A 72,089-nucleotide genomic window follows, 5' to 3' on the forward strand; every position below is an offset into this window, starting at 1 on the left:
CCCTAGTTTCTCAGAAGGCAAAATCTGAAAGCCATTTACCATCCTGATTGTCCTCCTGCCATTCTCCTGCTTATCAATGACATTCTATGTGCCTAAAAATGAATTTAGTACCTTGTTCTCAACACTATGTCTCTCCTACTGCAGGCTAAGGTCATTTTAGTTTTATTCACTTCCATGTTACACTGCTGATTCATATTGCTTTTTTGAGCCACTGACACCCCCAGATCTTTTTCAGATCCCAAATGACCACATCTTGCTGAGAAGAGGGCTCTGTTGATATTATTGGAGTTGCGGAATTACAATACTGTCTCTCATTTATATGCTCCATAGGAGAAGTTTTTAGAGATCACCCAGTCCACTGCCCTCATTTCACTGATAAAGAAATTGAGTCCCAGAATAGTCAAATGATTTACCAAAGTTCATACAACAAAAATCAGATAGAGCTGTAATTGCAACTCAGGTCTCCCAACCCTAGGAAAGTATTCTTTCTATTATGTCACTTGGCACTTTATCATTTACAAAACATTTTCTATATAATAGACAATGAATTAGGAAATAGAAGAATTATTCTCCTCATTTGGTAGATAAACCATTATTAGGGAATATGGTCCAGGCTTTCTGACTTCAAATTCAATGTTATTTTTATTGCTTCTCATAGCCCTAAGAATATGAACATACATGAATGAAGGAGAAAACAATAAAAGATAACTTGTCCATCATTCAGAACAGGGACTGCATTATTCCTTTTTTCCCCTATCTCCCACCTCACTGAGTACATACTGTATATAGATAGTGGCTATTAGGCTTATCCCAGTGGAAACTGGGAACCAGAAAATAAAAGAAAGCTAAACTGAAACAGATGGGCTCTGACCTAGATCTGACCTTAAGGAGGATGTCTAGGATATATTGGGTTCACTTATCTTTGGACAAGATCCTACTTCTCCCAGTAAAACTCAGTCAGTGACCACCTTCCACATAAGCACAAGTTTTAAAGTTCCCATCTAGGTTCTGGTAGGTAGGAAGGAAGGTTCTAGTAGGTAGATAGGTAGAAAGATATAGGATGGCCTCAATAGGTTTATAGTCTAGGAAAATGGAGGGGTGAAAACATTAATTGAAAAATATAGGCACCAATGCAAATTAGTATTGTTAAACTACATACAAACAATATTGGGGGGGGGGGTGCGGCGGAGGTGCCAAAAGAGAATCCCAGTGGGTGACATTGAGCTGGGAAGACATTTTAAGGGAATAGATTTTAAGCAGAGTGTTGAAGAAAGGACAACAATGTATAGAGAAGGAGGAAAAAAATGGATGAATTAGGAGGGTCCAAAAAGTAGGGGACAAAGGAAGGCTACCTTCATTGGGATCAGAAAAGGGTAGAGAGAAAAAAGGGACAGAAAAGCAATGTTTATGGCATCCTGCTTTATAGAATCAGTTGGAAGGGATCATGAAGGTCATGGAATCCAATGGACTCATATTATAGAGGGGCTAAATCCAGAATAGTTAATATGAAATAGATTGGAAGAACCAGAAAGGAGGCAACTTGGTGCAGTGTTACACCTGGGGTCAGGAAGACCATGTTTGAGTCTTGGTTTTGATTCTTATTAGCTGTGTGACCATAGTCAAATCATTTAACCTTTCTGAACTTTAGCTTCCTCAAATGAAAAATGGACAATAACAATACCTCTCATGGTTGTTGTACAGAGCAAGTGAGATCATATATGAAAGGTAACTTGTGGGGCAGCTAGTTAGCTCAGTGGATAGAGCACCAGCCCTGGAGTCAGGAGTGCCTGATTTCAAATCTGACCTCAGACACTTAATAATTACCTAGCTGTGTGGCCTTGGGCAAGCCACTTAACCCCATTGCCTTGCAAAAACCTAAAAAAAAGAAAAAAGAAAAGAAATACACATTGCAAACTTGAAATCGTAATTCTTTTTGTCCATCTCTTGTCCAGGAACTCATTGATTAGTTTTCCAAAGGTGATCCAATCTCACATTAAAACACAGATCTGTCTTCCCTGCAATCTGGACCATGGACAGTCTACAATTCCTTTTTCTTGGGTGGATAATTAAACCAAATTCTTTTGATAGATTAGAAATCTTGGGAGATTCTGCAGTGCTCCAGAGCTGAATTCAGCTGGCATAACCTCATCTGCAAATCAGAGCACTTAGAACATCACCCTCCCTGAAGGCAGTCCTTTAATTTGGATTCTGTATGTTCATCCTTCAGGATACTAATAAATACATTTGGCAATCCTGCAACATCCTGTTTTATGCTTAACTTGAAGCTAATAATATGGGTATTGAATGAAATAGTTACATCTTTCAACCGACTTTGCATGATTTTGACAAATGCAAAATCAACTAAGTGGCATAATGGATTAAAATGCTGAACTTGAAGTGAGGAAGATCTGACTTTGAATCTTGTAGCAGACACTATATAAGCTGGATGACCCTGGACAACCTAACCTCTCTGTCTCAATTTCCTTAGTAGTAAAATGGAATAATAATATGATAATATTACATATTATTATCAGTTAATATATTAAACAAAAATGTGTGTAAAATGGGAATAATAATAGCACCTTTCTTGTAGAGTTAGTATAAGGATAAAAAATAAGAAATAATATATGTGAAACTTTTGAAACATTTGCTATATAAATGATAGTTATTTTATTCAGAGGAGGCACCCTATCAAAGAAGTGCTTTTGCAGTGACACTTTTCTCTAGTGATCTGGATAGAAATCTCACTTAGTGGACAAGCCTCAGAATCAGGAAGAGCTAGCCTTAGGTCCTGCTCTTGACACATATTAGATGTTTGACCTTCTTGGAATCTCTCTAAGGGCCATTAACCCTTTATTGAGGAAATTTCTCCTCTGAGAGTGTTGAAATACCTCAAATTAAAAGTTTCCCTAAGAAATTATAGCAATCTCTATTTAAAACTATGCTTAATTCTCATGGAGAAAGCAAACTCTATAGTACCATATCAATGACAGTCATTATGATAGTAACATAATACAGAAGATTAATTTGATAATAGAAAATGAATCAACATTGAGCAGCAGAATCCTGTAATGACCTTCAGATTTCTTCTGTGGAACGTTTCAGACAGGAACTTCATAGCATCCTTAGATTTAGAGCAGGGAAGGGACCTCAGAAGTTATGCTGCTGTATGACTTCTTTTTGGGGTTTTCTTGGCAAAGATAGTTTTACCATTATCTTTTCTAAATGTTCCCACTGTACAGAATTCTATGCTAGGGATAAGTGTGTTTTAAAGTTTGAATAAGGCTTCCTGTAGTTATGGAAATTATAATTCAATAGGAGAAGACTATAATATAGTTAAATCATACAAGGTTACTGTGATAAGTGCATTAAAGAAATACAAAACAATGTGCAATTTTAGGGCAAAGGTCAGTAACAGATGGGAAAAGGAGGGCCTTTCATGTAATTTGGTAGCCAGAGATTGCCTAGTCATAGAAGAAAAGATGCTTCTGTTGTGTTTTCTTTCCTCTGTCTACTTACCAACTGTTCTTTGGTCTCACTGAGTATTTCTAAGAGATTTCACTTAGAGAGGGGGTGGTATGAAGAGAGGCAGCATCATGATTTTATGAACTTCTGGAATTTTTCAATTTTTTGTCCCTCCTTCCCCTGTTCAATTTCTACTCATCTTTTGAAGCTCAACCCAAACTCACTTCTTTCATGAAACTTCCCATGATCTATACTTTTGATAATCATTTTCTTCTTATTTTCTTATTGTGCATTATTGTATATCACAGTTGTATTCCCCTTGGACCTTGACTAGAGTATAATTACCATTAAGGCAAAGATTTTGTCTTAATTTAACTTTATTCTTCACCTAGATGCCTACTACAGAGATTTTCATTGTTTACACTTAACTAGTGAATTAATTATTTGATACTCTAAAATTCATGCTCTATTCCCTTTTAAAATGTTTTTAAGGTAATTGGGTTAAATGACTTGCCTAGGGTCACACAGCTTGTAAATGTCTGATACCAGACTTGAACTCAGGTCTTCTTGACTTTAGGTCTGGTGCTTTATCTATTGTGCCACCTCGCTGTTTCTTCCCATTTTTTTAAGATGTAGAAACTGGGAACACTGAGAAGAGCAGGATGCTCTACTATGAGTCAAATTAACCTGAAAGGATACCTGCTTCTAAGCTCATGAACTAGCTGCCTGTTAATTCAGGAGATAGAACACAACACCTGGAGTCAGGATAACCTGAGTTCAAATTCAGTTTCAGACACTTGTGTGACCTTGATAAATCACTTAATCTCTGTTCATCTTAGTTTACGGTAGAATAAGGATAATAAAAGCACCTACTTCCAGGGTTGAGTGAATTGAATGGGATAATCTATAAAGCACTAAGCACAGTATTTGCTCATAAGTAAATATAAAAAAGAAATAAAAATAAACCTTGACAAATGCTTATTTTATTCCTTTCCCATAGTTCTAGGATCCATATCATGAAACTTTGCTACCCCATCAAACAGCATCTCTCTAGCATACCCAATTTTCTCTATTTCCTAGGCTAGTTTTCCTATCCCAGTTTAAGACTTGAAGCATTCTCTTAATTTTCTCTCTTTTACCTCTATGGTTTTCAGACTCCCCTTCATTTCTCAATCTGTGCCATCATGGTAGGTGACATATGAAAACTGCTCTGAGCAAAGGACTCCCAAGGAGCCCCTGGGCTCTTGTCCTCCTTCCTCCTGCCCTTCTGTGAAGGTTGTATCTTGGGAAACATTTGTGCTGGAGGTTCCTATTATGACTTGTCAGGGATGCTATAGATTTAACAAATGCTTCAGATACATATTGGACTTACGACTCACATTCTGTGCCTGGGTTACTATGCAGAAAATGTGTCTTAACTCAGCTTTCCTCTCTCAATAGTCCACATCATTTATTGACCTCAAAGAATTTTCACATAACTATCCCCATCAAATAGGCTGGCACAAACATTATTATTTCTTTCCCATAAACAAAGCAATGAAGATTCAGAGAAATTAGGGACTTTTGGGGGGTATTTTCAGTGGTTGTCTGACGCTTCATGACTCCATTTGTGATTTTCTTGGCAAAGATACAAAGTATGATTTGTCACTTCCTTCCCCAGCTTATTTTACAGATGAGGAAACTGAGGCAAACAAGGTCAAGTGACTTGCCCAGAGTCATACTGTTAGGTATCTCAGTCTGAATTTGAACTCACGGAGATGAGTCTTTCTGATTCCAGGTCTCATGCTCTACCCACTGTGCCACTTAGTTGCCCCCAAATTAGGGGTTACTAGGTTTCAAAGCCAGATCTTTTAACTTCAGATCCAGGTCTCATTCCTATACATCCCAACTGACATGGTCCCGAGCCTGTCTGCCTTTATCTGTGTCCAAGCTTTTTCTTGCTTTCTTGTAATCTCCTTGCTAATCTAACCTCTCTGAGGTGCTCAACACCCAGCCTGTTCAGAAGGCATTGGAGGCAGTGACTAATATGCTCAGGGATGAATCATTCTGCTAAATATACATCCCTGCTCACATCCCTAGATGTGAAAGATTCCAAGAGGCCCCACATTCTCCCCAACAGTTCTCTCCCATTTCAGTAGGGGGGGGGGAGCAGCAAGAAGATTAATTTGTGAATAGAAAGTGAATCAATGTTGAGCAGGAGAATCCTGCATTGACCTTCAGATTTCTCCTGGGGATACTTCTCAGATAGGAATTTCATAGGATCCTAGATTCAGAGCAGGGAAGGGACCTCAGAAGTTATGCTGTTTTATGTTTCCCCCTTTTGGGGTTTTCTTGGCAAATATGCTTTACCATTTCCTTCTCTATCTCTTTTTACAGATGAGGAGACTGAGGCCAACAGGACTAAGTGATTTATCTAGGGTCACACAGTTAATAAGTATATGAGACCATGTATTCCCGATGCCAACACTGTCATTCTATTCATTGTGCCACCTAGTTACCCTTGGAAGTTATGTGGTTCCTCATTTTTACAAATGAGAAAACAGACCTAGAGAGAGGTTAAGTGACTTTCCCAAGGGCAATAGGACTAGGAATTAGACTTTAAAACCACCACTGTTTCCACTGTACTACACTGCTCCTACAATCATGCAAACTCCCTTTACAACTGAGGACCACAGTTCACTTCCTTACTTGGCTGCATACTATATCGTGTGACTTTAGGGAGGTAATTTCCTTCCCCTGGGACTCAGTTTCTTTATCAAGGAAATGATGGGATTGGATATGGTGATTGTGGAGGTCTCTCCCAGGTCTAAATACCACAATTTACAGATTGCTTCTATATTCATTTTCTCATTTCAGTTGGAGTCCAGGGCTTAGCACAATAGCTAGCAAGTGGTAGCTGCTTAGTAACTGTTAATTGATTGAATTTGAGCTTTATTACACTCCCAAGATGTTGGTAGGCAAAGTATTCCTTGGCACTGTGGTACCAATTACACTGGTAATTGCATCTGCAATTTCATCAATCTGAATGTTCCCTCCACTAATTCAGACCGCAACCCTTTCAGGCTTTGGTCCTTAGTAAATGATATCAGAAGATTTCATGGCCAAAAAAAGTCATAATTTAGTCAAGTCTCATTATCTCTTTACCTAGTCAAGACCTCATTGTAAGCCTTTGAATAATTCCTTTTTCTCAGCCTTTGAATACCTTTTGCCATGCCTTCCTCATTAACTCTCAATTTTGGATAAATCACATTGTTCCTGATTTTGCTACAGATTGATCAAATACTTTTAAAGAAAATAATGCACGTCTAATGTCTTGGGTTCTATTCACTCACTGCTGAACAGCACTCCTTTTACACCTCTCCTATTGACCTTCTCATTCTGCTCACAGTAGTTATTTCAAACCTTTGCTTTCTTCACAAGTCCCCAACTCTCTATTCTCGCTCTCTCAGAATCAGCAGATGGCCTGGTCTCCTCGAATGACAGATAGATAGAAATGTCTTTATATCTCTCCCTATATACATATATACATATATATATATATATATATATATACATAGACCTATATACTTAAATATCTCTATATTTATCTATTTGTCATTCAAAGAGGCAAGGCCTAAAGATGATGATATCTATATATGTATGTATGATGGTTTGGAGATTCTACCAGGATACACCAAGGAAATAGAAAGTGTTAGGTCTTAGCAGGCTAGAGAGATTTTAGCTATTTACCTAATTATAGTATACACAGGTATACATATATATATATATATTCCATAATTCTAATATATATGTACATATATTTACTAATACATCTACCTACCTACTTATCTTTCTGTCTATCTACCTATCCATCTTTCCACCATCCATCCATCATCTATCTTACTATATATCTTACTATCTATCTATCCATCCATTTATCACCTATCTATCTATCCATTTATCTATCCATCCATCTATCATCTATCTACCTATCTTTCATCTATCTTACTATCAATCTTACTATCTATCATCTATCTATCTACCTATTTTACTATATATCTTACTATGTTTCTATCTATCCATTCATCTATCATCTACCTTTCTATCATCTATCTTACTATCTATCTATCTATCATCTATCTATCTATCTATCTATCTATCTATCTATCTATCTAATCTTCCACCATTTGGTTAATAGTTAAAGTCTCTCTAGTTTGGGAAGACCTGATAGAGCTTCTTTTTCTTGGTGTATCCTCCCCAAACCTCCATAAGATAATAACGTTTTTTCTTGCTACTTTTTTAGGTGATGAAGTTATGGTTCAAAGTAAGTAGACTGTTTCGGGATCATGCAGCTCATAAGTGGTAGAGATTTTTACAGTTCTGTAAACCTGAATTAGAATCTCAGGCTCACTGAATTCAAGACCATTGAACTCTCTTATTACCACTACATTACCTCGCTTTGATGAGAAATGATAATACTTGTACATTCACCTGGTCTGGCTCGATCAACTATCAGTTCATCAAAAAGTATTTATTAAATTAAAGAGCTCTGTGTTTGACACTGTGCTGAGTTCTGGGAAAAGAAAGTCCCTGCTCCCCAGAAGCTTATATTGCCAAGATAATATCTAAAAGGGTATGAGGGAAGAAGGTAAAGGTAGCTGCAGTGGGGTCATGGTAGAAAAAGTCCTATAGAGATGAGTATAGCCTGGAGAGGAAAGAAGGTATGTTCTCTTGAGGCTTGGAGGTTCTAGGAAGAACCAATCAATCAGAGGGAGAGGTTCCAGTCATACTTCACTTTAAATCCATCTGCTATACCACTTCCTTGTTGTCCTGAGCAGATATCATATCCCAGAAGCGCTAACCTTTTCACTCCTAGAAAACCAAGTCTGGGTCTTCCTTGTCCAGATTGTTGGTTGCCCCGGTCACCTGCTAGCTCTAGGCTCAGATCCAGAAATGTTTCACTATTTTTCCCCAAGTCATCTTCTTGTTAGTCATCACAGTACTGCATGAATACCTTCTTCCTCTTGATAGCCAATTCTAGAATCATAATCAAACTAACTTTGTCATTGTTCCTGGAAATGGTTACATTCACCTTTGGCTTCGTTTTCCAATTATTTCATATATAAAACAAAATATCATTCCTTGGCATAGATGTATTGTCTCCTACTTTGAGATTGTAATCTTCTTGAGGCCAGAGATTGTTTTCACTTTTAAAATTTTTATTCCTAGGATTTGGCACATATTTTGTATAATTAATTCATCTGTGATCTTTTTAGTGTAGGGGAATTCCCAGTGCGAGCTCTCCCTCCTCCTATGCAAATCACAACATGGTAGATAAGGCATAGGAGAATATAGACCTCACAGGTAACCTGGTCCAACATCCTTATATGACAGATGAAGAAACTGAGACCTTTAAGTGATTTGCCTTAGAGGGTTCACCTAAAGGTTAAGTGAGTTTCCTAGTGTCACATACCTAAGTTTCAGAGATAGGATTTGAATCCAGGCTTTCCTAATTCCAATTCAGTCTTCTACCAATGATGCCTCATCGTTTCTTTGTGTTAGAAAATCTGGCCCTGGTACTTAACAGTTGTATGAGTGACCATGGAGAAGTCATTTATTTACTTTAAGTTAATCATCTTGCGGATAATAATACTTTCAAGACCAATTTCACAGGTTGTTTTAAGTGTCCAGAGAAATAATGTGTATGAGATGACTTTCACTATAAAACACACCATGGAATTCCAAGCTGTTGTTATCATCACACTTACCATTACTGAACAATCTTTGCTCTGTATTTATATGTGTTAATGTGGCTACAAATATAGAATATTATATAAATGCTTGCCAATAGGTGCTGCAGACTCTAAATAATAGAAAATATCCACATTTCAAAAATCCTTGTTAGCAGTTCACTGTAGAAGTTAAGTGAATGATAAATAATTATGGATGAATTCATTTATGTACTGTCCTTTCTGGATGGACCAGATAACTTCAGCCTTAACTATAATAAATGAATATATACATATATGCATGTTTATAGGACCACAGCACAACCCAAGAGGGAAACTTGCCCATTGACTATTGGGAGAGGAGACTTGACCTTATTAGATGATTATAAACAGTAGGATGAAAGTCCTCACTCCTGTCAATTCTATGTGTTGCCCTGACTTTGTGAGGATATTCTTAGTCCATGTTGTGGAGGTCATATGATCTTGTCCTTTGGATATGGACCTGAGAAAATAGTTTGAAGAACCATGATTCAGGGTTAGGGGGCATGGATACCAGACCTGGAGATATGGGGAAAGGGGTTTTGGATGCTTCAGTGTCTGAAGGTTTAACTGAAAATTAAAGTGGAAGGAAGATACTAATAGGAATCTTTTTCTTTTGTAATCCTAGCCCATGGCATGAAAAGCATCACAGATGTTGATGTGAGAATATATATTGGACCATATATCTTAGCATAGAAGTTTGATTCCATAATTGTAAGAGACATTTATGTGCCTGTGGCACACATATAAGATAGAAACTGTCCAGGAACAAATGTGGCTATGGATGTGCCTAAGAGACTAATTGACTGATTCACATTCTAACACTTACAAACATATTCATTGTACCACATATGGCAAAAGCATAGGTTATGTTCTTCATTTATTTATCACTGATGGAACATTTTAAAAAAAGTAATACATTTTATCTTTCCCTGGGTTAATTTCTCCCTAAATCTTTTTCTTAATCATTTTTCTTCTAGTCTTTGAGAGCTGAAGGATAGGACATTTTCAAGGGAAAGATGTAGAGCAGTGAATGTGGAACAGGAGAAAAAAAGGAGCCAATAGCTGAGGAGTCAGTCGACAAGAGTTTGAATATTGACATTACCAGAGATTATCTGTCTGACTCTGGCACCACATCCAAATAGGAATCCCTTCTGTATGTCTAAAAATGATCAGTTAGCCTCTACTTGAGAATTTCCCTTGATAGGAGCTACTTATTTTTCTCTTCTCTTCCCCACCTCAACAATATTCACTTTTAGATATTAATTGTTAGGAGATATTTCAGTGCTGTAGGAAAGACTGAAAGGGTATGTATATTCTACAGAACCTGAAGGCATATGATTATCACAGGCTAACTCCTCAATAGCCACAAGTTTGTCAAGACAATGAGTGTAATTCAATGACATGACTACAGATCCAGGAAAAGACATGTGTCATCTTGGATGCTTAACTGGAACCTGTTGCATTCCAGCAAGACACTCACAGGAATGAAATGACTTAGAGACCCCAAACCACAACTGAAATGCCCCAGTACAAAAGGAATCCAATCTGCTTTCTTCCATCTTTCACTTGACATTAGATTATTCTGCAAGAGTGATTATGATGACCAGTTTTACATAAATCAGTTGGGGTTATTTAATATTACCTGTCCTACTGAAGAGACCAGTGATCAGAGAAAATTAAAGGATTGGTTCAAGGTCACACAACTCAGAAGAGTCAGATGGTGATTATATAGTTGAACTTGTATCTTTACTTAAATCTTTAGAAACTTAAATCTTAGAACTTTAGAAAAAAGATTTAAAGAGAAATTAACACATGGGAAGAAACTGTCATATAAGATCATAAGAATAGATGTCTTCAAGGACATCTATTTTAGCACCTGCATTTTACAAAGTTTAAGTGAATTGTCCAAAAGTACATAATAGCAGAGCAGAATCTAAGTCCTCTCCTCCAAATCCTTTGTTCTTTCCATCAAACTATAATTCCTCTTTTATCTCTAAATTCAGTGTTCTAATTTCTCATTCCCTACCTTATGGTTAGAGTAGTATCCTCACTATTCCCAAGGTAAAGTTGCTTGATCTCCAGAGGAGGAGATACTTTTTTCTCTTCCTCGTATGGATCTTACTGTCCAATATGCTTGTTTAAGGACACATAAATGTCCAGATCCCTGAATATGAAGACCTTCCATTGTGGGACTGTGAGTGGTGAAAATATTCAGTTCATAGCTGCAGTCTGGCTGCTTAGTCACTTTGCAGTAGTCTATCTCCCTTTATCCACTCCCTCCCCACCCCATCCTGCTTTCTGCAGCTAGAGCAGGTTCCAATGCAGTAGCTCTATGAATTCTCATTCCTCTGTCTCTTCCCTGTGGCAGGAGAAGTATAGAAGCTAATAGTTCTGCCAGGGACACAGAGTCCTCTGGAATTACCAGGAAGGACATGGAATTTATGATGCTATGGATGAACCATTCTGGTGGTGGGGATGAAATGTTAAGGCATCAGAAGGATATGTGGCCATGGGAGAATTTGACAAACTCTGGAACAGTCTATCTGGGAGACCCTATGAGTTCAGTTGCAGAGAATGAATATACAGGACATTCTCTGTCTCTGTCTGTTTCTGTCTCCTTTCTGATTTTCTCTGTCTCTTGTCTCTGTTTCTCCTCTCTCTCTCTCTCTCTCTCTCTCTCTCTCTCTCTCTCTCTCTCTCTCTCTCTCTCTCTCTCTCTCCCCCTCTGTCTCTTTCTCTCCATCTCTCTATGTCTCTCTGTGTCTCTGTCTCTCTCTGTCTCCCTCTTTGTGTCTGTCTGTCCTCTCTCTCCATCCTCACTTCCAATATATATATACTTTCAATAGCTCTAATCAATAGTACCTACTTGTGAAGAAGACTGAGGACTGAGAGGCAAGAATCTGAAATCTTAGATCTGGAAAAGACTTTAATAACAAATCTCTCATTTGAATTCAGTTTCCTCATTATTTATGGACTAGGTGATCTCTAAGATCTTTTCCAGTTCTAAATCAAATTGATTATTTATCCAACCCTTGAGCTGTATTGGATGAGAAAATACAGAATAGTGAAGAGACCTTTAAAAGATCACAGAATCACTCCTCTTGTGTTTCCCAAGCCATTTATGATTTCTACTATGGTTCTTTTTGCCATAACATGGCAAGAGTGCTTGAATTCCATTTTACCCCTTCCATCAGTTGGATATTATTTACATTCTATTGTAATCTCAGATAATAATAGCTTGCATTTATGTAATGCTTCAAAGTTTGCAAAGCACTTTACAGATGATATTTCACTTTGTCTTCAAAAACAACCTTGGGAAGGAGATCTATTGTTATCCTCAATTGAGGTTTAGCAAGGTAGCCAATGAGTTGTCTAGGGTCACACAGTTAATAAATATTTGAGGCAGGATTTGAACTCAGTCTCCCTGACTCCGAGGGAGGCAGAGCACATCTGGGTTTATGGGAAGTATATAGGAGGAAAGGATCTTTACAAATATAATGCAAGATTTCTGTACCTATTACAATGATAACATATTTAGATAGTACATTAAGGTTAGAGCTTTACTCACATTAATCCTTTGAAGAAGGTAGTATACTATGTTCATTTTAGAGATGAGGAAACTGAGGCTCAGTTTGACTTGCTATTATTTGTTAAAACTAATTCTGCCTCCCTTTGAGCTATTTATGACCAGTGTTCTTTCCATTATAGCACAATACCTCCCCAAAAGGAAAAATAGCTTTAGGAATAATAATATCTAGTATTTATTGAGTGCTTTAATAATGAATAATAATAATAATAATATAGCATTTATAAAGCATTTTTAGTATTGAATGAACAATAATGACAATTGCAGAGAATTCTGATGGTCTGAAGAGTAACCTCTAAATTGACCTCAGGTGATACAATCAAATATTGCATACAAAGAAAAATCATTAAATTTAGGTAGACAGAATTGTAGCCAAAGCTGCTGCATATTTATTGTTGGACTGTGGTACAGTGTAACAAGACCTAATTTCTTCTCTTTGTTCTGCAGAGCATCTCTGCACCTTTGTATATTTTGCTGCATTCTGTTCTTTCCCTAGTAAGCATTATGAGAAGGACCAGTCCTGTTTGAGAATAAAAGTTAGTAAACTATCATATGATTTGGATATCACAACATGAATAAAGAACATGAGACAGATTCCTGGTACTCAGTAGTAAAGCATTTTGTCTTCTAGAACAAAAATTTGCAGAGAGTTGAGTTTCCTCCATTCAATGAACAGCTGAGAAGACTTTATAGGCTTATTTTACTTTGCAGGCACTTTCTCTCATTCTGTAGATTCTTTTATCCACTTAGTAAACTTGCACAGACTTCATCCACATTATTTCACATTTTCATGTTCTCCCATCTTCACCTCCTATCTTCTCTGGCTTCTTTCAAGTCCAGCTAAAATTCCACCTTCTATAGGAAGTTTGTCCAATCTGCCTTAATTCTAGAGCAATATCTTAATTTATCCTGTGTATAGCTCCCCATTGTGGGGAGACAACCGCCAACGATTAAAAGTAACTTAAATGGTTCTATAGTAAATAGGGCTATAGACTTTCTTTGTACCTGCAGTACTTAGCACTTTGTAGATGCTTAATGTTTATTGACTGACTGGCATGTGGTAGAGGCTTAATAAATGTTTATTTACAGGCATTAATCAATATTTCCCTTCTTACCATGAAGAATATTAGTGTGAAATATCTTAAGATGATTAAGAGTAACTTAGTATAAAGAGACACAGCAGAAGGCACAGCAGAAGGAGCTCTGAATTTAAGGGAGACTCAGAGGATGTGGAATTCTGCTTCTGTTACTTGCTAGCTGGGTAACCTTAAGCAGGGCAATTCACCAACTGAAGTTTGAGTTTCCTCATTTGTCAAATATGAGGGGTTTGGACTAGATGATGTCCAAGGTGCCTTTGGCACTAGGTTAATGAAGGAGAAATAACTGCTTGAACTGCTAGGATACCATGAGCTCAGAGCTGGGAGATCTGACTTTTAAAAACTGAAGATTTTGCTTTATGACCATGGATCAATCACTTCCCCTAAAAATTCATGTTTCAAGGAGGAATTTGGATGAGATAATCTTGGCAATCCCTCCAAAAAGTTCTTGAATAAGTTAATGTGTTGATTGTTTTGAAGTATCTCTTATCATAACAGTACTAACTCATGTCCCTTTGCCATTTCATGATTTACAAAGCACTTTCCCCCTCCCAGGTAAAAACACGGTTCTAGACAATTCAGTGGAAACAAACTATGTTCTTTACCTTCAAGGAGGTTGTATCCACTGACTATTATAGACTTTTAGAACAAAAAATAGCATTCATCTAGTATTTGTAGGGCTCCCTATTTAATTTTTCTTATACTACAACTCTATTTTCTTTAGAACCATTTCATTTACTTTTAATCACTGGAAGTAGGGTAATTTGCATAATGCCTATGACATCTCTCTGAAGACTTAATCTCATTTTACAGTTGGGGAAACTGAGACCTTGAAGAGTAATAGAACATATGCAGTCATCCAGGTCATCATCTTTAGAATATAGGGGATACATTTGATCAGATATCACTTAAGGTTTTTTTTTGTTTGTTTGTTTTTTGTTTTAGTTTCTATGAAATAGTCATTCTCCTTCAAACAACTCCACTAAAGTTGGTCTTGCTGCTGAAAGGAATGGCATTTTTTGGACATAGGAAAGTTTTCATCATTTGTCCATTTGGAAGATTGAATTACAAGAAATTTCCTGAGTTTAGATGAAGAAGGTGCAAGCTGTGGGAATGATATTAAGAATGACAGCCACATTAGGAAAATGCTGGGTTTTGCCCTTCCGTGCCAATGTCTCAAGTTTATTTTTTCAGCTCATTTTCCTTATTCTGTATCTCTGCAATGCCCTTTGCGATCATCAAGCTTTGACTGAGCCATTGAGTATTCTGTTCAGTCTTGAAAGTCCAAGGTGCCTTTGAACCGGGAACAACAATCAGAATGGGAAAGTGCTTACTTCATCAATTGCATATTGCATGCCTCTGGTGCCCTCTTGTGGTGACAGAGGAAAATTAATGAGCATGAGTCTGAGTCTGGGAACAGCTGAAAGTTTTCACTGGGTTTGTCCGAGTATGTCACTATATAGCAGTATCATCTAGGCACCTTCACAGTCAGAAGCCATCAGCATGAACTCTCTCCAGCCTCCGTATTCCTCCTGAGCTGATCCCATTCCCATGACTCCAATTCAATCCAATCTACTCTGAATACTCCCTTAGTTTGTGCAAAGGATCATGCTAAGTGAAGGACAAAAAGAGACATAATCATAATGTGCCTGAGTCATTCCATATGGAAGGATGCAAGATGAATGAGGTAAAGTGGTTCCTTACAGAAAGATATGCTTTCAATTTTGTATGGAACTTTTCCCCAGGTGCAGAATGCATTTATTTATTTTTTTTGTATTTTTCTCTATTCCCCTTTTTTTTGGTTTTGCTTTTAAACAAATAAACAATCTAGGATTGGGACCAAGTGTGTTGTCTAAAAAGAAAAGATTGAAATTTTTCTGGTCAGTGAAGCTTTTTTTTTTCTTTTTGCAAGGCAACAGGATTAAGTGACTTGCCCAAGGTCCCACAGCTAAGTTCTTATTAAGTGTCTGAAGCCAAATTTGAACTCAGGTCTTCCTGACTCCAGGGTTGGTCCTCTCTCCATTGCACCACCCCAGTGAAGCTCTTATTACCTTTGGAAAAACAATTTGTGGGCTTTTATTTAGTATTTATTATATATTAGCTACCCAAAGATATTTATTTATTTGTTTTCCTCAATATTTCTACTGTTACATATAAATCTACAGTTACATGTAAAAACAATTTTTAACATTCATTTTTAAAACTTTCAGTTCCAAATTCTCTCCCTTCCTCCCTCCCTCTTCCTCTGCTTGCAGGGTGATGGCTCACCATTTCTAGCTTCAGGGGTTTTGTGTTTTCAAAGATACTTCTAGTTTTCAGTTCTTCCTAGGTGGTATGATCTAAGAGAGGCATTTACTACTCTATTGTTCTGTGCTCTGTTCTATGAGTGACCACAAACACTCTTTTCTGCCCTGGAACTATGAGAAGAGTCTCTGCTCCCCTCCGGCCACAAATTCTGGTGGACTAGTACTCTTCTTCACCCTGGGACTACTGCCACCCAAGACTGTGACCCAGATTTGAGTCTGGGTAAGGTGACAGAGTTCTACCTCAATTCTAGCAAAGAGAGCCCTATAATCTCCTTATGACCAATTGTTCAATCCTCTTTCCCTCTGTGGGATGACAGGGTTGGAAACTGTCACTGCTACCACTGATTCAGTCACCCCTAGTCCTGTTCCTGGTTTGTTGGAGCTTGGTTTGCACTGGTACAGTCTGTGCTACATTATACTGCTGTCTCACATTTATACAACAGATTTTTCTTGCTAATCCTTAACTGTCTTGGATTGGGAAATTATTTCACTGTCATTTTGTGGGTTGTGCTGCTCTAGAATTTGTTTAGAGGTATTATTTAAAACTATTTTTGAGCAGTTTTGGGAGAACTCAGGAGAGTCCCTGCCTTTACTCTGCTATCTTGTCTCCACCCTCCACCAAAGATAATAAAACAAATAAAAAAAAATTAAATCGTTCCTTCCCTCATGTAACTTATTTTCTTGTCAGAGAAAGCCAAGCAACACACTTAACTTTCCTATGACTTAGCTTGCTGACCTTGCTGGGGAGTTTCTAAAATGCTTTTTAGCTTGAAAATTCTTCATTTCCAAGTTTCTTAAGATCCCTAGGATGCCACCTACTTAGCTGACTCATGACCCTAACAATTAGGAAATGCCTCATGCCGTCTTCCTGAAACTTTTCTTTTGCAATTTCAGCTTCTTCCTCTGCACTTTGAATTCCATGGACTTAAGTAAATAAATAAAAATGCTTAGGGCCCCCCCCCCCCCATCTCTCTCCTGAGGCAATTCCTATACAAATAGTTTGACGTAATGGAAAGAATCTAGAGCTTCATAGCAGAAGACCTGGGTTTGAAACCACCCCCACCCCCATTCTGTCCAGAGGATATTGAAGTCACCTTCATTGTTTCACATCTCAGAACTATCACTTTCTGACTGGGTGATTATGTGTGAGTCTCAGAGCTTAAGTGATCAAAAGTGTAAAATGAAGTTCTAATTCTTTATTTTCTCTTCTTTTTTTTACATACATTATTTACCTTTTTATTAAAAACTCCCCCCCTCCCCCGCTCTCTTTTGTTGGGGAGAGGTTACCTTGTGAATTCATCTCAGGATGAATGTAGGGAATTTCTGCAGAGAGAAACTTCTGTACTAAACCAGATTAGTAATTCCCCTGAAATCTGAAGTCTTGGTTTGTTTAGGCAACACACAGTCAGTATCTGTCAGGGACAAGATTTGAACCCTTACTCTTAGAATTCCATACTGCTTCTGCATGCTTTATAAAATAAGGATATTAATTCTAATCAGGGCTGCTGCAGGGAACATATTTTATAAACTTTATAGTTCTATCTGAACCTTTAGTATGCTCTTTTCCCCCAAAGCTGGTGCCTCTATATTTAGGCACCAAAGGAGTACTGTGATATTCCATTTCTTTTTCCATGAGTATCTTTTTTTTCAGCTCTTCCCATTTTTCAAAAATAGATTGACTTGTTTGGTTGGTTGTATCAGCTAGTTCATAACTTCATTACAAACTTAGATGTTTATGTTTTGATTTTCCTTGTCATCATAGTAACTTTCTATGGTCAGGATTTTTTCCTGTTTCCTTACTTATTAGTGATTGAAAATGAATTAATCTTAATCAAGTTTGTGCTTTATGCTACCTCTGATTCAGTATCCCCTAGATGTTAGGCATACAAATATATAAAAGTGAAAAATGTCCTTGTCTTTAAGGAGCTTACAATAGGAAATAGCATGTATATTTGTTTGTTGCTGTTATTCAGTCATATCTGACTCTTTGTGACCCCATTTGAGATTTTTCTAGCAAAGATACTAGAGTGGTTTTGACACTTTCTTATTCAACTTACTTTATAGCTGAAGAAACTGAGGCAATCAAGGTTAAGTGGCAATCAGGGTCACTCAGCTAGTAAGTGTCTGAGCCAGGATTTGAACATCGATCTTCCTGACTCCAGGTCTGGTGCTCTATCCATTCTTGGCACCTAGTTATCATAACATTTGTAATTATATAAAATTAAATACAAGGTCATTTTGAGAGTAAGGTGTTACCATTTGAGGAAATTAGAAAAGACTTCATGAAATTTAAGTTATATTTTCATTAAAACAAATTAGAAATTCTTAAGATGGAAGTAAGAAGCAAGCACATTGAGGACTTGGGGGATAACCAATGCAAAGGCATGGAGATGAGAGATAAAGATTTGTATATGAGCAGAAAAAAAGCAGACCAGCTTTGTTATATCAAAGCTTGTATGGAGAGGAGTAACTTACAATAAAGGTTAGAAAGGCTAGTTGGAGAAATGTTATAAAGAGATTTAAATGACATCACATAGTGTAATGACATGGACATATATGCACTTTAGGAAATTAAATTGGGTGAAAGTTGGATTAAAGAGGGAAGATAGGGAGATCAACTATAAAGCTATTGTAATAGTTTAGACACGAGAGCTATGATAGTCCATGCCATGTGAATGGCGAGGGGATATTTGGGAGAGACGATTTAAAGAGAGAAATAATTCAATTCTGCAAGTGACTAGATATGTAGGAGGAGTTGATGGGAGAAGTTGAAGATTACATTAATGTTGGGAACCTGGGTGTCTGGGAGGATGGTGGTACTCTCAATGGCAATAGAGAAGTTGAGAAGAGAAGAAAGTTTTGGGGAAAAGATAATGACTTCTTCTTTTGGACTCATTAAATTTGAGGTACCTGTGTCATCTACTTTAAAATGACCAATTAGCATTGGATTCTCTCAAGGGAGGAAATAGGACTTGATGCATAGATCTAGGAGCCCTTTCTGTTGAGATGAGAAGAAGGTGGCTAACCGTGTTAAGTGTTGCAGAAAGATCAAGAAAGTTGAGGTCTGAGAAAAGATATATTAATTTCCATCAGATCTGATAATTAATGGATTAGCTCTGAAGAGAAATCAACTAATTCAACTCCCCTAGTTTTAAAGATGGGGTTGTTGACTGGAAAAGGTGATGACTTTTCTAGGGTTGAAGATTTGTTGATTAGATCTTTTTATTCCAAGATAATAGCTATTTTCATCATATCATATGTTCTACTATACCAAGAATGGTAACATTTCATAAAATAAGACTCTGGCAGTTGCAAAAGGTCAAAGTTCTTATCCCTTTTTTGTGTACCATGGACCCCTTTAGTGAAAACTTGAACCCCCTCCTCTGAATAAGTTTTTTTTAAATACAAAGGAAATCAATTATATTGAAATAGGTATCAAAATATTCTATCTATATACACACATGTGAGTATGATAAATGATTAAGGATTGATCGAAATAGAACACCACAATAAATTCATATATCCCCTCTAACTTGCTGGAAAATGGTCATTCAAGCTTTACTTGGATAAGTCCCCTGATCCAGAAATTTCATGGGCAATCTATTTCATTGTTGGATAGTTTCAGGAAGTTTTTTTTTTATTCTATTGAAATGAACCCTATTTCACTGTAGCTTTTTTCCAAACTTTACTTCTCATTCTGTCATCAAATGCAGAGTTCTTTTAATAAATATTCAGAATTAAATTTTGAAAGGTTGATTAGGGTTCATTTGGGGAGGGCTTTTGAATACATGACTGACTTTAGGCTTTATGTTATGAGTAGAGAAAAACAATATTTCTTAAGGTTTACTATGTGCAAAGAATTATACTAAACATTGGGGACAAAAAGGTCAGGAAAATAGTGCTCAGTCCTTGTCCTCAAGGAACACGAATTCAAGACAATGACCACTCATTGAAGATTTCATGGGAAGAAGTGATATGACAAAATTCAATTTTAAATTCAGCATGGTCAAAGGATATGCAAAGGCAATTTACAGATGAGTAAATCAAAGCTATCCATAGTCATATGAAAAACTGCTCTAAATCATTACTGATTAGAGAAATGCAAATTAAAGCAGCTCTGAGGTACCATCTCACACCTATCAGATTGGCCAATATGACCAGAAAGGACAATGGTCAATGTTGGAAGGGATGTGGGAAATCTGGGACACTAATACATTGTTGGTGGAGCTATGAATTCATCCAACCTTTCTGCAGAACAATTTGGAATTATGCCCAAAGAGCAATAAAAATGTGCATATCCTTTGATCCAGCAATACCGTATTGGGTCTATACCCTGAAGAGACCATGAAAAAGGGTAAAAACATCACTTATACAAAAAATATTCACAGCAGCCCTGTTTGCAGTAGCAAATAATTGGAAATAGAGTGCATGTTCAACGATTGGGAAATGACTGAGCAAATTGTAGTATATGTATGTTTTGGAACACTATTGTTGTAGTAGAAACCAAGAGGGATGGAATTTCAGAGAAGCCTGGAAGGATTTGCACAAACTGATGCTGAGTGAGATGAACAGAACCAGAAGAATATTGTATACCCTAGCAGCAACATGGGGGTGATGATCAACCAAATGGAAAAAGTTATATTAAAGCCTTAGGAAAGACTAAACAACCTGAGTCAAAAAAGGAGGGAACATTTCTTAGCTGGGAGAATAATCATCAATAATTTTGAGGAAAATTTTACTTGGGAACCAAGATCTGAATCAGACAGAGCTGTGGATAAGACTATTCTAGACCAAGGAAAGGAAAGTAGGCATCTTAAGTCATTTGACCTCTCCATAAAGCCATGCTCAAATTTAGTGTTTTATTTCACAAGTGCGCAAACAGAAAGAGGAACAACCCCTAGCTAGTTCAGGAAAAGGATGAAATACAAAACCCAAGGTGGGTTCTGGGTAGGGAATGATAAGGAGGGAGGAGTGTCTTTGTTTTGGGGGCAGCAGAGTTTCAGGTAGGCTTTTGAAGATACTTGACAGTGGTTTCAAAGTTATTTCTCATATTCCTCCTGGCACTTCTGTTCTAAAGTTTTTGTTGCTTTATTTATGGTTTTCCCCCCTCAAGAAGATTCTTTATATATTGTATATATGTATTTATATATGTGTGCTTATATATATATATGTATACCTGTGTATGTATAATTATATGTATACATATATTTATAAATATATACATGTCTAAATCTATATATCAAAATCAAATATAAAATGACTGGGGCTATGAATTGAGAGGAGGAGTAGAGGCTAGTGGTGACTACAGTGATGGTAGAAGGTTTAAAGAAGTGAAAAAATGCCTGTTGTGGGCATTTCGGGAGGTGTCAAGTATAGCTCCACTTCCCTAGGAGTCAGAAAACACTAAAAATTCCCAGGCATGGGAGGAGACAAAATGTTGGTAATCCTGGGGTGATTCAGTATTTAGCAATCTGATGTTCTTGTTAATGAAATAAGTAAGTTACTTTGCTGTGTTAGTAGTGCTCCAAACTAATACAAAACATACCTCTTATTTATCAAGTCAAGCTGTGGCATGAATACTCACTGGAACACTTGTACTTAGTACTACCAACAGCAGCATTATTATTAGAGAAAGGACTAGCAGAGGGCAGAGAGTAAAAAAGCATCTTATATGCTGAAGACATAGAGTCCTCACCAACTTCCTAAGGAAGAAGCAACAACTGAGTGGAGTACATTCTTTTTTTTCTCCATTTTTTACATTTAATGAACATAAATTGGTTTCTTTTAAGCATTATCCACTTTGTTTCCAACCAATTGGAAATGATTTACTCAAAATCTAATGCTAGCCAAGTCCAAGATGCCAATTTGTGTCATTCCTATAGCTAAGTTAGGTCCTACTTCCATTCCAACTTGAATAATTCCAATGATTTACGGTCTCAGGCATCTTTCTCTTCCTTTGTACCCAGTCAGTTTCATCTTTCTTTCTTACCTTCAAACCAATATTTATTTCCTTCTCTCCTACACCTTTATCATTTTGTTCTATTCTCCTCTTTTCATCCAACTGGGGATCATTTTTCCCCTTTGGGTGTCTCTGTTTCCCTTCATCTTCAACAATTCAATTTAGCTCAATTCATCAACCAATCATTATGAATTTATTGGTCTCAGAGCCTTTGTGTAGGTTCCAGGAGTGATGCAAAATTTAGGTAAGACAAGAGTTCTAGCCCTCATGGAAACATTCTAGAAGCAGGATAGGACATGTTCACAGATTACTACAGAATTAGGAGGAGACACAACATTATTTCATTAAGAAAATAAAAACAAACTGCTGTGGAAGAGAAAAAATCATTACTAATTAAAGGAATCCTTCCTTTCTCTAATAGCAGCACCTACTGAAATTTCAACATGAATGAGTTGAAAATCCTAGGACCCCACTTGAGAATTATTTCTTTTTCCCTCTATATCTTCCCATTATCTGATTCAGTAGAGCCATGGGTGGAAGTAGGTAAGAATTATGATTGACAATTGAGAAGATAGAAGAAAAAGGCATGTGGCAAGAAGAAAAGAATATATGCTTCTGAAATTCCTTGCATTAATAGAACCTGAGAAATCACTCTTTGAACGTAAGAAAACCAGATATTAGAAGTAGTATGGCCCAATGAAAATACTGAACCTGGAATCAAAAGATCTCCTTTCTAGCTCTGACATTGACTAATTATTTCAATTCTTCAAGTTTCAGTTTTCTCATTTATAAAATCAGAGCAATACTTGTCCTGCCAGCATGGCAAGGTTCTTGTAAGAAATAAGATAATGTGTATAAAGTACCATCAATCTCCATATAAATGTGAATTTACATTACTTTTATTAACACATAAAGGGAAGTTGTGTGCCTATAGGTGTGACAAAAATTTATAGAGTTAATGTAAAAAATATATAGAATATAAAATGTCAGATTTGGAAAGGAATTTGGATATTGTCCTATCCAAACCCATTGTTCTATGGATAAGGCAAATAAAAACCATGGTTTGAATCACTTTCTGAGGAATCACAGTTAATTAGTGACAGAGCTGAGGTTTGAGTTTGGTCTCATTCTTTCCATGGCTCAATAGTCTATCAGAGAACAATACTTTTCCCTCCAGTGCATCAAATGATCATCAAGTATATAATCCTGTTCTATAAAGAAATTATTTGAGGGGGGGAAAGCACATTTGAGAAGGGAAAGGAGAAAAAAGGAAAAGACAAAAGGGGAAAGGGCAAAGGATAGGAGAAAGAAAGCTGGATTTGGATCCAGAGGACTAGGGGTCCATATCTTGATCAATTATGATGTTTGTATTGTAGCTGGTCATTTTAGTCTTGTCTGACTCTGTGTGAACCCATTTGGAGTTTTCTTGGCAAAGATACTGAATGGTTGCTATTTTCTTCTCTAGCTTATTTTACAATTAAGGAAACGAGGCAACCAGGGATAAGTGACTTGTCCTGGCTAACACAGCTACTAAGTGTCTGAGGTCAGATTTGAATTTAGGTTTTACTGACTCCAGGTCTGGAACTCTATCTACTCCACCATCTAGTTGCTGGACAGATTACTTAACTTCTCTGTTCCTTAATCCCTCTTCTGTAAATGTAGGGGGTTAAACAAAATGGTTTCTAAGGTTCTCTATCAGCTCTAAATCTATGCTTTTGTGATCTTATCATCCCAGAATGCTTAACTGTGTGGCACTGAGTATGCATTTGAGAAGGTTTGGTAAAAGTTATATTTGTTGGTAATAGTTTCAGGAAGAATATGGAGCTTGGAGTCAGAGAATCTGGGCTCAAATCTTACTTTTGACACTCACTATGTGTTTATGTGGATGTGTGTTCCCTTATCTGTAAAAGGAAGGGGATAGACTAGATGGCCTCTGAACTGTGGTTCTATAACATGAAGGGCTTAAACTGGTTTTTTGAAGTATGGGTAAGAGTTGAAAAAGTAAAGGAGGTAAGAGAAGTCAGAGGAAGAGACCCAAGACAGTAAATGAAGGTAATAGATTCTAGAGTGAGGAGACTAGACAAAATAGAACATCAGATTAGTGTTGGGGGAGTAATACAAGACGAGATAGAAATGATGTGGTTGGGGTCAGATTACAGAAGGTCTGTAAAAACAGACAGAAGAGTTTGATCACAATGCAATAAGATTTGGGGAACATTCTCCAATCTATATCCAATCTGTAAAATTCTTGAATACATCTATAAGTATATCTGAATGTTTTGTAAACTTAACAGTTAGTATTTGAAATGTCTAAATTTAGTCTCTTGATTTAGTATCCACAGACACACACTGGATTTCATAGTTCAGATGGATTTGAGACACCAACAGAAAACATGAGCTAATTGGTGGTGGAAACTGAGGCACAGAGTATGAACTATGCAATGATGTATTACTCATTACCTTCCTCAAGTGAAAATAAATGAATTACCTCTTATCCTACATATCTCTCCTTCTAGCCCAAATCATAAATAATCATGCACTAGTTCAAGTTTGAATGAATTTCCATGTGCCAACAAATGACTGTACTCCATACACTTTGAATTTTAAAAGCTGTTATCCATAAAGGAAAGAAATTGAATCCCAGAAGATTGAAGATAGTGGGATTGGGCTACCTAGTTGATTATCCTTCAACTCAAAGTTCCGCCCCTAATCATATTTTTTTATCTCATATCCTATGAGCAAGAGATAACTTATACCTTAACACAGTGACTGAGATTAACTGAGACAACTGAAGTCTCTTCTACTTCCCTCACTTCCCTTATTACCAATCCCTTGGGGGAGATTAGTCAAAGAGGTGAGAGAGAGAGGAGGAGGGAGGCAAAAGGATTGTTTAGGAATGGTATTCTCTATGGGGCTAAAGACTAGAGGAGGTGTGGGAGCTTTAGAACCTTCCAAAGAGAGGTTAAGTATTTTTAAGAGAGAAAAAGGACAATTGAACCTTGAAAGGCTTTGGGGTGGAGTTAGTCCCTTTGAGAAGTGAGAGAATAGGTTCATACAATTGCAAAGAACCTTTCCAGTTCAACTCTTCAGTGTCTAAGAAAGAGAAAAACAATGTTTAAGGGACCTTAGAGAAGATCTGTCTTTTCTCTTATTGATTAGAATGAATGGTGGAGGTTTTCATCTAGTTTTGCTCCCTAAGATAGGAGCCTTTACTTCACCCTTCCCTCTGCTTTCTGCTCTCTCTCTCTCTCTCTCTCTCTCTCTCTCTCTCTCTCTCTCTCTCTCTCTCTCTCTCTCTATCTCTCTCTCTCTTCCTGAAACCCTGGTAGTTGATAGAGAACCTAGCCCAGGATGAAAGTTCTAGTATTTGGGCAGCCAGGCATCTGGATAATACACTACATCAAAGCAGAGAGGGATGAGAGAATAGGGTTGGTAGTGGATAAGGCATAGCAGAGTATCCATGGAATCGCTCAGTGAACCTTGGAGCAAGGAAGACCTGAAGCAGAAATGGACTCTTCTCCCTGGAGCAGCTTCCAAGGAACAAGAACAGCAATTCCTCATTTTAAAGAGAAGGCCAGAAGAAACTACAGAAGTAAGTTGAATCTTAGAGTCCTGAGTAGTCACGTAACTGGTAATTCATATTGGAGAAATTTGTGAGAATGAGAATAATCCAATGATATTAGTGAAAGAGGGAATGTTGGTAGCTGGGGGTAGAAAGTTGGTCATATTTGGGAAGGGAATGGTCCTGTGGTTTCATGATTAGAAAATCTGCCCCCAAAATGGGGGTGGGGAGGGGGGAGATTTAGTAAATAGTATAAAACAATAAAATAAAACAGTATAAAACAATAGAATAAAAGTCCAAATATTTTGACCTAGACCCCAAATTTGATTTTGTTTCTAGGTGGTCCAGGTGGTTCCTACCCAGAAGAAAGTCTCAGACATTAGAAAAAGAAGGTAGGACATGGAATATGCTTAAAAGCTATTACTTCTGATAGCTACCTCCTCTCCTTGCACATACACATGTTGCCAGTAATTTCTAATTGATTTTTTCATAGCAAATAATGTTCTTAGTGTCAGAAGATGGTATTCTTAACCAGAAAGTATGTTCAGGGTAGAAGAGAAGAATGGGTTGGAGGAGTAGTCATGTTTTTAAACTAACATTTTGATTTTTCCAGACCTTAAGATTGCGTCCTTAGTTCTAATATATTAGCCCATTCTCCCAAAATTCTATTTTTTTGCTGCTGGTCTTTATGGTGGCAGGGTCCCAGATCCATCCTTTGACAATTTTCTCAGAGGCAGTATTGCTGGAAGCATAATGTTCAAGTTTGATGGTGCTCATGAACTGAGCTAAGTTGAGTAAGGTAGACCCTAGATAATTCCTGTGCTCCGTCCTTCCTCTCCTGCTTCCACATAAAAGTTTAATAAAGTCTTCTTGACTCTCAACTACAAAGACTGAACTTTGTTTACACAGAAATCCTAAAATAACTGACATTTAAAGTCCTCCAGATGGTCTGGCTCCAGTCTACCTCCAGCCTTATTTCTCATCTCTTCCCCTACATTAACTTTCCAAGCAGTCAGACTGGTCTTTAACATGACACATGTGTTTCTGCCTGTCTGTGGTTGCCCACATAACTCTTCTTGTCTGGAATGCATTCTCCATTCTTCTACATTTATCTAAGTTCTACATGTCCTTTAAAGCCCAGCTTAAGTCTCACTTATGTGTGAAGCATTATTGGCTCACCATTCCCAAATCCTCCTGCATATGCTTATATTATACCACCTATTTTACATTATTATGAATTAATTCCAAAGGAAGTAGAGGTATATGTTCTCTAGTAGAAGCTAAAAATGTTTTAGTCTCTATGAGGTCAGGGATTACATTATGTATCCCTCAACTATGCACCAGCTTAGCTAAATTTGAGGAGGATCATCTCCAAAGGGTTGACTACCATAGGATAATATTTTTTTCCATCACATTACTTCATGAAGACTGTTGACTAAAACAATTACTGTTTGTTGGTATAAGGAATACCCTTACTGATAAAATCAAATATTCAAGAACCAATGAAATCAACTACTTTGAAAAATCATTTTCTGTTTATCTTGTGAAGTCCTTGAGAATAAGGGATATATTATTCATTTTTGTATCTTCTCCTTCAGAGTGTTCACCTGACACACTAGAGTTACTTGATAAATTGTTGATGATAACAGAACTTATGAAACAATTAAAGAATAATATGAAGCAATATGTCATCAAGTGTATCAGTATCCTTCCTAGAATGTATATTAAGTATGATACTCCAAGTGTAATTTGTCCAGGTGAGAAAAGAGCTGGTGGATTATAGATTAAGAGTTGGAAGCTTTGAGGTCATGTAATACAGTTCCCTCCTTTTATAGAAGGAAATGACATCTAGAGAGGGCTAATAATTTTCTCTAAGTCATCCAGGTATTAAGCAATGGAGTTAATTTTTGAATTTAGGTCCTCTGACTCCAAATCTAGCCCATTCACTAATATTATATTACTCTTTCTGAACACTTGATTCTATATACAATATAAGATTACATTAGCTTATGATTGGCATTTCCTATTATTGAATTTGTTTGTATTGAGTTGCAGTCCACTAAAAAATCCTAAATCTTTTTCACATAAACTGTAGTCTGGCCATCTTTCTCCTCCACTGGGTTAATGAAGTCGATTTTTTGAATCTATATGTAGAATGTAATGCTAATCTCTATTGAATTACATCTTATTATATTCAACACATTGTTTCAGCCTGTCATGATCTGTTTTGGTTTCTGACCATCATTCAGACCCATTGCTATATCCCTTCCAGCTTTTTGTCATCTTCAAATTTGTCATCCATTTCCTTTGTCTAAATCACTGATCAAATTATTAAAGAGGATCTATGACAGATTCTTGAGGCACTCCCCTAGGAAATTCCCTTCCAGTGAATGTTGGCCCATTAATAACCTTATGGCTGTCTTCAAGAATTTTGAGATTTTCTTGCAGAACAGAGATTACATTTGTTCTTCTTGCCACAAGGAGAATCAGGAACAATAGATGACAGTTTCTGAGAGAGAGTTTTCTGGCTTGATATAAAGAAAAAAAATCTTTCTAACAATTAAAACAATTATAATTATTAAAAAACTAGATATATTAGATAAAACAACTAGATAATTATTAAAACAAAGTAGAATGGAGTGTTTTAGTAGATAGTAGATATTACTCTCTAAAAGTCTTCAAGCAAAGGCCTCAAGACCACTTTCTTGGGATATTAGAGTGAAAATTTCCTGTGCAGATATGTGTTGGCCTAGTTAGAAGTTTCCTTCCTATTATGAGAGTCTCTGATTTTGTATCCCATTACATAGGGCAGGAACTGGCCCTTAACAGATCTATTCTGTTGGATAAGAAGATACAGCCTTGACATTTAGTCCATTAGGAAATATTCACCAGGTGTTAAACACTGAGTTAGATATTCAATTGGAAACTGCTTTAGGGGAGTTCGAGATTGTTTCAGATTTAGTCTTTTAAATAATATTTTCCTTTCTTTCAAGTATTAATCCTTATTAATTTCTTCTGCCTCTGGTGATGAAGTAGCCTGTTGTCAGAGTGAGCTTGGGGGTAAGGATATGGAAAGATGGTCCATGAAAGGAAGAGATAAGAATTGTTAAGTTTGGGGAGAAGAAGGCTAGTGAAGGTATTTCATAGTTGTCCCCATGTCAAGTTGATTCGCGTCAGCACACATTAATCAAGTAAGCATTGACTGGCACTCTGCTAATTACTGAAATAACATAAAAGCAATCTAGTTCCGGGACTTATATTCTAATGAAGGAGACAACAAAGACAATTTTAGATACTCGAAAGGTATTTTTACATCACAGAGTAGTTGATGATGCCCTATTTTCTGTTTTTGACTGGAAAAAGAAAAAGAATCGCCAAATGCAAAAAAGGGGTTACTGAGGTTTTCTACATGATGGCAAGGGGACAGACTTGTTAACTTCTAGAAAGTTTCTTCTGCAATCCCACCCAGAAGTCTATTTTATTTTCCCTCTTTTGACTTTCCAATAGACATTCAGGAAGTGAGGGAATAGGGAATGAATGATGACTTAAGGGAGTAGGATAAGGAAGGCAAGGTGCAGAAAGACAAGACTACATCAAACTGATCTTCCCAACATAAAAATCAAAAACCTTACAAACTTCCATAAGCAATACAATGTGCTGATTTTGACTTTATTTGCCATTTTTGTCCAGCAGGTGGCGAAACTAACACAGGTACTTCCTTTCAAAAGTCCTTGGATTGTTTGACAAGGTAAGAGAACAAAAACCAAATTTTGTTCCTTGGCTTGATATAGTAAAGTGACCATTCTCAGCGTGTGGGGTCATATGCATAATATGTTCAGCAATAGTCCATAAATTCTTTAGTCCTGAAGGTAGACCAAAGTATTCCTGTTGGTATTGCCCAAATTCTTCAGGGCAAAGTATTCACTTTTGGAATGAGATTTTGTCCATACAAAACAATGATAATAAAAGATTAGTTAACATTTCTAGTGTTTTTTTAAGGCTTACAAAGTACTTGAAAAAATATCTTAATTCCTTCTCACAACAAAACTAAGACATAAATAATATTATTATCTCCATTTTACAGATAAGGAAACAGAAACATGATGAAACTAAGAGACTTACCCAATGTCACTCAGCTGGTAAATGCCAGAGGGAGGATTTGAACTCGAGTCTTCTTAATTCCAGGCCAGTTGCTCTATTCACTGTCTATCTAACTAATCACTTATAGACCAGGAAAATATCTGTTATTAATACTGCTTCTTGTACCAGTCTATAAGGAGCAGCTTTTATCAGTTTGCCCACCCAATGATAGAGAAATAGACTTTGTAAGATAGTAGGAAAAAAAACCATACATTTGGAGTCACAAACTCTGGGTCCAATCATAGTTTTGATACAGTAATTGGAGGCAGCTCAGTAGATAGAGCATTGGATTTGGAATAAGGAAAATCTGAGTTAAAATCTTTAGACACTTACTGTGTGGCCCTGGGAAAGTCATTTAACTTCTATTTGCTTTAATCCAGTAGAGTAGGAAATGACAGATAACGCCAGTATTTTTATCAAGAAAATCCTAAGGACAGTATGGCTCATGGAGTCACAAACAGTTGAATACAACTGAGCAACAATTACTTGAACTTAGGCAAGTGACTTCACATCTCTGAGTCTGTTTTTTCATCTGTCAAATGAGGATGCTACCACTTGTACTACCTGCCCGCTTGAGTTATGGTGAGGAAAGAAATCACTTTTAAAAGCTCAAAGTAGTAGAAAAATGTAAGTAATTTTATTAGGCAAAAATGCTACTTCTATTCTTTCCACCTAGCATGAAGTGGTATTAGCCATGACTGGACTTAATGACCAGATTCTGAGTTTAGTTAAAAATGACTTTATATATAGGTCTTAGTAATTTAAGATCATATAGCTATGTTTTTTCTAATTTTAAAATTTCTTTTCTCACAAAATTCTGAATGAATAAAAACATCCCTATTCTTGACAGATGAGGAAACTGAAAAGCACAGAAGTTTGATGACCTGCTCACTATCATATAGATATTAATTGACAGAGTTTAGATCCAAACTTGGATTTTTCTTTAAAGGTCATTCCCATACAACTAGCCTTATGAATCATCTCTAGGATCCTCAGATTAGATCAGGGCAGAGTCAGGCATTAAGATATGAAAACAGATGTTCAATCTCTGACCTTAGAGAGCTTACAGTTTAGAGTGGGTAAAACAATGTTTGCATTTATAGGAAGATATATGAAATAGATATGATATAATTTCAGAGGGAAGGCATTCTTCCCAATAGTTAGAGAAATTAATAAAGATTCCACATAGAAACTAGGGTTTCTATGAGATGCAGGTGAAAATAGAATATTTCTTAGTGTAAAGACTGTTTGGCATATAAATTTCAACAAAAGACCAATTTGGTTTAATCACAAAGTGTCTGAAAAGCAGTACTATATTTTAAGGTTAGAAAATATAAGTTGGGGCCAAGGTTCTAAAACACTGGTTCCATAAACATTGATTCTATAGATTCAAAATGAATCCATTGGAGTTCATTGATTGGAAGGGCTAGGGATACAAAGACAAGAAGAAAATGTGGAAGAACTTACATTCAAATAGGAAAAATTGTTGGGTCAGGGTACAGAATGGTAAGGGAGAAGAAGATAGAAGGTACCTATAGGCAAGGTGACTGGTGAGGAAGTGGAGCAATCTAGAGAATAGGTAGAGGAATAAAGGTGGCAATAGGTTGAGAAGTGAGATAAGAGGAAGTTTTGCTCTCTGGGTATAAGCAGAATAAATTTTCAGATATTTGAAAACAGCAATCACTCATTTAACAAAAATTCATTAATCACATTTGCACATTTCTCTTAACTGCACAGTTGTACTTAAAATGAATGTGCAAAGCACTGCACGAAATACTGGGGAGTATCATGTTTCCAAGTCCTCACTTCTCTAGAAGAAATATCTAGTTCCTTCACTTCTTCATAGAACATGATATAATATCACCTCATTATCCCCATTGATTCTAATTTATCTTTCTTTAACAATATGTCCAGAACTAGAGCTAGAAGTAATAAAAAAGGGGGAAAGCATTGTTAACTTTATATGTATTTACAAGGAATAGCAAGTTGTACATAATTGAAATTTCATGTACAACCCTTTTTTTCTATTCTACTGCTATAGAAATGATTCTTTTATTTCTTAAGTTCAGAATGAAATAAAAAATAAAAACAATATTCCAAATCCAGCAAGATTTTCATGGTTCTTCTTTTAGAAACTATCCTTGCATTAGCTTATCTGATTCATCTACTTGGCAGCTCCACAAATTCTGTGGACTCTTATTGAGTCTCATCCTTTGCAAATCGGGAGTTAGTTTAATCTAGCTAACGACCAAATGTCTTTTCTTGTGCTATACCTCTAAAAAGGGTGACTATGAGGCTCAAGTGAGATAATGAATGCAAAACACTTAGCAAACCTTAAAACATAATATAGATACCAGTTATTATTGTGTTGTTATTGTCATTGTTCTTATCCTGCAGGCACCAGGACTCTACTTTAGTGGTGACTTCTGATTCTTCTAATGTACTTCTGCTTAGCTCAAGCAATATTGATAGAAAATAAAGGGGTATGTTGGTAAATGTTTAAAACAACTGGAATCTCAAGGAAAAGAAATGAATTCACATATACTTTTAGGCTCAATCTTAAACCTAGACCATAGATAACTAAGTGGCATAGTGTATAGAATGCTGGGCATGGAATTAGGAAGTGAATTTAAATCTGGCCTCAGATACTTACTTGCTATGTCACCCTAGACAAGTCATTTAACTCTGCCTCAGTTTCCTCATCCAAAAAATAAACTGAAGAATGACATGGAAAAAACTGCTCCAGTATCTTTGCCCAGAAAACTCTAAATAAATTCATGAAGTATTGGACATAATTGGACAACAAAAAGACCTAGACAATCAATAAAAACAATAAATCAAGCCCTGATTAGTAGTGATTGCTCAGTTCTTAGGTGTACATTCTCACACTGAAAATTTAACAATGGGTTCTCAAGCTAGTTAGACTCCAGCATACCCCAAATTCTTTGAAATTATTGGGGCAGAATTGCTGAGTCAGATTAGGGGAAGTGGAAAGAGAGAATATTTTTCTATCCAAGGAAGGTTTAAAATTTTTTTATTTGAATCTCCTCAGTCAAAAGATGGACCCTTTTGAAAGATAACACATTGGAAAAAAAAAAACATTTTCTTTCTGAATCTCAGTATCTTTATACAAAATGAGGGCCTGAATTAAGTGCTTGGTGAGATCCCTTCTAGATACATTGTTGTTAAAGAATTCTATGGTTATTGATCCAATCTGCAAAATGGTCAATTACCCTTGATGGGAATTTTGCTTTAGGAACACTATCCTCTTTTTTATGGTAATGGTAGAAAGAAGCCCACCATTATTATTATAATGTCAAAGGAATTAGAATCACTATAGCCAGTTTATAAAGTGGCACTATTGGTTTTGTATGAAAAAATGGGATATGATCCAAGTATGAGGAGTAAATCATTCTAGGGGCAGAGTAACAGAGAAAAGATGAACCTGTGTGCATTGGACTTCAGTGACACTTTCTTTCCCTAAATATAGGCTTTCCTCCATTGGCAGTGGGTCATCATAAAACCCTTTTCTTAACCCTCTCCTATAGCTAAGACTTAACTCTAACTTGTCTTTAATTTTTCCTCTTCTTGTTCTTTTGCCCAAAGTCAGACCAGATTCACTCTCCATATGACCTTTGCTTGGACACCCTTTACTTGATGGCTTCAATGTCACAGCTTTCTTCTTTGATCTCAGCTTCTTCACCTGCACACACAACAAAAAGACCTACCTGAAGAACAAGAAGGAAAAACTATGTTGAAGAAAAGAACTTGAAGACTGATTATGGCTATCCAAAGAGGAGAGATGATCATTGGCAAAGGGTATAGCATGGAATTTATGAATAGCAATCTATAGGCAATAGGAATCAACAAAGAGATTTCAGAAGAAGTATTTTTGAAAAGAGAACATTTCCTAAAATTAAGGGATGGATTTATATTGGACTGTGCAATTTATTAAGTTATAGCTCAGGATTTATTTATAGCTCATTAATTCTCTTATTTTGAAGTCAAATAAGAATGGAATAGAAAAGAAATAGAATGGAAGAGAATTAACCCTTTGACTTTTGTCTTTCCAGAATTAAGTACTCCTAATAGAATGATGTATCCTATGAAAAGTTTTCATTGATTGATTCATTAAAACATCCCTTTTAAGTGCACACTTTGTGTAAAACATTGGATTAGGCATCAGGAATTCAAAGACAAAAGAAAATAAAATCAACCATTGCTCTCACACGATTTACTTTCTACTGGAATTTTTGACCCCGAGAAAACTATAGTAAATTTCAAATATAGTAAAAGAGGATGGGTTGGGGGCTCTTCCTTAGATAATATTTTGGGACACCTTTCTAATGAAACTTTCAAGTATCTTTTTGTATTATAGTCATATTTTTGTGCATGCCATAGACCCCTAGTAAACTACAAGTTCTATGAGGACACAAACTATTCCATTTAAAAACATTGTATCTCCTCTTAGATCAAACAAATATATGAATATAGTACATGACATAATAAATGCTTGTTCAAAATAGTTCCATTGTATTGATTTGAATTGGGATCAGCCATGAAAGAAATCCTTTGTAAATTAATTTGGAGGGAGGGGAAGAGTATTTCTGCAAATATTTCTTTTTTGGTTGGTATTTTATTTTATTTTTTGAATTGAATATGGAAGTTTTTTAACATTCAACCACTTGCACATTTATGTTACATATATTTCTACCACTTTCCCTTCCCACCCCCTCCCCTCAACAGTGATCAGTCTAGTACAATTGTATATGTATATTTGCCTGCACATAATTTTATAATTATTGACCTCTAATTTTGGTATGTTGAATAGAATGCTGGATTTACAGCCTGGAACACTTGGGTTCAAATAATTCTTCCATTGGTGTGTCTGTTGACAAGTCAGCTAATTTCTCTAAATCTTAATAACTTAATAATACCCATTTTCCTTACCTATCCATCAGACTCCTAAGATTTGATTTTTAAAATGAATAGGAAGTTATCTGTGAATATTTTTGTAATCCTTAGATCTGTTGAGCCAGTTAAAATATGATTAGTACCTCATATTTCCCTTTATTTTTTCAAGGTAAATTCCCACATTAATATTATAAATATTTAGGAAAATATTAGAGATTAATAAAGGCTATTTAGGGTCTATTTATCCATCTTCTACTCTTGGTAATTAACTTAAGGTCAGGCAGAACTGTATCCTGTGGACATACAGGTCAGGAAGACTTTCCTCCAGGTTACACAGGATATGAATATATAATCTCTGATTTTCTCTATACTCCCTCATTTCAGTGTTTTGGGAAACTTGCTTATTTTGAGACAGCACCTAAGAAAAGGCTATCATATTCCTTGGAGACAAGTAGAACTTGAGACCTGTCTGTCCTCTCTTTAAGTTAGGATTTGGAAAGAATTAGTCATTACTAAGTAAATGGCTAATATTAACCCAAGTTTTGTGACAATCTTTTGTTTGTGAAAAAAACAAAACAATGCAAAAAGGAAATGACTTTCCTAAGACTACATAATATAAAAGTAACAATAATATCTCATATTAATATAGCACTTTATAATTATGACCTCTTTCTTCACTCTAACCCAGTGAGGTAGCTGGTACAAGTATTATTATAGTGATTTTATAGATGAAGATAAAAAATTGTTGAGGCTAATGAAGATTTCATAATAAAAGTGGTGGAGAGAATTCAAAAGTAAAGGATTTGACTCTATTTTTCAATGATTTTTTTAATACTACAACATGCTACTTCTCCTTGGCACAAAATATTCTTCCTTATCACAAAAACTCAGAGTGGAAGGTACTTCAGGGGTCACTTCATACAAACCTGAAGATGGTTTCCTCATTAGCATCCCTGATCAACAGTTGTGATAGAACTAATATATACCAAAGTTTACCCCACATCTCTCTCTCTCTCTCTCTCTCTCTCTCTCTCTCTCTCTCTCTCTCTCTCTCTCTCTCTCTCTCTCTCTCTCTCCCCTCTCCTCTCCTCCAAGGAATTCATTTCTCTTAAAAGGCAATAAAATTGTCTCCATGATCTCCCTGGCCTCTGATTGTCCCTTGATATATCTTCTTAATCACCCTAAGAACAGCAAAGCATGGATCACATATCCTTCTGGTGCTGTCTGGTGAAAGTCCAAAATTCTCCCAACTGTATTGTCTTTTGGCTCTTTGGACATCACATACAGTTTTCACTCCTTCCTAAGGTGTAACCATAAGACACATTTTAATGTCACATGAATTTTGGAACAGGACATCTGGAACAGGGCATTTGGAACAGAGACATTAATATTCCCTGTCCAAGTAGTAAATGCTAAATTCATAGTGAATAACATCGCTACCTACCTCTGGGTTGCACCATCTAACTTAACACTTTCCAGAATATTCCAGAATATACACAGTTAATAATACACCCTTGTAACTTCAATATTTAAGCTTTGCAGTAATAACCTACTGCAAAGCCAAGATCTATTTGTTTGTGGTTCACCAGCTGGTAAACAGATTTCTGATGACCACCAATGGCTTAGAACAACACAACTCCCAAAATTTCCATGTTGGCACTGTGTGGAAGACAAGATTTATCTGGATCCTTATAGGCCAACATCAATACCTGGGTGAAGCAACTATCCTTGTAAATCCATTCACACTTATTTGTTTCATGATCTCCCAAAGGCTTCAAAGGTTTTAAAAATTAGCCTTTCTTGTCCTCCTATTTCAGTCTTTCTTCAATCATTAATGTCTAATCAAGGACATAAAGTGACAACAATCAAAACCTAGTTCTTAATAAAGTGACAATAATATGCCCTAAATTCTATTGTGTAAATTAGGTTCTTCACCTTCCAGGGCCTGTACCAGCTTCTTCTCTATTAAGATGATCTAACTATGATTCTCACCTTTAGTCTTATATTTCAGACTTACAGTGCTTCTGTCACAGGAATGATTCAAGCCTCTCACAGGACTGTACCAGAAAAACATGATTCTGTACTAGAAGGTTACTAGTTACATTTATCATGTCCCTTTGCAGAAATATACCTAACCAAAATTATTACATGGGCAATACCTTTCTTTCCTATTCCAGGAGTAAGGAACCAACTTCAATCCAACCCTCAAAGATAACTTCTCTTTTAATACATATTTTCTAGCTTTTTATCCTTCAAACAAGTGGCATTCCCCTATCAATACAAGAGGTGTAGTCCTCAATCATAGACAGGTCTACCACTACTGATGAAGGGAAATAGACCTTTGAATGTTCTAATGGTAATACTACCTCTCTTCAGATAGAGATATTGCTTCTCCCTCAGGAGATCTGTCTTTGATAATAATCTATACTCAATTTAATTTGTATATGAGTCTTCTAATGCTATTCTGATTATGTTCTAAATATGTTTTTCCATTCACTTGCTGAATTTCCCCCTTTGCGCATGAAGAGAGCAAACTCCCTGCAGAATTCTCATTTCAGAGGATTTATAAGTCAATCCTCAGATCTTTTCTCCTAATATAATTTTTTCAGTAATTCTTGAGTAATCAAATAGATTAGACAATTCACGGAAAAATTTTTTAGTGTTCTGTCTTATCCTAACTTGGTAGGAAGCATTTCCCCAACTCCTAGACCATTTCTTTGAATATTCTCATGAAGTCATGATATTTAAACCCAGGATTCATGCATATTATTACAAGACTCCTATGAATTTCAATATCCTTAGCATGACAACATCTACCATATGCCATAGAATATACATGGATCATGATAGTATTGAAGAAATAGTCGTACTTAAAAACAAAAGAAATAGTTGTTACTCTAAACCTTAATCACTCATGTTTCTGGCATTTTCTCTGTTTTTTTGCCCCATGTCTAAATGCTTTCTCTCCTCAACTCTGCCTTCTGCTTACTGCCAACTGCCATATCTGTCTGTCTTTATTTTTTTTTGCAAGGCAGTGGGGTTAAGTGACTTGCCCAAGGTCACACAGCTAGGTAATTTTTTTAAGTGTCTGAGTTTGGATTTGAACTCAGGTCCTCGTGACTCCAGGCCCAGTGCTCTATCCACTGCCCTGTCTTTCTCTGACTAAATTCTCATCTTTTACATGAAGTCTTTTCCAACTCATCTTAACTCTAGTGCCTTCTATTTGTTATTTCCTATTTATCCTGCATATAGGTTGTTTGTATATATTTGTTTGCATGTTCTCTCCCCAATTAGATTGTGAGTTCCTTGAAGACAGGGATCTCTTTTGCCAATTTTCTGCATTCCCATAGTAGACACACAGTAGGTCTTAATAGGTCTTTATTGATTGATAGATTGATTGAATTACAGTGAAGAAATGGACACTTGGCATTTAATTGAGAAATGGGTATGCAATTAGAAGCAATTGTTACAAGAAGTAAACCACAGCATTCAAATCAGAATTACTAGTATAGACATATAGTTTCAGTAAACACACAATTATTGTAATATTAGTAGCACTAAAAATCAGACTTTTATATTTATCGTAGGTATTCAGCAGATTGAGTATGATAGAAAGAAATAACCACAGGGACTGAGGAAAATGGGAAACAGAAAGAAAACTAAAATAAAAGAAAGTTAAAAATAGAAGCAATTTTAAAAAAAATCAGGCCATAAAAAAGGGGAAAAGGAACAAAAGTGCTTTTAGAACTTTGTAAGTTCTAAAGTGATAAAAACCAATTCTTCACAAAACTAGTAGAAGTTATGTTAAATTCAGTCTAAAATTCAAAAACATCAAGGGGAAAATGAATTAAAAGAAAATAAATTAATGTAATTTTCAGAATGACAGTATCTTCAGTGCATTGTGTTGTGAATTCAGGAAGATTTTTTTTTAAAGTAAATGGAAAAGTTGATTATTGTTCAAAATCTCTAAAGAAAAGAAAAATTTTAAAATCTCTTGACAAATTTCAGTGACATTGATGTTTATTTACAGAATAGTGAGCAGGTAGACAGAACTGTTAGTCTCTTTACTCTCTTTCCTCCCCACCTTGTCGCCCCCCCCACCTTTTTTTATAGGTAGGGCTACTCCTCTCCCAGGATATAACTTTTTCTCCAATTACTCCTTCAGCTTCTTTCCTCTGGGGAGTATTTTGCTTTCAAAACATAGGTAAGGGTGGATGCCTGACTTACTTCCAGCTCTCTAGTTTTCTGAATTGTGGCTGATTTGTTTTGGTACCCAGAAAAACCCAGTGAATAATTTATGTATAATAAATCTATATCCATGTATCCCTATCTATAAATATTTTTTGTTCTGTGAAACTGTAAAATGGAATCAATAACTCCTTCCTTTGCTGTGTGAAAGAAATTATGCTGTCTTTTTCTTCATGAGAAATGTCAGTGATTAATGAGAGATCAGGTTTAATGCCCCAGATTCTGAGGGTTCAGGAGAACTCACTGGTTAAGGTGGTTTACCATCAGAGCAGGGGTATGCTAATAAAAGTTTAACAATAGGACCACCCCCACCCCAGAAAAAAAGAAGAAAAAGTACTCAAGACACCCTTCAAGTTATATTTATTCATCTAGAATTTCATTTTGACTGATCTAGAATTTTAAGTCTCTCTCTTCTTTTCAGTCATTTCCAAACAATGTTGAATTCAAACAATAAAATACACAGCTGAATTCAGTGAACTGGCTGCTTCAACCACAATACTAGCTTGAGAAACAAGGTAAACTTTTAAATCCAAGGGAAACATTCCCCATGCCCTAAGAGATGCATCAGACTCAAAGGAATACTTTCACCACTTAGGACAGATAGGGAAAGGAGATGGCAAATGAAAATCATCAACCTTAGTCTCTAACTGATCTCCTTTGCAGTTTTGTTGAGAATTTGTGCCTTGATCACAAACCTTAAAAGTTGAATTTAACCCTACCACAGGAAGTATTCAGAGAAGGTTGTTTGTAAGACTTTAAGTCATATATAATTTTTATTTCATTCTTTTGATCTAGATATAAAATTACTTTGGTAATGAATAGAGGTATCTGACCACCTGCTATCTGAAAAACTCATGAGTGGACTGAACCAATTAAAATATATTTGAAAAATGCTTAACAAAACAAATAAAAAATACAATGCATCATATTGGTTCTCAATCTGTGGACTCAGGGATCTGTTTCGATTTAGTTAAAATCACTAGTATAAAGTATAGAACACTGAGTAAAGAAACTTTCTCTTTCAAGGTGGATCTGGAATTACTTTATAATTTACAATTCTAGAAAATTAACTAGTTACTGAGAACTCAATGTTTGGCCTTCATTTTTGAAGAAGACAAAGACATCAGGGAGGTGATTCTATGACAAGCATGTGAACTGGATTTGAGTGGGGGGGTGGGGTGGAGCGGGGCTGTGCTAAGTTATCAGCCTCACTTTCTCCTCCAGAGTTCTCTGGGTCCAGTGACCACATATGAATCAGGATGACTGGATAAAAGGCAACCAGAATTAAGTGATTTACCCATGGTCACATAACTAAAAAGTGCTAAGTGTCTGAGGTCAGATTAGAACTCCCATTCCCCTGTATCCAAGGCCAGTGCTCTATTCACTGTACCATCTATTGGAATGGGTGGCCTCAGAACCAGTAACATGCCAGAATGGAGACTTGAACCCTGGTGTTTCTGAGACTGAAGTCAGTTCTATTGCCACTATATAATCCTATTTCTTTTCAGGTAACAAGTTATTGTTTAGAAATGAACTACGGTGACTAGGGATTCTAACAATCAACAGAATAATTACTTCGTTATCTACTATTCCATTCATTCCTGAACACCATAGTATTGCTCTGTGGATAGGAGCCCAAGACAACAAACACATCCAGGTACACACACCCTCAGCAAATTGGTGTTTGATATTCCCTTGGCATAGTAGGAATAATACAGGTCCACTGAGAATAGCCAACCAATTCACCAAATCAGCAAGGGAGCATCTGCCAGTCCCCGCCAATCCCTCTTTGTTGGTGGAGACAAAAGCGAGTCTGGTGAGGAAAATTAAAAGGGTGGTGGCTGAGTTCCAGCTGAACCTGTGGAAATCATTATTATGATCCTCAAATATTGTAGCAGCAACAGCCTGCTAAAAATAAGGAAGTTATTATCCAGGATTAATCAAAATCTGTAGAGTTGGGGGTGGGGGAGGGGAGGGGAGGCCAGACATTAAAATAGCTACAAATGAATACTATGTAATTTCAGACTGTAGATGATGCTTGCTGCAAGGTTGGTAATTCTGCAGAGATAATTGCCGTTCCCCAGATTACTGTCTTTATTGAGAGAAACAAATGATTGCTGTGTGAAGAAATCATGCTGTCTTTTTCTTCAAGAGAAATGTCAGTGATTAATGAGAGATCAGGTTTTAATGCCCCAGACTTTGAGGGTTCAAAAGAACTCACTATTAAGGTGGCATACCATCAGAACAGGGGTATGCTGCTAAATGTTTAACAATAGGATCATCCCCACTCCAAAACAAATGAAGAAAAAGTACACAGGACATATTTCAACATTTTCTATATCTATTTCCTAAATCTAGATAATGAGTGAAAGAATAAATCAAATCTTGCTCTGAAATATGTTCTGGGGTAAATGCTCACAGTGACAATTTAACAGTGGTTCTCTAGCAAAACTTATGTGAGGGGGATACAGCACACTCCCTTTATTAGAGGTAGCTAGGTGGTATGGTAGATAGAAGAATATGGGGTGTGAAGTCTGGAAGATCTGAGTTCAAATTGAGCCTCAGGCACTAGCTGTGTTACTCTGGTCATGGCACTTTAGCCCGTTTCCTTCAGTTTATGCATGTATAAAATGGACTGGAAAAGGAAATGGCAAGCCATTCTATTTTCTTTGTCAATAAAACCTCAAATGAGGCCATGAAGAGTTGGACAGGACTGAAAAAAAAGGACTCAACATTATTCTTGAGGGAGGTATTATATGAGGAAGGTAAAATATATTATGAACCTCCTTTTTTTGAATGGGAAGACTCTGGCAGCAACAGTTTAGGGTTAAGAGTTACTTTAAAGCAAATATGGCATAATAGAAAGAGTATTGAATTTGGATTCAGAGAAATTACAATCTTATCTCTTGTTGATTGGACAAGATAGCTCTCTAATATCTCCCTTCCTGCTTTAAATCTATAACATACCTTTTAGCTCCGTCCTCCTTCCTTCCCTATTAACACACATTTATATAACATTTAACAACTTAGGAACACTTAGCTCACAACAACTCTCTGATGTAGTTAATACATTTATTATTATTATTATTATCATTATCATAATTATTATTATTATAGACTTAGAGATGCCATTGGTTTAATATTGAAAACCTAAATATTTTAGGGCACTAAAGCATGTTTTGAGGATGCTGACTTATCCAGATTCATGACCTATGATAATCAAGAATGCAAAAAAAAAAATAAATTGACTTAGTATAGACCTTTTCTTAGAAATATACATGACAATAGATGTGGTCCAAATTTACCTTCAAAGATTCACAAATGGGTATAGTCAAGAGGAATGACTCTTTTCCTTCTACCTTTAGGTATGTTTATAATTAAACCACCTGGAGTAATGAGTATCATTTCTATTCTTCTAGAATTATTGTGGGGTATTTTGGGTACATCAGAATAGATCACGGTAAAAGAGGAGGTGTTATGGCTTTATTCAGAATAGGATATTGACAAAGCCTTCTTGAATTATTCAGTTTGTGCAGCATATTGCCCATGACTATATCTCTGTATATTGCAATATCAATTTCTCAGTTATCTGTTCATAATAGCCTCCAAACTGGTCTCTTTATTTTTAGCTTATAGTTCTTGAATTATACTACTGCCAACTTTTTGCTAATGCAGATGATTTACTTCTCATTTGATCCCTCTGCTTAAAAACCTTTGGGAGTTCCCCATTTTTCACTGAATAAAGTAGACATAAACAACCTTTCCTGACACTCATGTCCCTCTAATAATGTGGCTTCAACATTTTTTCCAAGCTTAACTCATACTACTCTAATTCAAGGAATCATAATAACTTTCATTTACATAATATGGTATGGTCTACATTTTACTTAGAGCAGCTTTGACTAAAGAAGTTGTTAACAATATTATTATCTCCTACTAGTGTGTCAATGAAAGTTCAGAGAGGCTAAGCCTGAATTGACCCAGAACTCAGGCATATGGCATCCACATCCAGGCTTCAACTAAACTATCACTTATATGCCCCCATTGTCATTATGTCCTCACCTATCTTCACTATTATGGTTAATAAAAGTTCTTTGGGCTGAAACTTATTTTAGGGGGTTTTTTGCAAGACAAATTGCTTGCCTTTTAGCTTACCACAGCTAGGTAATTAATAAATGCCCAAGGTTGGATTTGAACTCATCTACTCCTGACTCTAGGGCCAGTGCTCTATCCACTACACCACCTAGCTGCCCCCTATGCCAAAACTTTTAAAAGTACTTAGCCTGGATTTTTCTGTTGTTATAGCAATCTACCTTACATCATAATTGTTTGTATATTATAAGCCTTAAATCCTCTCTCCCTCATTGCCCGTCTATTGTTGGCTCAGTTCCATCATCATAAGGGAAAGGGGAATTTATATTTTCTACCTCCCTTATGTATTAATAGGGGACTAACCAATAAGCCTAACCCTTATGAGACTCACAGAGTGTATCAGTATTCTCTACAGAAGCAATGCCTTCTATAGGAGAGACTGGGGAACCAATTTATTAAGGAATCATGAAAACATGTAATGGAATAGTATCTTGGAAGGATTCTGGATCATCCATAGTCATTCTGTAACTTTTACTCAGAATCAGGGCTGGGAGGTAATGGCATTAAATAGAAGACAACCTTACCCCTCAGGGATAGCCTTAGAATCCTGAAGGGAAGATGTAACATCCTGGCTCTGGGGTGGTGAACACAGGGAGATAGATATATTTACTATGCTTATATTGTAAGCTCCTTAAATAGAGATATTATGCCTTATTTTATCTTTAAATTTCTAGGACCTAGCACTGTGTACTGGACACAACAATTGTTCATACATGATTATAGATATTTCTGAAAGCCAGAAAATACTTTGGCATGTATAATTTAAGGTCCCGTCCATGGGGGCAGTTAGGTGGTGCAGTGGATAGAGCACCGACCCTGGAGACAGGAGTACCTGAGTTCAGATTCAGCCTCAGACACTTGATACTCACTAGCTGTGTGACCTTGGCTAAGTCACTTGATCCTATTATACCACAAAAACGAACAAAAAAGATCTCATTCATACAAAGGTGACAAATACCTAAATGGAAAACATCAAAAGACATTATAATTTTTATGTTGAAATCCTTAGAACAAAGACTTAGAAAACAAATAAAAATGAAGGAAAGAAGGAAGAAGGGAAGGAAGAAGGAAGAATAAGAAAGGAAGAGAGAAAGGAAGAAAAAGAAAGGAAGAGGAAAGGAAGAAAGAAGAAAGGAAAGAAGAAAGAAAGAAGGGAGCATGAGAGAGAGAGAAAAGAGGGAGAGAAAGAGGAAAGGGAGAAAGGACAAAATACAGGGAAGGAGGGAAAAATAAAATAGAGGCCAATAACAATCAGAGCTTTGATTTTTATTTCAAAAGCTATGAGCTTTTCAAATATTACTAGGAAATAAATATTGAAGTTAAGAGAAAATAAAGATAAAGAGGAGAAGGAGGAGGAGGAGGAGGAGGAGGAGGAGGAGGAGGAGGAGAGAGAGAGAGAGAGAGAGAGAGAGAGAGAGAGAGAGAGAGAGAGAGAGAGAGTGTGTTTACAAATAGTCATACTTGAATTTGTCTTCAAGTTAACACTGGATTTTTGAAGGCAACACCACCACATTATAAGAACCAATAGATCCTATCAATTAGAACAGTTTTGGGATTTGGTCCCGGACCCCATGAATTGTCTCGAGGATTAACCTAGCAAAACTCAGAAAGATTTTTTCACCCAAATGAGGATATTTTAAGCCATTTTTTTAGCTACCACAACTCATTAAGTACTGCTTGAGTGTGGAAGAGGTTTGATCCATATGTATATAAGGTTAATCACAAATTCAGAAAATTATTGGAATCCTGAAGAAAGAAAAGATAATGGAAACATGAGATGCCATCCAAACTCAAAAGCAGACTTCCTGGCTACTATGTTTTAGTTTCAATCTGAAACTATTACTGTCTAAAAGAGAATATGGTGAAAATATACAACTTGCTTTAAAATCAGCACCTGTTTCCTAGAGCTCACTGAAGTCAACTTAGCATTCCTAACCTAAAGAATGGAAACTATAAATATACAGAATTCATTAATGAATACTTCTGAATTGATTCTGGGGAGGGAGAGAAAGGAAAAGCCCAGTTCCAGATGTGAGGCTTGATTTGTGAATGGCCTAAACAGACCGTTAATCCATCAAAGTTAATCCTCCTAAACAGGAAATAACAGGATCTGCCTGGCAGTCTTGTTGAAGAACCAACTCTTTCATTCCTTTTCTATCCTCATTCTTATCTTCTTTTTCTCTTCTTTCTTTTCCTTCTCTTCTTCTCTTCTTCTTTTTCCTCTTTTTTTACCTTCTTCTTATTAATATAGGGAGAATTTTTTTTGCCATTACCTTTACTGCCTCTGTTTTTATCAAACCACAGTGAGAAAGATTGTTTCTAATATTTACTTCCTAAAATGCTGTATTAAAGAGAACATTAGAAAGGAAGGGGGGAATTAAGGGGGGAAAGTTATTCTTTTCTTTAAATATTTTTATGGAGTTTTTATGGAATTTGTTTTTAGAGGGAGAGGAAATAAAGCTGGATGAGGGGCTTAGAAAAGAGAAAGTATCTTTTTTTTTAGGTAAGTACTATATTAGTCATAGTATCATGATTACAATCAATCATGTGTAAACTTGGGGTGGCTAGGTGGCGTAGTGGATAAAGCACCAGCCCTGGAGTCAGGAGTACCTGGGTTCAAATCCGGTCTCAGACACTTAATAATTACCTAGCTGTGTGTCCTTGGGCAAGCCACTTAACCCCATTTGTCTTACAAAAACCTAAAAAAAAACCCCAATCATATGTACTCATAGTACTAATACATTTTTGAATGATATATTTCTTTGATAATGGTAACTGAATTGTGAGGTAACTGGAAGTCTTAGGAGATCTTTTAAAAAAAGATCCTCTATTTTTTAAAAAGGAGACTTTTAAAATTAAATTTTGAATAGAAGGCCTTCTCTGACTCTGTCTAACTTTTTCCTAGGCTCCCAATTGGGCATTGTCCATTTTTCCACTGCATGTGGGTATTATGAGAGTATAGTCTTTCTCAAACCTTAGCTCATGGGGATATTCTGAGAATCATGGGGAAGTGAAAGAATCTTAGAACTGGAAGACACCAAGAGAGGACATCTTATTCAAGTCCTTTCCCTTCCTTAACTCAGGTGAAGAAGTTGAGACCCAAAGATATAAATGAACTTAAGCCACTTAAATAGTGGAATTTGGATTTGAATTCAAGACAATTTCATTCAACAAACATTTATTGAGTGCTAATGCTAGTTCCTGTGGGATACAAAAATTATTCCTTTCATATTTCAGGGGTTAAGGAGATATGGATCTGGAAAACCCAAGTTAGATTTTTATCCTTTCTTTCATACCAGAGAAGTCTGACTCTTTTATTCTTCTTTTATAGGGTGTTCACAGTACCTTATTTGTAAAATTTGGGTTGATATTGTACATATATTTTATGCATTTCTGAGTCTCTAATTTTTTTTTCTGTGTCATCTTCTGGCCTTTGTGCAACACCTGCAGCTTCTGCAAAACTCCCCCCAATTTCCCATTTAATTACTTATGCCAACCCATGATATATAACTGTATAAAATCAAGACTGCTCCTCAAGAAATTTTTGTTCTATATGATAAATATACACACATATGTATGCAGGTAAACATGTACATATCTCTTGTACATGTAATATATAATATTGACATATATTCTATCATTATAAAATATGTAATATATGCCATCATATTAACATATAATGTATCATATTTTATATATATATATATATATACTATATGCATATAATATATAGAATGAGTACAAAATAAGTTTTGGAGCGAATAACATTAATAACTGGAAATATTAGAGAGTCCTTCTGAATGAGGTTGTAACTAAGTCACTGTTAAAGTGAACTAAAGATTGTATGAGGTAGAGGGGAAAAGGCAGATATTTCCAGGCAGTTAGAATTTTTCAAGTTGAAATTCTACATCACCAACTATTTTCTGGACACTTCTCCCTGGATATCTTTTCCTGCCAAGACTATATTCTCCTAGGTAGCTTGGTGTTCCTCATGGAGTTAACATATCAAAAATGTTGGGGAGGGTGTCAGGTTTGCCACTGTCAAGGGAAGCTAAGGTCTCGAATCATTTGCTTCTCTTATCCCTGATTCCCATTGCCCAAGACCACGCTGATTCAGAGCAGTCCTATATCTCTCAATCTCTTGTTCCCATTTTAGACATTTGACTCTTCAAGTTAATGGTGAACTAAAGGACAAATTGAAGCCCATGGCTCAGAGTAGTAGCCCTGAGACCTGACAAGAAAGAAATATGATAATTATGAAGGTATATTGAACCTGGTCATGGTGGAGGGGAAGAAAGCAAGATTTTAAGGAAGAAGTGACATAGCAGTGAAATGCTTGTGAAATTTTTCAATATAGCACAGAATGACAAAGATAGCAAGGAGAAGAGAATGAAAACTGGACAGAAGCCCCAATTGAGGGGCAGCTAGGTGGCACAGTGGATAGAGTACTGACCCTATGTCAGGAGGAACTGAATGCAAATCCTACCTCAATAATTATCTAGCTGTGTGACCTTGGGCAAATCACTTAACCCCATTCCCTTGCAAAAAAAAAAAAAAAAAGAAGACCCAATTGCAAGGGCTTCTTGGAGCATTTCCCACTTGGGTGTCCTAGAGGAGCCTCCTCCAGCCTCTTCATGACCAATTTCTTCAGCTTAAGTATTAAGAAAGTCAGTTTCAGAAAGAGGGAAAACATGTTCAAGAGGGAGAGGATAAAGGTGGAGAATAGGCCCAACTATGATACTCTCTCAGAGTATTCCAGCAGCAGTATCATAGTGACCCAGAGAAGGTAGAACTTTAGAGATTATACTGTTTGTCCTTTGATTTTAAAGAACACCAATAACATCATGGTTTATATCTTGACTTCAGGTACATTGGATTTAAGTGAGACAGAGTTGTATAAAGTTATCAGTCTCCCTTTCTCCCTTTCTCTTCCAGAATCATCAAAGCCTTGTGGTAAGACCAGGATGCAGTAGATGATCTTGGGGGTCTTTGATGTTTAAAAACTCCCTACTGCCTGCTTCTGCAGCCGTTGAATGGCTATTCTTCTTTTCCAATTTCCATAAATTCGTGTATTTGGGTTAAATTTGTAAGCACATTCAATTCTACTCAGTATGAGATTTATGTTTTAAAGAAATGCCATTTGGCATTTAGCTAGAGGAAAGATTATGTTTTTATGCACTGACCTTTGTCAATTGTTAAATGAGGGGGATAAAATAAAAATGAAAATTAGAAAAAAACAGCATTATAACAAATTGATTTCATCTGTCCATTCAACTGGAAGTCTTTACATGCTTGATGTAAACCCTCTCCCAAGTCAATAGTGGGTTTGCATCCCAGTGGTTATCCCTAAATTCCTTTAGTCCATTAGCTGAGATGGTTTACTGGGGTGTGACTGCTGTGTATACTACTGCTTCTTAGGTGAAGGTGGACATCAGAGGTGTGTAAGCAGCCCTGAAAAGGGCTCAGTCAGCCCTCACAATAGCATCAGAGATTCTTCTTCTGTCTGAATACCCTATACACCCTTCTAGATATTATAGAACTGGCATAAAGGATTGTCTTAGGGGCATGACTATCTTAAGCTCTCAGAAAGAAAAAGAAGTAGTAAAAGAACCATATTTACAGCAAAAGCACCATAAAAAATCAGAAGAATAATTGATAACAACAGCCAACAGCCAACAAAGGAGAAATAAATAAAGACAAGAACCATCTCTTCACATAACTCAAAGAAAGTAAACTGGCAAAATTCTCCCCCAAAAGATGAAGGTAAAACAACAAATTCTATGAGGTCCTCTTAAATGACAGAATGAATCCAGAATAGTTTAAAAGCAAGGAAGGAAGGATAAAAGCAATATTAATTCATTTTATCCTCACAACAACCTTATTTTATCCCTATTTTACAGTTGAGAAAAATGAGGCAGGCAGAAGTTATGTGATGTGCTCAAATTCATACAGCTAGTAATTGTGTAAAGAAAAATTAAACTCAGGTCTTATTGACTTCCAGGCCCCACTCTATCTACTCTGCCACCTAGCCAGTAATATTAAAGAGAAATTAAATAATTAAATGAAAGTATTTTTAAAACTCAGAAATTAGAGTTGTAGAAGAAGAAATCAGCAAAATAAGAGAGTAGGCAATTTAGAACAAAAAGAACAAAAGAGACTTGTCTGTAACAACAGATGAGAACTGAAATAAAAATAATGCAGAGGCAAAAGGAAAAGCAATATGATCAATTTTTTAAAAAATCAAAATTATAAGCAAACAGAAGGCTTTTTCAAAACAGCAATTTGAACTTAAGTTAGGATGTGAAGAAATAATCTAAGAATAATAAATCATCCCAAAAGATTACAGGACTATAAAAAATTTGAATATCTTTCAAGAACTTGTATAGGAAAAATTGCTCGGAAATGTTGCATATATACAAATATATTTATATATAACAATACATGTGTCCATATATTTATGTGTCCATAAATATATTCATACATTCAAAATTTAAAGATTCTGAATTTCAATTCAGAATTATGCAAAATAATTTCTAAACTTCCATACCCTTTTATCCTAAAATTCTACAACTGTATTTATATCTCCAAAGAATTCAGAAACAGATTCAGAAGTCCAATATATGCCAAAATATTCATAGCATCACTTTTTGGATGGTAATGACCTAGAAAAACAATAGATGACTGACTGTATGACTGTATAATAACTGTATAACTTTTAAAAAGCTATGGCACAGAATTGTAATGGAATATTATTCTGTTGTAAGAAATGGTGAATATGAGAAATTCTGGGAAACATGGAAAGATTTGCATGGACTGATGCTGAATGAGAAAAGCAAATTTAAGGAAACAACAAAGACTGTAACTACAAAAATATAAATGAAAGATCACTAAAAAGATGAGCAACTGAAAAAGCTGTGATTCTCTGAAAGAACAACTGATGACATATGATCCAGTCCTCATGGAAGGGACATGGATGGATTGGGGTGGAGCAGGGTGGTACAACTAGGATAGGATGCTCGATTGTCACAAGTTACTATATTGGATTCTTTTGCTTAGTCGGTTGCCCCCAAAGAGCAAAACTCTTTGTCCCATAAGAGGACTCATTCTAGAAGTGGCAGAGGAAGGAATGTGATGTAAAGGGAAAGTTTATCAATAAAACACACATCCACAAATCTATCTTTCTCCACAGATATAGTGTGAACTGTGGAAGAACTCGCTATCCCTTTTCATCATAGCTATTGTTCATTTGTGTCCAAATCTTGGTGACCCCCGTATGGGGTTTTTTTTTTTTTGGCATTTCCTTCTCCAGCTCATTTTACAGATGAGAAAACTGAGACAAACTGGATTAAATGACTTGCCCAGATTCATACAGCTAGTAAGTGTCTGATTCCAGATTTGAACTAAGGAAGATGAGTCAAACCTGACTCCAGGACAGGGGGTGGAGTGGGGTGGGAATACAAGCACACACAAACATTTCACTCTTGCCTATATGTACATACATATATACATATATATATATATATACACACACATCCATCCATCCATACATACATGTATATGAATAAATGTATGTACATTTGTATATTTTTTTTATTTCTACCCAACTGGAAGAAATTAGTAAAGTAGAAATGATAGAAACATTGTGGAGAAATGAGCACTCCATATTAACATTTATAATAAGCAAAGAGAAGAAAGTCAAGAACAGTCTGATATTAACCTGAAATTTGTAGAGAACAAATATCAAAATGTTTCAAAAAAATGACAGGTAGAATTTAGTGGTCTATGATTTGGGAATTAAGCCCAAGTAAAAGTCCTCAAAAATGAAATTCTAGAGATTTGCTCAAGCGAGTAAGGAAGTTGGGATAGAGGCAGTAAATGGTTGAACCTAATTGGCTCTAAATATAGTCATCAGATCATCTCATTCTGCAGAAGTGGTGGCCTGACTATTGGCAAATTTTGCCTTTCAACCTTGTTTCCCATTAAAAAAATTTCCAGGCTTCTCCTGTAATTCCCACTGGAGTCTCTCTTGTCATGCTCCTTGCTCCTTGTAGATGGTGATCCCACCAAGAACAATATATTAAGTCTTTAAAGAAAGGAATGAGAAGTTTAAAGATGCTGACAGGGTAATCTCTAATTCACTTTCTGGGGAGAGATGATAGTTTTCAAAAGAATTGAGGTTTAAAAGGGACCTTGGTTATCATCTAATGTTGACTACTTATTTCTTGCTCAGGGATACATGATTCAGAGCTGTTTTGTCTTGCCCGAGGTCCTAAAGTGGCAAAACCATTCTAGTGGCAAAAACCAAAGACAACTGGTGAGAGCTAGCTAAATGTTAATATCCTTTTCTTTGAAGTAATTTCTTTACAAAACAGCTAGTTTATTATAGTGATTAGTGCCAGAGCTGGAGTTTGGAAGCCTCATCTTAAATTTGGTCTCAGATACCTATTAGTTTGTGACCCTGCACAAGTCACTTAACTCTACTTCAGGTTCTCATATGCCAAATGATCTGGAGAAGGAAATTGCAAAGCACTTCTGCAACTCTGACAAAAAAAACACCAAATGAGGTCACCAAGAAGCAAACATGATGGGGCAGCTAGGTGGCACAGTGGATAAAGCACTGGCTCTGGAGTCAGAAGTACCTGGGTTCAAATCTGCCCTCAGATACTTAATAATTACCTAGATGTGTGGCCTTCGGCAAGTCACTTAACCCCATTTGCCTTGTAAAAACCTAAAAAAAAATCAAACATGACTGACCAAGAGCAGTATATTAAATTGATATGTTTACACATGATTTTGTTTACTTAAAATGAGTCAGATTATTTACCTGTACTTGACTTTCTCAATCAAACATATTTTCTTGTAAATTTCCTTCTCTTGTTACCTACTGAAAACTGTAAGGGGCCAGGATGAATTGAAAATCCTTGATTCTCTGTGCTGGAAAGAACTCTAGAGGTCATCTTATTTATTCTCTTAGCTGGCAGTTCTATGATACCCAACTTAAACTGAACAAATTCAGAACTGGGAGCGGTTGTGGTGGGGATTGGTAAGGAGAAGCAGGATTTTATTTCTCATTCTTAAAACATCTCTAGGCAAGTAGTTTACAATTTCCCTGACCTACCTCTTATAGAGACCCTATTTACCAAATGTAGGTTAGTATGGTCCTAAGTACTTTGAACTTGTAAAATATCCAAAGAGAAATAATCATCTTTTATCAGGCAATTTCAATCTTTCTTGAGATCTCTCCTCCTCTCCTCCTTTTGGTAAGATTTAGTCTTGAGACTAAAGTTGTGGGGCTATTGCCTTGATTCTGCTATATGAGATTGAATGAATGTGTCTAAGGGCAGTACATCTGTTGCTGCTTCAGGACAGAATATATTGGGATGTGAATTTTATTAGAGGTGAAGCCTGGTTAGGTAGCACACAATTTCTGAACTGTAAGTATAAGGGAGATTGAAAGGTCTCTTCATTGGTTTGCTTTATTTTTTAAATTATTGCTCATTTCAACTATTTGAACCATAACTGAGGACTCTGCCAATCCTTTCCCTGCTGAAAGACAAATAGAGAGGGCAAGGGCAAGAGAAACAGAGAGATATATAGAGAGATGAGAGACAGAATGAAAGAGACGGAGACTGAGAAAGAGAAATACAGACACACAGGAGGAGGGGGAGAGAGAGAGAGAGAGAGAGAGAGAGAGAGAGAGAGAGAGAGAGAGAGAGAGAGAGAGAGAGAGAGAGAGAGAGAATCATTTTTATCTCTTCCATGGGAAAACAACTCAATCTTTTCACCTCCTCACTCACTCCCCCGCCCAAGGCTCTCCAGTTTATTGCCGAGTCCCGGGTGAGCAGAAAACCCCAAAGCTAGTCTGATTTTCCTTCCCAGGGGAGCCTTGGCTCTCTCCCGTATCCAACCTGAGCTCCCCTCTGCCTGCTCGCTCCCTACCCTCCCAAACCAACAACTCCAGCTGCGCCTCCGCGCAGGGTGACGCCCCCGGTGTTTTGGAAGAGGAGGGAAGGAGGGAGGTGGGGGCGATGTGAAGCCATCAGTCTGGCAGGACTAGCTGGAACTGGAGGGGGTGGGGCGGGGGGGGGGGGGAGTCGCGCGGAGGAGCACGAGAGAAAGCGAAGGAAGAGAATGAAAGAAGTGGAGGGAACTCCAGGGGGTGGCGGTTGAGGGCCTTGCTGATGGAGAGCACAGAATGTAAGATTGCATCTGCTTGCAAAGAAGCATGTCTGCTGCTTGGTAACCGACCAGCTCACAGATAAGCAGAGAGCCAGGGCAGCTTCTTGACGTCAGGACTCGCTGGGAGTCGCTCGGGCAACCCCAGCAGGGAGCATTGGCAGAGCTTCGGGCGGCCAGGCAGGAGGTGAGGAGAAGGCTTGCAGAGGGCACCGGGCGAGAGTGCAAGGAGGAGGCTAGAGGCGGGGGCGCAGCATGCCCCTGGGCCTGGACCATGGAGATAGCCTTGGTCACCCTGAAGAACGGAGGCACCCCGGCCACCGGGAAAGGAGAGCAGGCTGCGGGAAGCAGCGGCCCCACACCGGAGGCAGAGTTCGGAGGTGCCTCGACCGGGCAGACGCCGAGGCGGTCCGGACGTGGCTGTGGTGGGAAAGGTGAAGACCTGGGGGGACGCCCCTTACCTGAGCTTTCCGAGGCAGTGGGACAGCAACCGACTGCTCAGGGGGAAGAAGAGGCAGAGGCGAGCTCCACCTTAGGCATGTCGGAGGGTGAAGCCTTAGGGTCGTCCGCCCTCCATCACCAGCGTGTCCTCATCAACATCTCAGGTCTGCGATTCGAGACTCAACTGTGCACCCTGGCTCAGTTCCCAGACACTCTCTTGGGGGACCCTGCCAAGCGTCTGCATTACTTTGACCCCCTGCGCAATGAGTATTTCTTCGATCGCAACCGGCCCAGCTTTGATGGCATTCTCTACTACTACCAGTCCGGGGGCCTGCTGCGGAGGCCAGTCAACGTCTCTTTGGAAGTGTTTGCTGATGAGATCCGCTTCTACCAACTAGGGGCCCAAGCCATGGAAAGGTTCAAGGAGGATGAGGGCTTCGCCAAAGAAGAGGAGAAGCCTCTGCCCCGGAATGAGTTCCAGAGACAGATCTGGCTCATCTTTGAGTACCCAGAGAGCTCTGGCTCAGCCCGGTGCATCGCCATTGTCTCAGTTTTGGTCATCCTCATCTCCATCATCACCTTCTGTCTTGAGACCTTGCCTGAGTTCCGGGATGAACGGGAGCTGTTCCACCATCCCCAACTGCCCCAACCGCCTCCAGTTCACCCCCAGAGCGCTAATGCGAGTCGAGGTGGCGCCAGGGACCTCTATCTTTTTCCTCCAGGGACCACAGTGTCCCCTATGTTATCCAGAACCCTGGCAGACCCATTTTTCATTGTGGAGACCACGTGTGTAGTGTGGTTCACCTTTGAGCTTCTAGTGCGCTTCTTTGCTTGCCCCAGCAAAGTTGAATTTTTCCGCAACATCATGAACATCATCGATGTGGTCTCTGTCTTTCCTTATTTCATCACCTTGGCCACTGAGCTTGCAGAGCAACAGCCAAGGAGAGTAGGAGGAGGCAGCAATTCAAATGGACAGCAGGCCATGTCCTTTTCCACCCTGAGGGTCATCCGCCTGGTCAGGGTCTTCCGCATCTTCAAACTCTCCCGCCATTCTAAGGGCCTCCAAATCCTGGGCAAGACCTTGCAGGCCTCCATGCGGGAGTTGGGGCTCCTCATCTTCTTCCTCTTCATCGGAGTCGTCCTGTTCTCCAGCGCTGTCTACTTTGTTGAGGCAGACAACCAAGACACCCACTTCTCCAGCATCCCAGATGCCTTCTGGTGGGCAGTGGTCACCATGACCACAGTGGGCTATGGGGACATGAGACCAGTGACGGTAGGAGGCAAGATTGTGGGATCTTTGTGTGCCATTGCAGGTGTCCTCACCATATCTCTGCCTGTGCCTGTCATTGTCTCCAACTTCAATTACTTTTATCATCGGTTTACCTACAATGAAGAAAGAATAGCCTTCAAAGAAGAACCGACCAGCACCATAGGCCAAGGCTCAACACAGGACAGTGTAAATCAGCTGAAGTCTAGTGGGAGCAAAGGATCCTTTACTAAAATCCCAGAAAACATGGAAGGGGCCTATAGAGGAAGCTACCCCCTGGAAAAATGTAATCTTAAAGTTAAAAGCAATGTAGACATAAGGAAATCCTTCTATGCCCTTTGTCTGGATACAAACCAGGAGACAGATCTGTAGAAGAGACCAAAACAGCCAGGTGGGGATGTAAGAGGGGGAAACAGAATGGGGAGTCTTGATAGTGGAAATCTATTTTGTACCACTGAGTATTCAAAGTCTATTCTCTAACTTGATTTTCTCCTCATTCTTTCTCCCCCTTTCCCCTTTTCTTATTTTTTCCATGACACCAAAGGGTCACTTATTTTTAAAAAGTACTGCATTCCATGACGCAGGAAGCAGTTGAAATGCTGAGTGCAGTAAGTTGTATGTATTTGCAGTCCAGCTTACTTTCAGCCATTAGTGGGAAAACCCAGATAAGAACCCTTGGAAAAAACAATAACCAGTAAGCAAAATCTAGGAATTTTGTAAACCCCCAGATATACTTGTTGCAAGTTTGAGTTTATTTATTTGAGTATGTTTGAGTATGGTGGGAAAAAGTTATTTTTTTTGTGGCAGGTGAAAGGAACTTTTATACTATAGATCAGATATTTCTGACACATTTTCTCTTTCCTTACAAATATATAGTGTGTTTATGGGTGGAGAAAGTTTGTGCTACTTTTTTGGGAACCACTATTTCACCAGCACCTTCTTTATACAGATACTTGTTTCTCAGCATAAGCTTGCCTAATTCTCATGCCCACAAGTCTGTGTATGTCTGGATGTGATGTGAACTCAATGTTTTAGCTCTAGAACTGAAATACTTTCTGTAAAGAAAGGCAAGTCTGGGTGTTTTTTGTGAGCCTTAAATAATTGGTGTTATTTTCTTTCTACACATTTTAATAAAGCTGGAGGAAGATTTCTTAAAATTTCTTTCTTTGTTTTTTACCCTCAGAAATAATACATTATCTTATTGAGGGGAGTGTTTTTCTACCATTGATCAATTTTTGTGATTAAAAAGAATCTCTTTGTCTTCCTGGTTTTGGAGTCAGAGCAAAGACCTTACAAGGATATAGTTTAGAAAAACTAATCTGTGAGATACAATATTCTTTTGTTTTGCTCAGAATGTGTATATTAAAGATCACACTTTAACAAGTCTTTTGCCAAGGTGCCTGTGATTCTAGGATTCAACATCTACCAGGCAAAGTGGATCAAGTGAAAAGAAACAGGGGAACAGATTCTCATAGTCTGGAATCCCTTTCTCCCTGATTTAACTCTATTTAACACAGCACCAAACAGCTCTGAAAACCAACACTGATTCTTCTCAGACAATGTTCAACAGGAATTTTATCCTGCTATGGAGTCACCAAGAGACCTATGTTTGTTGGAGTCACTGAGAGACCCTCATGTTATGGGGAAAAACTGCTCTATGCTTTTACATGTACAGTGATTGCAGTGAATATGGGGAATTTGCTCATTCACATTAAAGTTTGTTGCTTTGCCTTTAGTGATTTTAATCTCTCACTTTGGAATCTTTGTTTCCTTCAGAGGGGAGGTGATGGCTAAATAGCAAAGTAAGTATACATATACAGAAATCTCTCTCTGGTGTTAGCTGTCTGCCCTGGAGTTCTGAACTAATGATATTGCTTCCTCCCCAGTTAAATAATCCACAAAATGACTTTTTAAATCCTCATTAGAGGTTAGCTGATGATCCTTAACCCTCTCCCCCTCTCTCTTTCCCCACAACAATGGCTAAGCAAAAAATGACTTGTATACAGTATAGTCAAGTCTTTAACAATGTAGCCTAGTGGGGAGAGATCTGACTTCAAAGCTAGCTTTTCAGGCTATAAGGCTTATGTCTTATATAGAGTGGCAGAGTGACCCTGGGGAAATTACTTCATCTCTCAGTGCTCTAAGCAACTTTCTAGGATATAATTTGTTGGGAAAATGACAATCTTATCTATGTTGGGAAGGGGAGTTTCCTCACCTGGAATTTCATTATAATAATGAAATCACAGATCCTTTCTCTATCCTTCTACTCAAGTCTTCACATAGCTGATTAAGCTTAAATGAGGTTTGGGAATTTACATTTATTTATTTTTTTAAGGTTTTTTTTTTTTTTTTGCAAGGCAAATGTGGTTAAGTGGCTTGCCCAAGGCCACACAGCTAGGTAATTATTAAGTGTCTGAGAGTGGATTTGAATTCAGGTACTCCTGACTCCAGGACCAGTGCTTTATCCATTATGCCACCTAGCTGCCCCTGGGAATTTGCATTTAAAGGATATATTTGCACAAATATATATATATAAAGGAGGTGGTTATTTTAATGCCCACAGATGTTTTGTTTTGTTTTTATTTTTTTAATCAGAAAGTGTTAACACACAAATTAAGGTATAGGAAATCATATCTCAGTGGAATTTAGCACATTCATTTGCAAGTTCAAAGAAAGAAAAAGCAGCAGGGTCAAAACCTGATTCCAAAGAATAGCACTCCCAAGTTCAGAGTCTCTCAGCTTCCATTTTTATAATGTTTGGCAAATCTGGAATGAACTGATTGAAACTGAGAATGCAACTAGATTCTTTCCAATTCTCCCCCCCCAACTCCAAATCTCTCTCTCTCTCTCTCTCTCTCTCTCTCTCTCTCTCTCTCTCTCTCTCTCTCTCTCTCTCTCTCTCCATATATATATATATATATAATCTTCCTTCCTTCCTTCCTTCCTTTCTTTCTTTCTCTTTCTTTCTTTCTTTCTTTCTTTCTTTCTTTCTTTCTTTCTTTCTTTCTTTCTTTCTTTCTTTCTCTATTCATTCTCTACCTATTTATCCATTTATCCATACATTTGTTTACTTATCTATTCCTTTATCACTTATTTGTTTATTCACCAATTTGGTTTTTGTTTCTTTGTTTTTATTGGGACTGGGTATCTTTATTTTCTAGGCTTAAAATTCATTGGCTGCTCAAGATTTAACCTGTGTGCTGTTTTTGACATGAGCTGTTTTTTTTTCTATTAAGGAACCTGATTATCCTCCACTCCCTAGGGTATACCATATTGGTGTCAAACATTCAGTTGGTACTGATATCCAATAAACTTCAGACCCCCCCCCCCCAACTCAAAGCAATCTACCAGTCTCAGTCTTCCCCAGGAGCAGGGAGAGGGGAACATCATCACTATTGTTTTTGACATTTGTTCCTTAAGAAGCAGGTGGTTAAGAGGAATACAGGGATTAGTATATGGGCCTATGTTGATGATTGGGGAACCATAATCTTGTTTCTGGCATACATTTTACTATTAAATCTCAGGCTACATCTCTGAAAACTATAAATTAAGTGTGATTTCATTCATGATCATATTTTAAGGATGGAGGAAAAGAGGCAAAAACTATACATTTTATGTGGGTTGAGAGAGAGTTGGTAAGGATGATAGTGATTTGGATGGGGTCAGTAACAATAACTGAAGGAACTAAACTGGGGTAATAAGGCAAATAAACAAGGAAAATAGAACTAGAAGTCTTTTCTTCAACAATTCTGGGGGGCCTAAGTGGCAACCCTGGAGAACACTGATAGTCAAGGGGCATTTCCCAATGGTCAAAAGGGGATAGGTAATGCCTCAGTTTTTATTTTGCTAGAGGAAGTCAGGAGCAGGTGACGTGCAAACCATGAGAGTTTAAGAACTGGTTTTTTTGAGATTTTTTTATATTACATGAAAGTGAATTTTTTAATTATTTTTTTTCCTCCAGCTACATACAAAAACAAGTTTCAACATTTACTTCCAAAACCTTGAGTTCCAAATTATCTTCCTTCCTCCCACTCCACTGTTCCTCATTGAGAAAGCAAGTTACTTGGTGTTGGTTAAAAATGGGCAGTCATGAAAAAAAATTACTATAATAGTCACAAAATAGCCAGGAAAAAAAGAGAAACCTCAAAAAAAGTAAAAATAAGCATGCTTCAGTCTGTATTCAGACACCATCAGCTCTGTCTTTGGGATAGATAGCTTTCTTTATCATAAGTCTTTCAGAGTTGGGTTACAGCATTGCTAAGAAAAGATAAGTCATTCACAACTGATTATCCTTCAATATTGTTGTTACTTTGTATAAGATACTTTTTCCCATTAAGTTTTTTACCTAGAGCTTCTTGTTCATCATTTCCCATAACAGAATAACATTTTATCTCACATACCACAATTTATTCAGCCATTCCCCAAACTCTAGCACCCGACTACCAAAAAATTGCTGCTATAAATACCCTATATATAGATTCCTTTCTTCCTGTATTTCAAATCTTTTGGAATAAAGGCCTAGCTGTACCACAATAGGCATGGTTTTATAGCTCTTTGGGCATGGTTCCAAATTGTTCCATAGAATTGTTGGATCATTTCACATCTCCTCCAACAGTGTATCAATGTCTCAAATTCCCTACATTTCTTCCAACATTTGCCATTTTCTCCTTCTGTCTTATTACTCAATCCAATAGGTATAAGGCAGAACTTCAGAATTGTTCCAACCTGCATTTGTCTTATCAATAGTGAGGACATTTAAAAAGTATTTCAATAGATTTCCTTGATAACCTCATCTGAAAATTGTTCATAATTCTTGATCATTTATCAATTGAGGAATAGCCTTTTTTTCTATAAATTTGACTCAGTTCTCTTTGCTTGAGAAATGAAGTCTTCATCAGAGAACCTTGTTTCAATATTTTTTCTCACAATTGCTATTGCTAACTGTTTCCCTCCATCCTATTCCCCCACCTCCACTTATTTTATTCTCTCCCTCCTTTCTCCCTGGCCCTCCTCAAAAGTGTATTGCTTCTGACTACCCCCTCCTATGATCTCTCACAACTGCTATTGCTAACTATTTCCCTCCATCCTATTCCCCCCACCTCCATTTATTTTATTCTCTCCCTCCTTTCTCCCTGACCCTCCTCAAAAGTGTATTGCTTCTGACTACCCCCTCCTATGATCTTCCCTCTCTCCCCGTTCTCCTATAGCTTTCCTCTTCTATTTTCCTCTAGGGTAAGATACATTTCTATACCCAAATGAGTTTGAAAAATCTCAAGGAAGTTATTCCCTTTCTGAGCCAATTCCAGTGAGAGTAAGGTCACTCACCCCCCCTCCCCTTACCTTCCCCGCTTTCCATTCCATTGTTTTCTTGCCTCTTTTATGTGAAATAACTTACCCCAATCTACCTCTCCTTTCTCTTTCTCCCAGTACATTCCTTTCTCCACAATTAACTCCATTTAAAAAAAAACATAACTTCAAATTCAACTCCTACCTGTGCCTTGTCTGTATATGTTCTCTCTAACTTCCCTAATAAATGAGAAAGCTCTTATGAATTATCAGTATCATCTTCCCATGCATGAATATAATAGGCAGTTCAACCTCATTAAGTCCCTTATGATTTACCTTTCCTGTTTACTTTTTTAATGATTCACTTGAGTCTTGTATTTGAAGAAATTTTCTGTTTAGCTCTGGTCCTTCATCAGGAAAGTTTGAAAAACTGCTGACTTGATTTTCATGATTTTCCCTGCATTGATATCATTTCTCTTCCCAATTTTTCCTTTAACTCCCTTACTTGATTTTCAAAATCATTTTTGAACTTTTCTGTAGACTGAGACCAATTCATATTTTTCTTGGAGGCTTTGGATGCATAAACTGACTTTGTTTTCTTCTTCTGAGTGTGCATTTTGTTCCTCCATAGGATCAAAGTAATTGTTTATGGTCAGATATTTTTTCTTCTGTTGTTTGCTCATTTTTCCAGTCTTGATTTAACTCTTGTTAAGAGTGGGACTCTGCTTCCAGGCTGGGGATGCACTATCCCAATCTTTTGAGGGTTTTTGCAGCTGTGTGTAGAGATTCTTCTAGAGATCTGCAAGTTTTTAATTCCTCCAAGATCTTATGAGGGGCAATGACTGCTCTCCTGGCCTGTGTTCTGGTCTGTGGATGAACACATGCACTCCTTTCTGGCCTAGAACTGTGAGGTTAGTCCTTGTTCCAATGCAGGCAGTAAGCATTGTAATAATGTTTCTGTACCTTTTTCTGAGACTGGGGCCCCAGACTGAGACCTGGATTTGTGTATGGGAGAAGTCACAGAGTCCTGCCTCAGAGATAGTAAAGGAATCTCTGCAATTTCTCCCAATTACCTTACCATGGTGGACTGAGCACTCTGGAAGCAGTAACCAGATGTCTCCCTGCCAAGTGGCCTGATCCTGGTTCCCTGGGGCCAAGTCTATGCTGAGGGTTGTGCTGGATTGGGCTTCCCTCTTAACCCTTGGTGCAGAAGAGATTTTTGGCTGACTTTTTCAACTGTCCTTGGTGATTCCTGGGTTGAGAGGTTTGGAAACTGCCACTCTGTCACTGACTCAAGCACTCCACAGTCTGTTCTTGGATGGCTGGAACCAGTTTGCTTCAGTGGGACCCAGGCTGTGCTACTGGCCCTTTCTAACAAGAGCAACAGACGCTTCTGTGATCTTCTGAGCTATCCTGAGATGGAAAACTAGTTCAATCAGTCATTTTTTGAAAGTTCTGCCACTCTAGAATTTTGTTAGATTCATTATTTAAAAGTGTTTGGAGTGGTTTGGGGGAGAGGTAATGGGATCCCTAACTTTACTTCATCACCTTGGTTCCACTCCCCATGTTGCTCTTATTAAAGCAAAATTAAAAGGTACTATTTTAAAAAATTCCCTATTGTTCAATCAAGTCTACCTGGCCATCAATTTTAAGATCTGAAGAAGTCATTTAATTTATCATTGGGATGTGAGTTAATAATATTCATTGAGTATGTGTTGTCCAATCTATGGTGACCTCATTTCGTGTGTGGGATGAGCAAGGACACACAATCACTGTTTTTTAGCAAATAAAAACGTAGAGTTTCTAATTTAATATTTATTAAAAAAAATCTCTCCAATTGTAGTGTTCAGGATGTCACAAAACATTTCCCTTGGTGTTATGAGGACTAAAGTAATGACAAAACAGTTGTATTTTCCCAGAGAGGAACCTATTAATAGCTTTGTCAATAACTGAGGGAGAACCTAGAAATTGTGTTTGTATGCTTTCTTTGTATACTTCCTTTACCAGTTTATCAAATGACATTTATTAATATCTATTAATAATACTTAATATAGACTCAGTGCTGTGAGGGTTATAAAGAAGATGGAATGGTTCCTGAAATCAATGGGAAACACAAGATATATATATAAAATGACAATAGGTAAGTCAGTAATTATTGAATTGTATGATCCTGACTAAAGAGAAGTGTTTACAGGACAGGATAATTTATAAGGATTATAATAATAATAATAGTCAACCTTTCTATAATATTTACTATATGCTAAGCACAGTGCTAATGTTGTTGCTATCAGGTCATTTCAGTTGTATTCAACACTTTGTGACTCCATTTTGGGGTTTTCTTGGAAAAAATAATAGAGTGGCTTGCCTGGAGTTAGGAATACCTGACTTCAAATTTGGCTTCAACTACTAACTAGTTATATGATCCTGGGAAAGAGTCACTTCACCTCTGTTTACCTCAGTTTCTTCAGCTTTAAAATAAAGATAATAATAGTACTTATTTTCCAGGGTTATTGTGAAGATCAAATAAGATAAGAATTAAAAAGTGATTTAAGTGTTATAATAGATAAAGTGCTGGGCCTGGAATCAGGAAGACATCTTCCTGAGTTCAAATCTGGCCTCAGACACTTACTAGCTGTGTGACCCTGGGCAAGTCTGTTTGCCTTAGTTTCCTCATCTATAAAATGAGTTGGAAAAGAAAATAGCAAATAACTCCATTATCTTTGCCAAGAAAACCTCAAATGGGATCATAGAGAATTGAATACAACTGAAATGATTGTACAATTCTCCTCATTCCAGTCTGGTGCTCTATCTACTGTGCTACCATAGAATATCAGAGATAGAAGAATAACTCTGTAATCTGACATGAGTGGCCCAGAACTCAACCCATAGATTACAGAACAAAATGTGGTAAGTTTGGACCTTGAAGCTGGATCTCTTGGGCCACAGCTATATCCATGTTCTTTGCCCACTACTTTCTTAAATGCTTAATAGCATCAACAATTGAGATGTTAGGTTTTTCAACTGATTGGTCAACATTCATTCATCAATTTGATATTTTGCTAAGTGCTGGTGGAGAAGATAAGATTACAACATGGCTTTGCCTTCAAGGAAGTTCACTAGATAGCAGAAGTGATAGGAAACAAATCCAAATATGCATCATTTTACAGTGATTATAGGAGACAGCCTGGCATTGTAGATAGAATAGCTGTCCTTGGAATTGAGAAAAATTTACCTCTGATATGTACTATGTCACCCTTAGAAACTTGGATAATGTCTCAGAACTCCAGGTGAGTCTTTGAGTTGAAAAATACTTTCTAAGCTGCATTGGCAGAGAGAATTTCCTTACTGGGTATTTTGTTTGTCATGGAATCAAAAACAACAAGGGAATTATAGTAGCTTATGTTTAAAAAGTGCTTCAAGGTTTTCAGAGTCAAATATATGCTATCTCATTTGGACTTAGCAATAACTCTAGTGGGTAGTTGCTATTATCATTCTCATTTTACAAATAAGGATCCAAACTGAGGTTAGATTAAATGATGTGCTCAAGGTCATACAACTAGCTATTGTTTGAGGTAAGATTTGAACTGAGGTTTCTTTTGACTCTAAGGCCAGCACTCTTAGCTACTGCACTACCTTGAAGGAAGTAACTAGGGTACAGAATAGAATGGAATAAGGATTTAGCCCAGATACAAAGTCCTGTGCAAAGTCAGAGGCGGTAAAGATGTCTTGGGGATCAGGGACAGCTTCACCAAGAGTGGCATTTGGATTGAGACATGAATATAGATTTTCAAAAGATGTGTTTTCATCTTTTGTAGCCAAATACTTTAGTTGTAGGAGTGAAAGCTGAAAGACATTAGCAATCATCTTGTCTCTTCTTATTTCATTGATAAGAAACTCAGGCCCAGAGAAGTGAAATAATTTGACTTAAGACACAAAAATAATCAGCATCAGAGCCAAAATGGAACCCAGACCCATTGATCCAGTTCTGGAACTTCTAAGAAAAAGATAATTTTAAAAATACACTTTAATTTAGATTCAAAATATTCAATAGAAGAGCAGCTTAGCATAGTTGGTAGAAAGTTGACCTCTAGTCAAAAAGGCTATGGGTCAAGAACTGACTCTGATCAGTATAGTTGTGTGGTCCAGAGCCAGTCTCTAAACCTCTCAGTGTCCTAGGTCACTCTGTAAGAATAGAATTTTAAAAGCAGGCCTGCTGATAGAGTGTCCCTTACCAGGAGCTCTCTATGTTGATGAAACCACAGATCTGAAAAAAGAAAAAGAAAATTCAATAGTATAAATTCCTATTATTATCATTGGTACAGACGATACTTAATGAGAATGGGAGAGAAGGATTTCATATTTATATGAAGTGCCTCTTATGTACCAGGCACTTCTTAAGTACCTAGAAATATTATAATACAAATATATAATAAAAATATTCATAATAAAATTATGTCATGATTCTAACATGATATAACAATAAATTTATAAAAATAAACAAAAATATAATATAAATAATAAATAAATTATAACAAATTTGAATAAATGATATAAATAAGAAATATTATCTTATTGATCCTCACAATCCTGAGAGATAGGTACTATTATTATTTTCATTTTATAGATTTTACAGACAGACAGAAGTTAAGTCACGTCTAAGGTCAAATTAGGACTCAAGTCTTCCTGACTCCAGGTACCACTCAGCAGTCACTAACTTGATGGATAGGAATGGATATGGATAGAACTTGTCTAGGCAAAGATCAATGGGAAGTTAAATTAAGTCTGGTAAACATGGGTGAAAAAAGACATGGAGGTGGGAATGTGTACATGATGTTCATGGGAGAGTTGAGAGAACAGTTTAATTCAAATAAAGGATGTGTTAAAACTATAGATAAGTCTCTATAAATGTTTATAGAATTTTATAATCATATAAGAGGCAGCAAAGTGGCATAGTGGAGATGGTGCCAGGCTTAGAGTTGGAAAGACCTGAGTACCATTTCAGCCTCAGACACTTACTAGCTGTGCTACCCTAGGCATTTCACTTAACTCTGTTTGCCTCAGTTTCTTCATGTATAAAATGAGTTGGAGAAGGAAATGGCAAACTACTCCAGTATTTCTGCCAAGAAAACCCAAAATAGAGTTATAAAGAATCAGACCACTGAACAATAACAGCAACAATTTAAATTTGAGCTACAGGGATACCGGGGGGGGGGGGGGGGATAGCCTGTATTGTAAAAATAAATTCAGCTAAAATCTTCAACACCCATAACTCTAAGGGATACTATGATTGCCACTTTGGGTAGAGCAGGAAGAAGGCTCTAACTGGAGGCTTATTTCTTTTGCTCTTTTGTCCCTTCTAGAGGGATTTAGGTCTAGTATCATATTTCTCTTTTATACATGGGATAATTGCATTCTAGGGGGATATGCTTTTGGGAGTTTAGAAAAAACAAGACAAAACAACAGGGGAGAGTTACAGTTTACTTTCATCCAGCTCAGTTCCCCCTCCCCAAAGGACTGTACAAAAAAAAAAAATAATCACAAAGTGCCAGTAAACATATTCATCTAAACAAGTAGTAAAGCAGAATTTAGAAAAAGTATATAGACTAGGACAGATGGTAGAATATACAAGAGTAAATGGGATTTTTGACTCAGAAGAGAGAACAAACTCATCCAAAAAGTCTATTCTTATCAGTCTCTAGTGGATACTGGCATGGTAAGCAAGGGACAACTTGGGTAGGGGTAGAGGCTTCAGTTTTCCCCATATACCTTTGTCTCTGAGGACACTGATAGTCATTCAAAAGTTTGTACCTTCTCTCTCACTTTGTCATCTCAAACTCTGCTTTTCCTTCTAAAGTCTATTCACCAGAATTCATCTTTCATTCCAGTATTCAGTCTGCAATGGCACAGAGTCAGAGGTCTCTCAGTAAAGTCATTGTCCTGCATTACCTGTACCTATGCAGAGTTACCAGACAAAACTATCAGTCAATGACCAAATTGCTTGGGGTGGTACATTACCTTTGGTAAAAAAGTGTCCACAGAGGGTACTACTCCTTGTATAGTCCTCGATGTATTGATTGCTCATTCTGTCTGCAGAACTATGTAGTCCACACTGAAATATGGCACTATAGTGCCACCTAGTTGCTCCTTCTTGTTGTCAATGAGTAAAAAAATCTACATAAGATCTACTTGAGTTGACTTTGCATGTGAGACTAGGAAGAGAATTTGTATGTTCCCTCTGCCCTACATAACCATTCCTTCAATTACTCATCCCTCTTTAAGACCTAAAGACCAAAAGCTGCAGCTTATATTAGTCCACAGTGGAGTACTAACCTGAAGTGGACAAGAAATAGACTAACTTGACTATATTTGGTTTTGACATTGTTCTTGGGGTAACTGAGGAACTACGGCATCCCATGTCTAACACTATATACACTAGAGCCTTCATTACAGTTGCTCCTCTCATAGTTAACTATGGGTGACCAGGATCCTGAGTTAATTAACATCAACCAGTTTTTAACAAAGGGATGTTTGCTTCAGAGATTTAGCAAGAATGGAGACCCTATATAAGCTTTAGTGCTACTAAGTTTAACAGACAAATTCAACCTCAGCTGGGGTAAGTCCTGCAAAATTGGTCCTTAATTCTCAGGGTCTTAATGATGAACTAACTGCAAAACCTAGAGTGTACTTGGTACACTCTTCTGATCTCTTATCACTTATAAGTTAATAGTCACATACAATCTCTTTCACCTAAAATGAACAAACAAACTAATATCAAATCAAAAAACAGGAGGGCAGATAGATGGGGGAGATAGATAAATAGAGAGAGAGAGAGAGAGAGAGAGAGAGAGAGAGAGAGAGAGAGAGGATGAGGTCAACTAATGTCTTTTCAATGATCCAATGATCTTCCAATTCCAGCTATATAGTCAGAGTCAATCAGAAGTTCTTATATGTCACATGCTTAGTAGGAACGACTCAGTTATGGAATGTCTGTACATGCTACAAATATCTCCAAGGTCTTTCTATAGCTTGTCATTATTTCATTGCACTGTGAGCTTCTTGAGATCAAGGATTGGTTTTTGTGTTTTGTCTTTTTTAACCTTTCTTTGTGTTCTCAGTATTTACACTGTGTTTTTCACATAGTAGAAACCTAATAAATGCTTGTTGATTAGCTGACTGACCATCATCATGACTCCCATGGAAGCAGGCTGCCCAGCCTCTTCCTTATGAAGAATTGAATGTCAATGAATTGGTTACAATGAAGCACTGTTTTTTTAATCCCCCCCCCCCCTCATTGATTCTTTATTTAACTCCACACAGAAGCTATTGCAGATATTTGCTATCCTTAAGCTTTTAAACTTCTCCTTTTTTTTCATTCTGCCTATTTCATTATGGAGAAAGTTGAGGCCATTCAACATGTGACCACTCTCCCTTTTCATCTAAAAACCTTTGGATACCATCTTCCACTCTCCTTTTCTTGAGTTTCTAGTAATGAGGTGTCTCTCTTTACTAAAGCAGCTCTTTTACATGTCTTTGATCCCATTCTCTGTCATCTTCACCAGCAGATTACTCCCTCAGTTATTCCCTTTCCTTAATTTTCAATCTCTCTCTATCATCTATTTTCTCTTTCTCTCTTCCTTCCTTCCTTCCTTCCTTCCTTCCTTCCTTCCTTCCTTCCTTCCTTCCTTCCTTCCTTCCTTCCTTCCTTCCTTCCTTCCTTCCTCCCTTCCTCCCTCTCTCTTCCCTCCTCTTTCTCTCTCTCTCTCTCTCTGTCTCTCTTTCTTGCACTCTTCAAACTTTCCCAAATATTTTCTCACTTCTGCCACACAATAATCCCTTTTTTCTTTCAAGAGGAAGCTCAGATATTTTCTGCTCTATGAATTTTTTAATCCCTCTAAATACTAATGTTCTTTCTTAATTCTCTATATCCTCATAAGGATGTTCCCCTTTCAGATTTAATCTTTTTTTAATGAGCTTAACAATCTTCAACAAATCCAAGTATTTCAGGCTTTAGCAAGGTTGTAAGGAGGTAGGGAATAGAGAAAATATGAGAATTTGAGTACCTGATTTGGATAGACAATGGGTTAATTTCAGAGCAAAGACTCCCTTAGAACTTAATATTCCAGCCTCTTATTTGCATAAGTACAAGAAGAGAAACTAAGAGTTAAAAAAAGTTGAGAAACCCTGAATACTAGAGTTTATAGATATTAATTGGGTGAAAGAATTGAAAAACATTTTGGACATTTGCTAAAAATTAGAGTGGGGTCTTTCATTGAGGGGAATCAGCCCTGAACCAGCAAAGGGTTGTTAAAGGAAATGAGAAACTATATTTTTTTATATTTTCCTCTGCTGCATGAGAAGAGAAGAAGAGAAGAGGTCATTCTTTTTTTGCATTGATAACTACTGCTTGGGAAAATGTGGAAGAAGCTCAGATTTCAGTTAAGGGAGTAGAATTGGAGAGACTTCTGCCAGTCCTAAACTAAGATTCTATTTATTGTTGTTCAGTCATGTCTGACTCTTTGTGGCTCCTTAAACATACTGTCCATGAGATTTTCTTAGAAAAGACATTTGAGTGGTTTGCCATTTCCTTCTCTAATGAAATAAAGCAAACAGAAGTTTGACTTACCCAGGATCACAAAAGTAGTAAGTGTTCAAGGTCAGATTTTAATAAGGACTTCCTGACTGCAGGCTTGTAACTCTATGCACTGAGATACCTAGCTGCTTCCTTAGAGATCTATACCTCTTCTGAAAGAACACACATCACCCTAGATGAGTACTTCATTGAGAATGAAGTGTTAGTGTCTGCAACTGTTATTGAGGTGCAATCCCATCTGAGAAAAGAAGCACCAGTATATTGACCTACCCAGTTATAGTGGCCCAACTTAGTGGCCAAGTAGCTCTTCCAGCTGATAACTATACTCAACCATGAACTTGAGGACATTTCAAAAAAGAGATGACATAGTGGCCTTACAGTTCCTGAGGGATGAGTTCTGGCATTGTGAATTACCTCGACCATAGGTATTCTTTACATAGATGTTTTAAAATTGTACTCATTCTGTTCCTTGGATGTTATGTGTATTGGTGGAAGAGTATGCCCCAGGTTCTTTGGAGGGATTTTTGCTTTTATCCATTCTTTTTGTTATGCCATTTTTAATAATTTTTTTCTTTTTTTTTTACAAATGAATTGAGCTAAATGAAAGTTATTTGGATAAGTGTTAATGGAAAGCACACTAGCATAGATTCAATAGCTATAGTGTTAGGAGTATAGCCAAACTTAGAAAATGAGACAAATAACCACCCTTTATGGGACTCCAACCTATGAGTGCAAGTGAGAGTTAATGAAAGTGATTCCAGAGGGTGAAGAGTTATATATTTAGTGTATGTGTGTTTGTAGGTATGCATATATGTCTCTATCAATCTATCTGTCTGTCTGTCTATGCTCATGCTATTACTAGGGTTTTATGAATGTCCAGATTGCCTAAGATGGAGGGAACTTCCTTTAGGGAAAAGACATTCCCTTTCCATGAGGGAAGCCATGAAGAGCAGCCATTTTCTATTGGTACATAGATATAATAATCTTCATTGAAAAATTTATCAGCCTAAGCTATTGTCATATGAAAAACTTCTCTAAATCATTATCAATTAAAACTGAAAATTAAAACAACTCTGAGGTATCACCTGCACCTAACAGATTGGCTAATATGACAGAAAAGAAAAATGATAAATGTTGGAGGGGATGTGGGAAAACTAGGTTACTAATGCATTATTGGTGTTGTGAATTGTTTTAATCAGTTTGGAGAGCTATTTGAAACTATTCCCAAAGGGCTATAAAACAGTTCATTCCCTTTGATCCAGCAATATCACTACTAGGCCTGTATCCCAAAGAGCTATTAAAAAGGGAGGGGGGGAAGACTCACATGTACAAAAGTATTTATAGAAGCTATTTTTGTGGCAGTGAAGAATTGAAAATTGAGGGGATATTCATCAAATGCAGGATGGCTGACCAAGTTATGGGACATGAATCTAATGAAATACTATTGATCTATGAGAACTGATGGATTTCAGAAAAACCTGGAAAGACTTACATGAACTAAACCTGAGTGAAGTGAGAAGAATCAGGAGAATATTATACACAATAACAGTAACATTATGTCTTGATCAACTATAATAGACTTAACTCTTCTCTACAATATGATGATCAAAGACAATTCTAAAAGACTTGTGATGGAAAATGACATCCACACAGAGAAAGAACTATGGAGTCTGAATGCAGATCAAATCATACTCTTTTTAATTTAAAATTTTTTTCTTTCTCATAGTTTTCCCCTTTTGTTCTGATTCTTCTTTCACTATATGACTACATGGAAATATGCTTTACATGATTGTTATTTCAGATTGCTTGGAGTCTTGGGAAGGGGAGAGGGAAGAGAGAGGGAAGAAAATTTGGAACTCAAAATTTTGCAAAAATTACTGTTTAAAACTAGCTTTACATGAAATTGGAAAAAGTAAAAAGCTATTAAAATTTAAAAAAAAATGAGCCTGGGACATTCTCTGTTTTCCAGCTTTGTCCAAAAATGTGCAGATTCCATTTACGTTATGGGTACTGTGAGCTGAACTCCTCCTATTCTTTTAGACTTTGTGACCCTGAGAATTGGTTTGGGTTTTTGTTGTTTGTAATTTTCTGTTCTAGGCACAGGTGGTGGAGTTTCCACTGTACCTGGACTGAAGAAGTGACCTTGGAGGCAGGATAACAGGCTGGATATTTTTGGCAGTACAGCAGGGAAACCTTGAGAATCCAGGGAATCTGGGACTTGAGCCAAGGGTAGCATGGGACTTGGAACTTGGCTGATTATACTATATGGGAACTGAACTATGCTCTTGACCTGATCCCTTTTCCTTCTCTAAAGAAGGCAAATGGAGATGGTGGTGGGGGATGTACCTCTGCTTGTTGGGGGGATTCTATATCTATTTCTATATCTGTTTCTATATTTGTTCTATTCTTGCTGTTTGAAGAAAGTATGACTTTGTAAAAACTAATCTGATAGTTTAGTTAACAATTATTTACATGGGGGAATCTCATGGCAAAAAAATGCAGTGGAACTCAAAATTTAATAAATCTAGGTTCTTTTAAGGGGTACAATAATTAAATATTTGACCAAAAATAGTCATTGAGTGATGTTATAAATATACAAATGGGTCTTGGCAGAATAAAGGCTTCCTACCCATGATTTAGAAATTAAATGGAACTGGGTGTAGAGGACTCTGAAATGGGGAGAAATCCATTGGTGGGGGCTTGAGTCTCTGGCAGAGGAAATAGAAGATACTCAGGTGTTTTTAAAAATATCAGAGAAACCTGGGGGAAGGTTGAATGTAATATGCCTGGCTTTCAGGTAACATGGGTCAGGGCAATCACTGTTTATATACAACCACACACATATGTTATCTTGTAATAGAATGTAAGCTGCTTGGGAGTACATATTGTTTGCGTATGTGTGCATATTTTTACATTCTCATATAGTAGGAATTTAATAAATGTTGGCAGTATCAGGCAACTTGCCCTTGCCTCACTCCCACTCTATCCATTCATTTGCAAATGAGATCAAGAGGATCTTTGTAAGATGAGGAATCATCAGGAATCAGTCTCAGTCCTACAGAATCCCTAAGGGATTCCCAAAGCTGGTATTAGAGGATAAAGGATTCTCTCTGGGGGCTCCTAATTATGCTCTTTTTTCTTTTTAGGTTT

The 72,089-nt window shown here is 37.1% G+C and overlaps 1 protein-coding gene and 1 long non-coding RNA gene across 3 annotated transcripts; both read left to right on the plus strand.

Annotated features, from left to right (window-relative positions):
- Positions 1-21,371: 21,371 nt before the first annotated feature.
- LOC141493281 (uncharacterized) lies at positions 21,372-34,394 on the plus strand. Of its 2 annotated transcripts, none has more exons than XR_012470174.1 (4): positions 21,372-25,755; positions 26,065-26,117; positions 29,416-29,473; positions 29,810-34,394. It is a non-coding gene; the product is annotated as an uncharacterized LOC141493281 (long non-coding RNA). The 2 variants fall into 2 exon arrangements; XR_012470173.1 differs by having other exon boundaries at positions 29,419-29,473.
- An 18,896-nt stretch (positions 34,395-53,290) lies between these two features.
- On the plus strand, positions 53,291-56,802 carry KCNA5 (potassium voltage-gated channel subfamily A member 5). The gene has a single exon (XM_074194419.1). It carries the CDS (start codon positions 53,630-53,632, stop codon positions 55,433-55,435), a length of 1,806 nt encoding a protein of 601 aa, XP_074050520.1. The 5' UTR covers positions 53,291-53,629; the 3' UTR covers positions 55,436-56,802.
- Positions 56,803-72,089: the final 15,287 nt, after the last annotated feature.

Source organism: Macrotis lagotis, chromosome 7 (assembly GCF_037893015.1).
Source record: "Macrotis lagotis isolate mMagLag1 chromosome 7, bilby.v1.9.chrom.fasta, whole genome shotgun sequence".
In the NCBI taxonomy this organism is placed as follows: domain Eukaryota; kingdom Metazoa; phylum Chordata; class Mammalia; order Peramelemorphia; family Peramelidae; genus Macrotis; species Macrotis lagotis.

Coding starts and splice junctions, on each gene's coding strand:
- KCNA5 (XM_074194419.1), top strand. CDS start 53,630: ATGGAGATAGCCTTGGTCACCCTGAAGAACGGAGGCACCCCGGCCACC.